This window comes from Chenopodium album, chromosome 22, assembly GCF_948465745.1.
Source record: "Chenopodium album chromosome 22, dcCheAlbu1.1, whole genome shotgun sequence".
Lineage (NCBI taxonomy): Eukaryota > Viridiplantae > Streptophyta > Magnoliopsida > Caryophyllales > Amaranthaceae > Chenopodium > Chenopodium album.
This window is the reverse complement of record NC_137855.1, coordinates 8512140-8584228: the sequence shown is the minus strand read 5'-3', so window position 1 is coordinate 8584228 and position 72089 is coordinate 8512140. Positions and strand designations below refer to the sequence as shown.

Below are 72089 nucleotides of genomic sequence, written 5' to 3'. Positions count from 1 at the left end.
CTGCCACGGGTACCCATTAAATGACCGGTAGGTTTAATTTTTTTTTTCTTGAAAATATTCAAGGGTTTACTCATTCTATCATAGAATCATTAGCCGCATACATAGCTTTTCTCCTCTCTCTCTCCTTCTCCTCTCTAGATTTGAGAATCCTCAGTCCATTGCAAACAACCACTCTACCTCAGACCACCCGAGAGCCCATCCCTCTGTCGTTGTTGCTCATACGTCCACACACCGACACCGTACCGCAACTTCGTCGTCATTGTTGTTGTCCCTTAGCTTCACCGCACTATTTTCCTCTCCTTCTAATCAGTTGCATTTATTCTCACTTCACTCCTCTATTTCATGGCCTAGAGGATCGATCTCCACCAACGTACAAGCTTGCTTGGGTATTTTAAATTTTTTGATAATTAGGTCCTGTTCTCTTCACCTTAAAAAAATAATAATAAGTAAAAATAATTTTAGTTCAGTAAAAATAAGTTAAGTTCAGTAAAATTAATTTCAGTTCAGTAAAAATAATTTCAGTTTAGTAAAATAAGTTCAGTTCATTTTTCTTAAAGAAGAGATATAATAGAAGATCAGGTAAAAATAATTTCAGTTTAGCAAAAATCATTTCAGTTCAGTAAAATTAATTTATGTACAGTAAAATTAATTTAAGTTCAGCAAAAATAATTTCAGTTCAGTAAAAATAATTTCAGTTCAGCAAAATTAAGGTGAAGAGAATGTGGCCTTACTCTTGTTCAGTTTTTATGTAATTATTCTTGTTCATGAATTAGGATTTGTTCATGTGATTGTTATTCACTTGACTTAAGTACTGTATACTCTTTTTTCCTTCTTTTATTTGAGTATATTCTATACTTGTAATTCAAGTGTTTTTTTTTTTTTTTTTTTTTTTTTTTTTTTTTTTTTTTTTTTTTTTGTACATTATACAAAATAATCTCAATTTTATTTGATATAGCTAGTTATTTTAGTTTATAGTTGGTTTTGTGGTAGGCATTATTTACAACAGATTCATAATTGGGTATTTTAAATTTTTTTTTTTTTTAAAACAATGCAGCAGATGACTGTTAAATATAGGGTACTCGAGCTTATCGGGTCGGGGCATGGGCTGAATTTTCACTGAACCGAAAGAGCGGGTACCCGCTGTTTTGGGTACCCGAATCTGAACACCCTCAGGAGGTGGCAATGGAAGTGGCGGTTTGGGTTCGCCGGCTCGAGGTTGGGATGGGAGTTTGGGTGCCGACGATGGGGAGGGGAGGGATTTTTGAAATAGAAAGGAGGGGCGATTTTAGGTTTGGGGAATCGGTGGTTGAAGGATTCCGGCTGATGGGGTGTCGGATTGGCGGTGGCGCCGACGCGGGGGTTCAGGAAAAATCCGCGATGGCAGGTACAGGGTGGCGGCTGGGGACTGGGCTGGTGCTTAATGGGTTTTATTTTTTTGTTTGTTTTATTTGTTTTTTTATAATTAATTAAATATTTATTTTAAAATTAAAATAACATAAATGGCAGCCAATCAAGAGCTGCCACGTGGCAAAATAAGCCTAAATGACTAACGAAGTTAATGTCCATTAGCCATTTGGGTATTTTGTAACAATTTTGGTAAACTCAGGGGCATATGGTGAATTTTATGGTGAATAAAAAAATAACTTAGGGGCATTTGGTGAAATTTCCGTTTAACCTAACTTAATTGGTGAATGAAAATTATCAAATGCGAAATAATAAGGAAAAAGATAAGCTAAAAGTGTACATAATAGACAATCAATAACAATTAATTACACCGATTTGCTCGTGAATTGTAGATAAAGTTCCCAACTAATTATTAAAAAAAGGAAGTACATTAAATACTTATAAAGTTATAAGGGTTGCATATATCATTACCCAAATAAAACTAACAAAAATGCTAAACACAACTTTAAAGGCTATGAATAAAAAGCCAAAACAGGAAATTATGTATTAGTAATAATTAAAATATATTCATTAATTAATTACACTAATTAGCGCGTAATTTTGCTATGCATTGTTAAACTAATACGGAAAACCAAATAAGGAGAGGCGTTTAATGCTTATTTGTTACGTACAACATAACCTTGAAAATAAATATGCCGTCTTTGCCAAAAAAAAAAAAATGTCGTCAAGGTACCAAATAAAAGAAAGCTTGAATAATATTTTATGTTGATTGATTGGGATAAAATAAGAAATAGATTTTGGATCAAATTATTTTGTATATTTAAATATATAGTTTTTTTTTTTTTTTTTTTTTTTTTTTTTTTTTGGAAAAATTGATTCTAATAATCCTACCTTTGTCCGGTTTGCTATTAATAATCCCACCTTTGGATTATTATTTAATAATCCCATCTTTGGATTATTATTTAATAATCCCACCTTTAAAAGGCATCTTCTTTTATTAGTCACTTATGACCGTTAACCTGGCCTGTACATTGGGTAAACCTTTTTTCTTTTTATTTAAGTAACACATGTCACTAAGTAATTAGTCAAAAAACATAAATAAAAAAATAAGAAAAAAAATAAAAATAAAAAACAGCCCACCCCAACAATCCTTAACCCCCACGATTGGTAATCTATAACAAAGAGTGCAAATTTGTGCATGGCACGAAGCTTGCCTATCGAGAGAAGTGCCCATGCTAATTAGGATTTCAGATTCTTAATTAATTTATTTTTTAAACTTAGTTTCTTTGCTCTTTCTTTAAAATGATATTATAACTGGTTTACAAAAGTTTTTGTAAAATATTGGAAAATTTGCGAAAAAGGACATTTTAAAATGACTTGTTTTTTAGAAAGGATCTTATATAAAAAAGTGGTAGATTGGGACCTTATTTCAAAAAAAAAAAAAAAAGTAAGATGGGACCTTATTTAAAAAAAAACCATCGCAAGATAGGACCTTTTAATGAATTTTGGCATAGCGGAGGTGGTTTTTGGGGGTTGGTGTGGGATTCCAGTGAGGTGAAGGTGGTATTCGGGGTGGTTTGTGTGGAATTTCAGTGAGGTAGAGGTGGTATTCGGGGGGTTTGTGTAGGATTTCAGCGAGGTGGAGGTGACGTGGTCCTCAAGGGTCGGGGTGAGATTTGGCCTAGTGGATATGGTTTTCGGGGGTTTCGGTGTAGGATATGAGTGAGGTGGAAGTTGTTTTCAGGGATTGGTGTGGGATTTAGGCTAGGTGGAGGTGGTTTTCGAGGTTAATGGCCGGATTTTGTCAAAAGGTCCCATCTCACAATTTTTTATTTTTGAAATAACGTCCCAATTTGCCATTTTTTATTTTATTTTAATTTAATTTTTAATATAAGGTCCTTTCTTACAAATAAATCATTATAAAAGGTCTTTTCACGCAAAATTTTCTTAAACATTTGGTCTCTGCAAATTAGGAGGTCATGTGCATTAGCCTGCTATGCACTCCAAAATGATTAGAGATATATCTTTTTAACTAATAAAATTTCAATATTCCTTTCTTGCCACATGGTCTCCATTTATTTTTTTCTTTCTACCTTTATCTATTCTAAAATGGAAGAAGTAACTTATTTAATGTCAAAAAATATCTTATTTATTAATAAAAATAATAATTTAATAGATAAATAATTTTTTTTTGGAGACAGTATATAATTTGTGTTGTTTTCTATTTGATTAACTTCCATTAGTATCCCTCAAAAAAAAAAAAAAAAAACTTCCATCAGTATTCAAAAGATAAAAATAAAATAATACTGTATGCCTGTACGGATTTATAGAATTGATTATTATTATTATTATTATTATTATTATTATTATTATTATATCTCAAACACAAAAGTCATACAACCTACAATAAATTAGTGGGAAGCCGAGATACAATCTGGGCCCCCACTCATCTAGCTATAGCAAAGCCTACCCTAGTGAAGATATGAGCTGCAGCACGAGCCCCAATGTCTTGCGCCGTCAAGACCCTCTGAATCCGCTTTAGCAACGCAACAACTTCCTTCTCTAATTACCCAAGCGAAGAAAAGGATAAGGGAATGAAACCATAGCCAATCGTCCGACAACGAGCTTCATACTTAACCCGCTTCATAATAATTATTATTATTATTATTGTTGTTGTTGTTATTATTGTTGTAATTATTATTATTATTATTATTATTATTATTATTATTATTATTATGATTATTATTATTATTATTATTTATTATTATTATTATTGTTATTATTATTATTATTATTATTATTATTATTATTATTATTATTATTATTATTATTATTATTATTATTATTATTATTACTAGATGAAAGCTCGTGCAATGCACGGTTTTTTATATATAAATCTCAAGAAAATATATTTTCGAATGGATTCTAATTTTTTTTTAATTATTTGATTTATTTTACTATCTAATAATTTCAGACAAAAAACACATAATATTTTAATTAAAGTGTTATTGCCTATTACAAAAGGGTTTTTTTTTTTTATGTAATTTATGATTCGACTTATTTTTATTTTTTTATTTTTGTTTTGCATTTTATTGTGGTTGTTAATTATATGACTACTGAATTTAAAAATATGAATAATTGTAAATATGATATCTTTCAATTTTTTTTTTTTTTTTTTTTGTAAATGTGATAATTTATCTATTACATATTGGGATAAAATCTTTAATATGAAAAAATATTTTTTTAAAATAATAAAAATACTAAATCATTATTCGTTGTTTTTTAAAAGATAAAAATATTAAAAAAATAATAAAATCATGTATACTATTTATCTTCTATTTAGATAAAATCACCACTTTCGTTCACACCCATATCGCTTCCATGTAATCAAAATGGATAAATAAAACATGTTAGCAAAAATAAAATTCATATAAAATTAATCTTTACAGTCTTATAAAATAAATCAATATGTATATCAACCGAGAAATTAAAAATTGTTGTGAAATTGATCTAAAAATTTTAATTGTACAAAATCAAATCTAGATCTATACACTGAATTTTATCATCATCCTCAATCGCCCGAACAATAATATTTTAAAAAATTAAATCATTATTTTGTTGTCACTAACAATGTGTGCGATATTGCTTCTTATTTGTAACGATTGAAAAAAATCTAATGGCCTAAAATGTTTTTTCAATTTATTTTGGACGAAATTGTATAAAGTTGGCTTTAATTGAGGCATGAACGCAATGCAATTAAAAATAAAAATTAAGTTAATTTGAATGCTTGATTATGCTACCAAAATCACAAAAAATTGTTTTAATCATAAAATTAATTAATAAAAACTTAAAAGGTCTATAAAAAATTTAAAAAATGTAAACGATTTATAAAGATAAAATACCTCTTCATACTTTGATTTTCCAATTATTTTTATTGAATTTAATTCTCTTATTTAATTAGATCTACATGTAAAAACAAAATTCAATAAACAAAACATAAACATATAATCATTAAGTTTTAAATAAACACAATGTAAGCAATAATCACAAATATATACATTTAACACATGGAATTTAAAAAATTAAACTAATTAAGAATTACGCAACTATTGATGACCTAAAACGGACACAAAATTCGCTTGATTTGGTTTTTTATTGATATGAGATATTATGTGTGACGTAGAATGCGTCAATTTATAGTGGTAGGGATCACAAATTTTAATTTAATTACAATTAAATAATAATTTTTATTTCTTATCATAAACACTATAAAGATTATCTTAAGATGATTTTTTAAGAGATAAATTTTAGTTTTTTAAATAAATTAAATCGTCATAAATCATTATTCGTTGTTTTTACCTAAGTGGCAAATTTCTTAAATCTCATTCGTCGCTTTTATTTAGGTGGCAAGTGAATTTTTTAATTCTAAAATAAAATAGAATTCTAGTTTTAATTGGTCAAAAATATACCTTTAATTTGCTTATGTGGCGCGCTGAATGCTCTCCAAAAATGCCTACTTTATTTATATATATATATATTAGATTATTATTATTATTATTATTATTATTATTATTATTTTTATTATTATTATTATTTTGTAGGTTAAAAGTATGCCTCCAATAAGCCCTAGTCTATATGAACGAAAGTCTACCTACAATTTTCATGCTACAATTAAATTAAAGGCAGATTACCTGTTTGATTATACAATTAATTATTGGGTTGGTTTAAGTTCGTACCTTAATTACAAGTACAAGCCCAAATTTCTAAGATACTCAATGCTTCACGAAGCTTGAAATTGCTATATATAGAACCCTTTTTAGGATAAGATTTTGGAGAATATAGGATAGAATATACTACGTATATAATTTGGAGAATCAATTTTAGGAAATATTTTGATGGTTAGATTGTTGCCTTAGACTCCAAGTCTTTATTTTGATAGCATTATATATAGGCAATGAGAAATTGAGAATTAACACATAAACACAATTCTATTCTAGCACTCTTCATCAACGTTCTTTGTATACTAAGAATTATGGAAGTTGAACGTGATTCTATCCTCGAGCGTGCTCTCTCGCTTAAATTTTCCAAACTTGATGTGTCAAAGTCTAATCAACGACCCAAAGTTATTTACAAAATCAAACGCCAAAAGCTAATCGCACCACCGTACCCTTGGGCAACAGAACGGCGAGCCACGGTCCATACCTTACGACAACTGTTAGATGAAGGATTTAATAAAATCTCCGGCGAAGTAAGATGTAAAATATGTAAGGCAATCGACATTGTGAGCTATGACCTTAAAGAAAAGTTCCAAGAGATTGTTAAGTTTGTTATACAAGGGCAAGGTGAATGGCGTGACCGTGATCGTGCACCCAAGCAATGGACCGACCCTATTCTTCGGACGTGTAGATTTTGTAAGAGTGAAAACAGTTGTGCGCCTGTATTAGCTAACAAGAAGAGGCGTATGAATTGGTTGTTTATGTTTTTGGGACAAAGTATAGGGTGTGCCACTTTGGATCAACTTACCTATTTTTGCAAGCATACCAAGTCTAATGTTCATCGTTCCGTGTCCAGAGATCGGATGCTTCTTCATACATATTTAGCTTTGTGCAAGCAACTTGACCCGAAAAGTCCGTTTCATTATCAAACAGTTTGTTAAGAGAGATATGTTGCAATTTCTTTTTCAACTCGTTCTTGTTTTAGGTTTAAATTTTAATACCGTACTCAGTTTCATAATGTAATTATATTTGTATTGATCATTTGATCTATTAAGCCTTTCGAATCTTTTTAATGCGTTAGACTTTGATAATTACATTATATTTAATAATGTTAGAGATAATATCGAAAAATATATATGTGATATATTTTCCGTATTGATCTTATTAGGAGAATAATATATTTATGTTTATTATATGTTAAGATATTATTTAAGTATATCTTTTAGGAAAATTATTTCCTATCTTGTGAAGTTAGGTTTTGTATAAATACTCAACCTATTGATGAATAATAAATAAGAAATACAAAACCATTCTATTATTTCTTCTCCCTTATTTGTCATGGTATCAAGAGCAGGTTAGATCTTGGGATACCCAAAAATTCCGCTGTGCAATTTTTTTTCTTTTTTGTGAGTTTATTCGAGCATGATTTTGCTCATTTGGATATGAGTTTGGTTTTGCTCAGAAAGACTAATAAGAAATTTGAGTGTGGTTTACTATGAAAGACTAATAAGAAATTTGAGTGTGGTTTACTTAAAAAACCAATATTTGATTAAATTGTTATATTTGCAGGTTCGAAAAGAATAACGTTCCTGTTTGATTGATGACAGATGAGTTCGAAAAGATAAACGTTCTTATCATTGAAGAAAAGAAAAAAAAATTGAAGGTGCGCATCTCGGCTTCAACAATTTGAAGAATTTCCAATCGCAACGTTCGTGTTACTGCCGTTACGATTGCGGGAGGGTGTTAGAGATAATATCGGAAAATATATGTGTGATATATTTTCCGTATTGATCTTATTAGGAGAATAATATATTTATGTTTATTATATGTTAAGATATTATTTAAGTATATCTTTTAGGAAGATTATTTCCTATCTTATGTTCTTAGGTTTTGTATAAATACTCTACTTATTGATGAATAATAGACAAGCCATGTAAACACATAGATATCTTTCAAAAAAAAAAAAAACACATAGATAAGTCAAATATCTAACAAAATATATATATATATATAAAGAGTAATTAAATTTTACAACTAGTTAGACCCAAATCTTTCAATTAATTCAGCTTCTAAGACCAAAGATATGTCGGTGACCAAGATTAATTTCGTTCGTAAAATATTATCATCACCAATTATTGTTGGCTCGACGGGGATAAAACGGTGTAGCACAATATAAAATTGACATTTTTCGCTACATAATTGGTTTGGGTCACGACCGAATATGATGCAACGCAAGATAGACGGTAGTAGAAAATCTTGATAAACGAAGAGCAAATACTAATCACTTTAGCCCTTTTCTAACTGAACAACGCAACATAAAACAACCACAGGTTCTAGACTATGAAGCACACTGAGTGTAAGATTTGAACATAGTACTACAGGACTATAGTAGCACAGCTGAAAACAACCAAACAAAATCATGACCTTCACAATCAAATATGAAAATTCTACACCTTCATAGAGCTACCAAATAACAAAATGAAACAAGACTCAAAAACTAATCCCCCGTGCTAAATTTTGGGACTAAAATCTATCAATGCCTCCTTCAACTAAATAGAGAGGAAACGAAGCACACCTTTAGCCTTTGGAAGGTCATATGAGTAGGAGTCGCAGGCCTTGATGCTTACAGTTTCACCAGTGACTAGTACTTCGAACTTGTAAAAGACAATTTCAAGAGTAAATACAGCAGGCGTAGGATATATGGGTATCCAACCAGCAAAGCACAAGATATTGTTGCCTAAATGAAGCATTGCATCGAAGTGTATCCTTCCGACATTCATATCAAGATTATTGTTGTCCTTGTCCTTAAAGCACAAATTCCACCAGACTTTCAACCATTATTTCTTGGCTATATGAAAAGCGCAAAGACGAGATTGGAATTTATGGCAGTGAAAGTATATCACGCCATCAGCAACAACGGCAGAGTCAGCCCAAACTTGGAAATCAGGGGCGAGACATTTCCACTTCCCAGTACAACATCATCAGGAATGAAAGCATACAGTGACGACAGTGAGAGGGGACCCCATAAAGGCGCATAAGAATGCGTTTGTTGGAAGGGTCAGGAAGTACAGGAGCAGACACACTACAACCGGCAAGGGTTGGAGGGATCGGGATAGGGCTGATTAGCTTAGTACAGGCAGCAGGGTCAAGAACCTCGGGCGCAAGGTGATCAAATCCAAAGTTGTAAATCTTGCCAAGAACGCTAACATAGTTGAAATTAATGGGATCCTCAATAAAGACAGAGCAGGGCACCACACTGCAGCCTCATCAGACATGTCAAGACTAGAACCAAATACTACGCTACTTAAAACTTTGCCTAAAATTATGTCTCAATTATTATCCCTGCCTTGTTACTATTACTCATTAGGCTCCAAATAAGCTAGCAGTGATTGTAATTAAATATAAAACTATGCATTGTTTTGTTGAAGAGTACAAAATTATACCAAATTACAATTCAGTTGATTATGCAATTTAGTTGGTATTCATAAAAATTGAAGCTTTTGGCTTTCATTACCTAAGCAACACAATTTCGTAATTCAAGTATAAACCTCAGTCTTCTCTTTCTGTAATTCACTTTTAATTAACTAAATTAATTCATTCTGTTCACCTCCCTCATCAACCTCCTAAAAGATTTATACTTTTTTTTAAAAAATTTCATTAGCAAATTGATTACCCTTGAAAAAGAGCAGATTGTGGGAACGATTTCAGTTTTCTTCCCATGATTTTCTTTGCAATTTCATTTTTACCCTAAATTATGGCTCTTAAAATTGATGCAATTTTTTTTGGGATGAAACAAGGAAATATCGAAAATGGGAAAGAGATTCATAGTTTGAGAACAACAAGGAAGAATAACAGCAGAAGTCCATAACAATACATCATACGTATAAGATGATTCAAATAATAAAAAATGAAAAAAAAAAGAAAAAAGATCGAAAACCCACCAAAAACAAAAATCAGAGAGCTTCAATTGAAAAGCAACGAGGAGAATCAAAGAACTCGCTGGGAATTTATTTTTTAGGGTTTATAATTTAGGGAAATTTTGAGGGAAATTTGGGGGGGGGGGGGTTTGATAGGGTTTATATTTTGGGGTGGGGGGGGGGGGGGGGGTTTGATAGGGTTTATATTTTAAGTGGAGAGAATTATAAGGATTATTGAATTAGAATTGTTAATGTAATCATCTCTCTATGTGAGATAGGGGTGAGCAAACTAGATACTTGGTTAAAATTTTAGGATCCGGACTTGGAATTAGTTGGGACCGGGTTCTAAAATTAGAAATTGGAATTGGTTCCAATGGGTATTGGTTCTAGTTCCGGATACCCACTTTTATACATAAGTGTTAAAATATAATACAAATCATAATATTTAATCGGTTTATTTTCACTTTTAGCGTTTAATATTTATATTTTATATGCAGTAAGCTATTTAATTTATGTTAAATATTAATATAATTTTTATAATATTACTAATTAGTTGCATTCAACATATTTTTGTTTATATATATTATATATATAGTTCAATGTATGTTGGGAAATTTTGAGGGGAATTTGGGGAATTTTTTTTTCTCAGGGTTTATATTTTAAGTGGAGAGAGTTATAAGAATTACTAAATTGAAATTGTTAGTGTAGTTGTCTCTCTATGTGAGATAGCTCGATGAAACGGAGTATAAATGAGAAGTCAGAAGTAGAGGTGGCCAATGGGTTGGGATGGACCCAGCCCATCCGACCCAACTTGGCTCGTAGGCTATATGGGTCGGACCCAGATCCAACCCGACACAACTCGTCACAGCTCGCTTAAAAAGGTTGGGCGTGTTGTGGTCCGAAAAATTGAGCTTAGCCCATGTCGGCCTAGCCCATTTTGACCCAACTCGTGCAACCCATTTGGGCTTGTCTGACGCGACCCACCTATACCGACCCAACACACACTACTAAACCAACGTCTCAACCCAACCCTCTATCCCAATCCAGTTCACCAACAAACTTACCGAATCACTTTTTAAATTAATTATCTAAAGTTTAAATGTAAACAGAAAACTAATAAAAAATTTAAAACTATCCAGTCTCAACCCAACTAAGCCATGACCCACCTAACCGGTGAAACTAGCTTGACCCACCCTCAAGTCCTCAACCCACTTCACCCACGAACCCAATTCGACCCACCTGCGACCCAAACCCATGACCAGAACTCTAGTGTATCCAGTTTCTCCGACCCAATCCTTGACCCGGCCCACCCTACTTTTAAATGGTTCATGTTCCCCGACCCACAACCCACCTAACTCTGGCCTAGTCCACCTAGCTAGCCTGCACGATGGCCACCTCTGATCTAGCCAGAAGTATGAATTGTAGGTTAGCGCTAGTGTTTTGACGGATTTACCCTTACCAAAATACTAGATTTACTCTTTTGGCTCTTATTTTTCTTGGTTGGCCTTTTCGTTCCTTTTCCCTATCCAAAATATCAGTTCTCAAATCTCAATCCATTTTCCATACTCAAATTCAGCAAGCACTAATTTGATACAAACTATCTAATGGTTCAAAAGTTAGAGACTACATTATTAATCCTAACATTTATCACATCAAAACTAAGGGCCTGTTCTCATTGACTGAACTCAGCTGAACTGAACTGAACTCAGCTGAACTGAACTGAAATGAATATTTTATAAGAAAAGGAAATTAGGAGTTGAACTGAATTGAACTGAACTGAATTGAGCTGAACTGAACTGAACTGAACTGAACTGAACTCAGCTGAACTGAATTGAATTGAACTGAATTTCAACGTAAGAGAACAGACCCTAATGTTATATTGTCATACCAAATAAATTTTATCAATCCAATACAATATGTACTATATTCACATCTAGTTTTGTATGATATGAACTTATATTATACGAAATATGCTATACTAGTGCAACTATACCAGTATTTACTTGAATAAATACATCATGTAGTAGTTGGGAGGCAAGAAGGTGATAACTTTTGATGTTTTTGAAAGAGAAGGTGGTAATTTCCCAAAAAAAAAAAAAAAAAAAAAAAAAAAAAAGAATGTGGTAATTGCTAAAATGGACATAATAGATTAATAGAAGGTGATAAATATCAAAATTTCCTTAATCATATTACAAAGTTTAAATATGGAGTAATTAGTTATTACTTTATAAGCAAGTCATCAACACAACCATTTTTTTTTGTAATAATAAGGTAAATTGAATAATAGATTTATTTTATTAACAAATTGACTTAGAAATCATAATCAACCTATACAGTATACACCCTCTTCTCGACGACATTAGTTGTGATCACATTGTTTTGATTGACCCGTATCATTCAAGCATATTAGATGGTTGATATCTATTGATATTGAATACATGAGCTACGTGACTAATTGTTCCGAACATAATTTGGTCATGGAGCAAGCAACTAGATGATCAAATATATACTATAACAAATTATCTGTGTTCACCGACTTCAAGTAATTCAACAAATTTCATCAAATAAGCAATTTATTTGGTTATCAAAATGTGGATTTATTTGAGTATAATAAACATACCTCTTGACTCTTGTGTTACTACTAGAACATGTCTATAAAAAGTTTAAAGGCCTAATTTTTGTATTACTACGTACTTTAGATCAATGAAAAATGTAATAATGTATATATTCTTAGGAATTACCTAAACATGTCAACAGTGTATGATTAACAATCACTTACACTGTTAGGGGGCATTTGGTTCGTTATTATATTTTTTTGATTTGGAAATTGATTCGATAAATTAAACCAATACCGTTACCATGTGTTTGGTTAGAAGGCATAGTAACAATTACTATTACCTAAGGGTAATGGTTACCCTCATTTGTTACCTCTCAAAAACTTGGGGTAACAAATACCCTTACCCTCGTCTTAACAAACACCATTATATGGTTAAACCAAACAAATAAAAAGGTGATAGTTAAATGGATTTTTCCCCCCTTTTATTTATTTCCTTTCCACTCCATTTCTATTTTTCGAACTAAACACACCATTAACTTTATAAAAAATCAAGTACGCTTCCTATTGCGATCATACCCTAACATGACGGGCCCTCATGTTTTTTTAGGCCATCTTATGTGTAGAAGGTGTTAAGCAAGATTGAGTGTTTTTCGAGCAATGTATTTCCTGGTAGGGGTGAGCAAAAAACCAGGGTACCCTAAATCAGAACCGGAACTTGTACAAGAGGTTCCGGTTCCGGGTAGCAAATTGGAGTTTCTGTTGTAACAGCCAGGTTCCGGATCAGGTTCTCAAATTTTTGGAAACGGAACCTGTAGGGTACGCTGTACCTGATAAAAATATCACTTAATTTTTAATTATACACTAATTTGTACTCAATTTTTAAATAATATGTATCAAAATTGCAATTACAAAAATATATATATTAAATTTGTAAGACAACTACTATTAGTTTGTCTTATTTGCGAGTTGTAAACATTATAAATTAGTGACTAATCATTTTTATTATTAAAAAATCTACAAAAAGTTAGTGAGTATTTTATAATACAGGGTACCCTGAATCAGAACCGGAACCTGTAGGTTCCGGTTCTGGTTCCCAATTTCTAGGAACCTGTTCAACAAGTTCCGGTTCCGATTCCCATTTTGAGGAACCTGTTGCAACAGGTTTCGGTTCTTGGAATTTTTACAGGGTACCCTGTTATGTTCACCCCTATTTCCTGGTATCCTCCAACCTCTTACTATCTTCCTCCGTTTCTATTTAGTTGACGTATTTGATTTAGGCACATATATTAAAGAGAGGAGAGAGAGTGAGAGAGAATGAAAAAGCAAGTGGGGTAACTTGTAAATACAAGGTTAAAAAGTTACCCCAAAAGGAAACATGTCAACTAAAAAAAAACTTCCTAAAAAGGAATACGTGTCAACTAAAAAGAAACGGAGGTGTATAATATATTATTAAGGACTAAATTAAAGGATAACTTTCCGACTGAAGATGGATAGTTTCTTGATGCCACCTTAAACAAGAAACTAGAGCAACCCAACAAAGTAAACTAACTTTAAGTTTGTGTTAACAGTCTAAAATAACTAAAATCTACTGGCTCATCAAAATCCGACCACTACCTTTACCTCAAGGTAGAATTCCTTTCACTCCTATATTTTCAAAATTCTATAAATCAAAAAAAATCTTTTAAACCTACTTCGTTCCACAACGAAAAATCTATCATTATGTCGTCGAAGTTATAACTAGCATTATTAGTATCACTAGTGTTACCAACTTCGAACGTTGATGGAATACTTGTATGGTCGGGAAATTCATTATTTATGAAGCTATTGCTTGTATTTCCAAGCTCGAAGGTTGATGGCATTGAAAAACTGGTGCAGGGATACTCGATTGTAGTGCAGACATCTACGTTCTCAGCAGGTTTAATCGCACCACTACTGCTTGTACTTCCAAACTCGAAGGCTGATGGGATAGGAAGACTAGTGGAGGGATGCTCGGTTATTGTAGTGATGACTGCATCCTCAGCTGGTTTGTCATTCAGTACAAGTTGTCCTTCCTTTTTATCAGTCGCTACTAGTGGTGAATTTTTTGACTTCTTTCTGCCTTTTCCTTTGTTTTCCTTCTTGTATATTATACATAGCACGTAATCCAACTATATACAAGTTTGTCAAAATAAAACATTTAATATAATAATAGTAATAATAATAATAATAAATAATAATAATAATAATAATAATAATAATAATAATAATAATAATAATAATAATAATATAGAGACTAGAGAATTTAATAAGCAAACAATATAAATAACTAAGTATTGAGTAAAATAATTACATACCCTTGTACTCTCACAATCTTTTTTCAATTGAAGTATTTCGTCAGACTCATGGATCCAATATTCGTACATACTCCAAATCGTTTTAATCGTTTTATTAGAATCATCATCAGTCTTTTTAAACTTTTTCTTTTGTTTCAAAATATTTTCATTAGAATCGTCTATTTCCTCGTAATCTAAAGTTCTTTTATGTCCAATAAGTATTCCATTAAGCTTATCCCTGATATCAAATGTTTTTGATATGACTTTCCATTTACCATTCGATGCGCTTCGTTTTGGACGACCTCCCTTAGGATACTTTTTTTCTCTCGGGGTGAAGAAGTACCACCTCCCATCTTGTGCAGGGTAGGATGCTGAAAATAAGTCAACATTACAATTACAAATTGACTAGGTAAAGGAATATTAAAAGCAGAGTTAATTTTAATGCAAATAATACTAAGAGAATCCTAATTTTTATTAGATGCCTATCTCTAAATAGAGAAGATACTCAAAACCACTACGGTAGAATTAGCAAAAACACAAAGAACAACATATCCGCTGTTTGATTTTATTCTATTTTCACTTTTTAGGTGCAAATTAGAAGAACAAAGGATTAAAGAAACTCCAGAACTTTATAACCTTATGCGGCAGCACAATAAAATCAAATAGATGGGAAAAAATAAATTAAATAAAAAAATATAATACAAAATAATGTACTTTGAAATTGTAACCCGTGAATCTTAACCCTCCGATTAATAAAATTCATCTTATCTATTCATTGGGTTGAAGTTAAATAATCCTTATCAAAAGCAAAAAAAAAATAAAAAACTTAAGTATCCCTACCTTATAAAAAGTACTCAATTATACCCTTCATAATGTGTATATATATATATATATATATATATATATATATATATATATATATATATATATATATATATATATATATATATATATATATATTGTTTAGGGTAAAAATACCCCAGGTACGTGGCCCAATCTCATAGTGACACGTGGCCCAATAAACAGGTGACACGTGGCCCTATGAGAATGTGACACGTGTCCACTGGTCATAGTGACACATGTCAGCCATCTCTAAATGCCCCAATGCTAAAATCAGAAAGAGAAAAGGGCCCTGATGACCTCAGGCCCAAATCCTGAGAAAACCTTGAAAGCCGTAAAACGGCGCCCCTTACGACACATGGCGACTTCTGATTGCGCAGCCAATCATGTCACGAAATTCTAGGGTATAAACCCTAGAGGGGTACATGTTCTCACCCCTATAAATACCCCAATCATTTATGATGGGAGGGGGATTTTGGCGACATAACATAAATACGGAGCATCAAAAAGCTCCAACTTCTCTCTACTTTCTTTCTCTAGCCTTTTCCGTTTCCGTTCACTAACTTGAGCGTCGGAGGCGAATATTCCGTACACCGGAATATTCGTTATTTTGCAGGTGTCCGAGTCTCATTGCCAGCAGAGCGTGACCAGTATCCGAGGGAATCACAAAAAACCCCGAAACATCTGGCGCCGTCTGTGGGGATACTCGTCCGTTATGGCAATAGAGGGTCAGGCACCTAATTCTGGACCTCGTCCAGGCGAAGATGGATATGTAGAGGACATACATACTACCATACACTCAAGCAATCCTTTGACCGCCTCATTTGAAGAGGCCGAACAACCTTCCCCGGCTGCTTTAATGGCCGAGCTGACTAAGCTCCGCAAGGAGTTAGCGGCTGTCCAGCAAAAAGGGGGAGGAAGTATCTCTAAGAAAGCAAACAACAAGACCAATGCAACCGATGCTGGTAATACCCCATTCCGTCGTCCGCACGGAAGATCTCCCCGAGTCCCTCGGACCAATTTCTCTGACCTGCTGGCGAAAACACAGTCGGCTGGGGGGAAGGGCAGACAGCCAAAAAGAGTAGAGGCTGAACCGTCCCAGCGTTTTAAGGATGCAAGGGATTACATTCGGCACAGACAAAGGGAGAGGGCCGCATACTCTGACACGGCCTCTACCCCAACCATGCCGGAGGGAATCTCCAACCAATCTTTCTCCCAATACACCAACACGGCTGCTTCTAGCAAGAGTCATACTATTACTCCCCGACCAGTTCAGCCGTTGCCATATCAGCCCCCTCAGGTACTCAATGGGTGGATGCAACCAACTCCCCAAGTTTTTGGGCAAAATGGGCCGTATGGTCAGATGTTCGGCCAGACTCCCTACCTGGCTGGAACGTCCGCTCAGCCTCAGCCCATTGACTGGCAGATGCGTTTGTTGAATTTGGGAGATAAGCCGCCTCCGTTTTCGCAAGACATATTAGCATCTCCTCAACCAGCAAAAGTCAAGAGTGTACTAGTGGGTGCCTATGATGGTACGGGCAACCCAGAAGAACATGTTACCTCGTACAGGAATCTGATGTACTTGCAAAGTGTAGATGATGCTACATGGTGTAGATGCTTTCCGGCCACTCTCAAAGGGGTAGCTCAGGATTGGTTTAACAGCCTCCCAGCCGGGTGCATCAATTGCTTTACCACCCTCAGTTTGTTGTTTGTGGGAAACTTCTCATACAACATCCCACCAAGAAAGACAAGTCTCAACTTGGCTACAATTGTCCAAGAAAAGAATGAAGGACTACGTTCGTACGTCCAAAGGTTTAACCAAGAAAAAGCCCAAATTCATAATCTTCCGGACGAAATGGCTTACTCAGAATTTCTCCGGGGATTAAGGCATAATGGTTTTAAGTTTGATTTGGTAAGAAAAAAGATTCGGTCATACGCAGGTGTATTGCGGGAAGCCGAAGCCTATATTGAGGCCGCGGATTTTTGTTCGCTCACCAAATCAGAACAGCCGGCCAAGGGGGCTGAGAAGAAACAATCTTCTCGGCAAGACTCGGCCGGTCGAAAGAAAGAAAGAAACAAAAGAAAAGAAATCTGGGTAGCTGATGACCAGCAACCCAAGTCAAAGAAAACCAAGACATACGAGCCTCAGTATGAGTTCAACAAGGATGGGTACTCTATTTTGATGGAGATAAAAGACAAGTTTGAGTTTGAGAAGCCTCAGCCTCTGAGAGGCTCAGCCCAGTACAGGAACAAAAACAAGTATTGTCATTACCACAAGGATGTGGGTCATGACACGAATGAGTGTATCAATTTGAAGAGACTGTTGGATAAGTTGGCTGACAAGGGTCTACTGAAACCCTATGTGACCAAATCCAAATTCACCTTCAAGCGGACAGACAACACGTCCGAGAAAAAGCAACAAAGCGAAAAGAAAAATGACAAGGAAGATGATGGGAATAGCACTGATTCAGGTTTTGTGGCCGTCATATCAGGAGGCTTTGCCTCAGGCGGCCCCACCATGAAAGGAATCAAGCAGGACGCTCGAAACCTGTCAAATGTGATGCAAATGGACGTTGTTAAAGCTGAGCCATTTCCTGAAGTGATCATAAGTGAAGCTGACCGTGGTGAGGTCAGAGCTTTGCACAATGATCCCATGGTCTTTGTAATGAAAATAGCAAATTTGAAGGTGGGACGGGTATTGATTGATACGGGCAGTTCGGCCGATATCATAAGTCTCTCTGCCTTGAGGAATTTAAGCTTCCCAGAAGATGCTCTCCAAGATATAACTCATCCTTTAGTAGGATTTGGGGGGAATATCATTCATCCAGTCGGACGGATTGACCTTCCCATCCGTTTCGGGCAGAAGGGGGAAGGAAGAGACATGGTCGTCCGTTTCCTTGTGGTAAAAGAGTTGACTGGGTACAACGTAATCCTTGGCCGCCCTACTCTCAATGCAGCCAAGGCGGTCATAGTGCCTCACTTGATGTTGCTCAAGTTTGAAAGGTCAGACGGAAAAATCGGAACAATTCAAGGAAGTCAGAAAATGGCCAAGGAATGTAATCAGTTGGCCGTGAAGCCAACAGCACGCGGCCCAAAGTTGTCCGAGGTAAAGGAGGAAGGAGCCTCACTCCCAGCATACCAGGTCGGCCAGAAGCGTAAGGCGACCAGGACAGAGGAAGCCTAGCAACTAATGACTGTCGGCCGGCCAGATGAGTTGAGGCCCCAGCCGGCCGGCAGCCACCAGGATATAGTGCTTGACTCCAACCACCCAGAACGGACAGTTAGTGTCGGCACTATAGCCTTGGAATTGCTTGGGGATGAGTTAGTGCGGCTGTTAAGAGAATTCAAAGATGTGTTTGCATTTGAAGTTGGTGAAATGCCAGGAATAAGCCCTGACCTGGCCGTGCACAAGTTGGCCGTGAATCCTTTGATAAAGCCTATCCGCCAGAAGAAGAGAAATCACGGAGAAGAAAGGAATCAGGCGGCCGCAGCAGAGGTAAAAAAGCTGCTGGACGCCGGTTTCATTCGGCAATGCTTTTACCCAGATTGGGTGGCCAATGTAGTTCTTGTGAAAAAGCCGAATGGGACTTGGAGGATGTGCGTGGATTACACGGACTTGAACAAGGCGTGTCCTAAGGATAGTTTCCCCTTGCCTAAGATCGACCGCTTGGTTGACTCTACAGCCGGACACGCCCTCATGAGCTTCATGGACGCATACTCCGGATTCCATCAAATTCCTTTGTGGGAAGAAGATCGAGAGAAAACAGCGTTTGTGACCGAGCAGGGGTTGTACTGTTACAAGGTTATGCCATTCGGCCTCAAGAATGCCCCTGCTACATTTCAGAGGCTGGTTAATACAGTCTTCAGAGACCAGATCGGCCGTAACATGGAGGCGTACATTGATGACATGATTGTCAAGTCAAAAGAGCCGGCCGACCATCTCAAGGATCTACGAGAAACGTTCGCCGAACTCAGGCGGCATAAGATGATGTTAAATCCAAAGAAGTGTGTATTTGGTGTTGAGTCCGGCAAGTTTCTCGGATTTTTGATTGATCAACGTGGAATCGAGGCCAACCCTGAAAAAATTCAAGCCGTCCTTGACATGAAGTCTCCAAGAACAGTCAAGGAAGTGCAAAGACTGACCGGTTGTTTAGCAGCCCTTGGAAGATTTTTGTCAAGGTCAGGGGATAAGTGCCGTTACTTTTTTCAAACCATAAAGAAGAAAGCCATGTTCGAGTGGACAGAGGAGGCCGAGGAAGCATTTGTACAGTTGAAAAATCACTTGCATACATTGCCTCGCCTCGTCAGTCCGTTCAAGAATGAGAAACTATACATCTACCTTGCCATCTCTGAACACTCTCTAAGTGCCGTCCTTCTCGCTGAAAGAGACGGCCATCAGGTCCCAGTGTATTTTATCAGCCATGTACTTCACAATGCTGAGCTGAAGTACCCTCCAATTGAAAAATTTGGCCTGGCCTTGTACATGGCATCTAAGAAGCTGCGGCCATATTTTTTAACACATTCAATCGTGGTCTATACAGACCAACCCTTGAAGAAGCCGTTCTCAACTTTGGAGGCAAGCGGCCGCATGCTCAAGTGGGCCTTAGAGCTCAGAGGTTTTGACCTTGTATTTGAGCCAAGGAAGGCAATCAAGGGGCAAGCCTTTGCAGATTTTTTGGCTGAAATGACACGGCCTGATCTTCAGCCGGCCGGGGACCGAGTTTGGAAAGTGTTTGTGGATGGTAGTGCAACAGCGACCGGGTGTGGCGCTGGTATTATATGTGAATCTCCTGAGGGAGACAAGTATGAGTACGCGTTGAGGTTTCAGTTCCAAGCGTCAAACAATGAAGCTGAGTACGAAGCATTGTTGGCCGGCCTAAGGATGTGTAAAGCGGCCGGGGCAACCAAAATTGAAGTATGCTCGGACTCCCGGCTAATAGTCCATCAGGTCAATGGTGGCTTTGAGGCCAGGGAGCCGGCCATGATGAAGTACATGCAGCTAGTTAAAAATGAGGCCGAAGGCCTAGAGCTTTTCTCTCTCAAGCAAGTTCCCCGTTCAGAGAATCATCAAGCGGACGCCCTCTCCAAATTGGCTTCCTCGGCGTCATGTGATACTCCTAGATCAGTGTTTTGGGAGGTAAAGGAAAAAAGGAGCATTGATGCCGAGCCCGTTCATATAATAGATAGAAGTTCAACCTGGATGGACGGAATCATTTCCTACTTAAGGGATGGAATACTTCCGGACGATCCGAAAGAAGGTTGGCTATTGAAGAGGAAGGCGGCCTGGTTTGAGATGAAGGACGGAGAGCTATTCAAAAGAGCCTTTGTGAAGCCTTACCTTAAATGTATAACTCCCGAAAGAGGGCATGATGTGTTGGATGACCTTCATCAGGGGCATTGTGGTTCGCATATTGGAGGCCGAGCCTTAGCTGAAAAGGCGACGCAGTTGGGATATTACTGGCCGAGCCTAAAATCGGACGCCATGAAAATGGTGAAAAAATGTGACAAGTGCCAGAAATTTTCAACCCTTATTCATCGTCCAGCAAATAGCCTATCAGCCATCAGTAGTCCACTCCCCTTTGCCAAATGGGGCATGGACATTTTGGGACCGTATACTCCTGCATCCGGCCAGAGACGGTATGTATTGGTGGCAGTAGACTACTTCACCAAATGGGTTGAAGCTGAGGCCGTCCGGGGCATTAAATGGACGGATGTGTCAGCCTTCATTTGGAAAAGCATTATCACTCGGTATGGGGTGCCTCAGTCAATGGTGTTCGACAATGGACCCCAATTTGAGACGCGTCAACTCAAAGAATGGCTGGGCGACCAAGGCATTACCCATTGCTTTGCCTCGGTCGGCCGACCACAAGCCAATGGTCAAGTTGAGGCCTATAACAAGTTGATTGCAAATGGGATCAAGCGCAGGCTTGAAAAAGCAGGCGGCCTATGGGCAGACGAGCTGGTCAATGTACTATGGTCCATACGGACAACAGCAAAGAGTTCTACAGGGGAGACTCCATTCTTTTTGGTCTATGGAGCTGAGGCCGTACTCCCAATTGAAATGTATGAGCCCACTTTGCGGGTAATGCTTTATGATGAATCGGCCAATTGGGAGGCCATGAAGACCGCCCTAGATTTCCTTCCGGAAGCTAGGGGCAATGCGGCGCTTAGGCATGAAATTTATCGCCTAAGGATGACAAGGGCATATAACCGCCGAGTGTCTAAGCGGCCGCTCAAGATGGGGGATCTAGTGTTGAGAAAAATGGAAGCTGTTGGTCGTGCCAACGAGGACGGCAAGTTGACTCCAAACTGGGAGGGACCGTACAGAATCAGGGAAGAAGTCCGAGACGGCACATATCGCCTTGAGGCAATTGATGGCCGTCAGATCCCACGGACATGGAACACTGATAACTTGAAAAAGTATCATGTTTGAGCTTGGTTTCTTTAAGTACTTAGCCAAAAAGCTGTTTATACAGCTAGGTCTACTGACCGAGCCTTGTAATTAAAGCCGTACGGCCACAACAATGTACTTTTGACAAAAATTAATGAAAGTCAGGCATTGTTGAATTGTTTGTTGTTTTTATGTTTAAAGGCCGAGTTAATAAGGAAGCAAGGTTGCTTCCAATAAAGTAACGCGGCCTACCATTCTTTTTGAATGGCCGAGTTAACAAGGAAGCAAAGTTGCTTCCAATGTAGTAACACGGCCTATCATTCTTTTTGAATGGCCGAATCAAAAAGGAAGCAAGGTTGCTCCCAATATAGCAACTCGGCCACACACAAAAAAAAAAAAAAAAAAAAAAAAAGAAGCTGATTTAATTCAGAGATCGATGCGTCCGCCCAAATCTAGGCGGACGATTGAGGCAAGGTATCCCGAACTTGTGTAGAGAACAAGTGTCCTTTATAAATAGGGCAAGGGCATACCTAGGCATTTAGCCCGGCCAATCAAGGAATCTCTGAGTTGAGATAATACTCAGGATTTCTAGAGTACGTCCGAGCGATAGATTCAACGGACCACTCGTACAATGATAGCCGAACGGCCGATTAAATTAATTCGGTGCTTCACCTAGCCCAAGGGCAATCATTACTATGATTTGATTAACCTGCTAGCCGTCATGCCCTTTTAAGGCATAAAAACTACCAAGTTAATCAAACCACTTAGAAAATGGACTAGGCGAACACCGAATAAAGGGGCATACCCCTAGAAGCGTACGAAAAGGCATAATACTGAGACGTACGGAAAACTTGCAAAAAGCATAAAATTTGCAAAAAATTGCCAAGTATGAAACAGAAGTAAGAGCCGCCATAAGGCGGACAAAGCTTTCATTAATAAGACCGCACAAAGGCGGCCGAAATGCTTACATAACCGCTTGTACAGGCGGCCTCAAAAAAAAAAAAAAAAAAAAAAAAAGAAAAAGTACAAAATAAACTAAGTACACAGTAAGCTGAAAAAGAAAAGGAAAGCTGAGCAGACGGCTGCTGGAGGACCTGAGCTCTACTTAGCCGTGTTATCTGTGGCAGGCTCCTCCGCTATCTTGGCGTCCTTGGCCGGGGCAGCCTTCTTGTCCGCCTCCTCCTCCTCCTCATCCCCGTCCTCTCCGGACTCGGGGGAAGTAACTACTAGTTCTGGAGGAGGCATGCCGGCCTTCCTTGCCTCTTCTTTAAGGCAGACGTACTGAAGCCGCTTTTTGAAGCGTTCCTCGTAGTAGGCGGCTTCACCTTCGTCCACCATCAAGTTGAAGGCATCATAGAAGTATGCCTTAAGCCTGTCTTCTGCATTTTGCTCGATGCGGATGACTTCTTCAACGCTGATCGGCCGAGGAGTTTTAAGTTGCTCCTCATAGTCCGCAAGGGACTTCTTTAGGGTTTCCACCTCGGCCTTCAACGCGTCCGCTTCATCTAGCGCAGACTTAAGGTTGGCTTGTGCCATCTTCAGTTCGCTCTTCAGGGCCTCGGACGCCTCGAAGCCCAACCGCCATTTTTCCTTTTCCAGGACGGCCTCGTCCCTCTCAACCCTCATGGCCTCCCTGGCCAAGGACTCCTGTTCGAGTGCCTGGCCCAGTTTGACCAGGTCCTCTGTTTGCCGCGCCGCTTTGTCGGACAGCGCGGTTATTTGGGTCTCAAAGTGTACCCTTTGGACGGCGGCCGTCCCAGTTACAGCGTCCTCAGCTTTCCTGATTTCAATCCAAGCGTTCTTCAACCGTTCATTCTCCTTGTCCTTCCAATCTAGGAAGGCGTTCAAACGGAGGAAGAGCTGCGGACAGAAGGAAGAAACTCAGTCAAAAATATAAAAAGTTGGCTAAGTGTTGGAGAGCAAAAACATAAGGAGATAGAAGTCTACCTCGGCACTGCAGTTCAGCATGGGGCCGAGGAAGCCTTCGTTGATCCCCCGCAGCTTATCACGCTGCGCTTGTGGGACCGCGCGAACCATGGCCTCGCGCATGGCCTTCCTGTCCGCGCCAGTCAGTGACTGGCCGGGTACCCTCAACTGCATCTCCTCTGATATATCTGCGGACGACCGTGTAAGAGAAGTTAGCTGAATTTTACAACAGACTTATAAAAAGTGAGGAAAAAGATGGCTAACCAGTGGAGAAGGTTGGAGGAGAACGGTTGGTGGGAGGAGGCGGTAAAGGAGCTTCCTCCTCTTCCGGACGGCTCCCTTCAGCGTCGCTGGACGGTGGGTTGACCAGCACCGTCCCGATCCAGCGACCGGTCATTTGTTCTGGGGTTAACCTATCCCCACCGTCCGAAGGGACGGACTCCTCACGGACCTGACCAGCAACAGGTTCCGTGGGCTTGGAGGCCCCGCTTTGTGTCAGCCGGGGTTGTTCTCCTTTAGACTGCGTTGTAGCAGTCTGCGACTTTGCCATGGCCGCTGCTTGAGAAGACGTCTTGGAAGCAACCGTCTTTCTCCTCTTGGATGCGTTTGCATCAGGAGTGGACGTGGCCGGCTGCTTCCGCCTGGCCTTCGGGGTGGAAGAGGAGGTCTGCAAAAACACCAAGTCAGAACAATTTGATGGCGTCCGTGCGATTTGGGAAAGGAGCTCCCTGTCAGCATGCATGAACGGACATAGAGCGTCCGTGCAAACTCAGGAAGTAGGCTCCTTCCAATATAGCAGAGCGGACGCATTAAGAAATGAGAAATTCAAAAAATAAGCTAAGTGTTTACCTCTTTGAGTTGCTCGTACATCTTGAAGCGAGCCTTGTATCTGGCCAAGTCCACCTCGGACATCTCAACCTCCGCTTTTTGGGCCGAGTCAAGCATAGCGTACGCCTCCGCTGCAAAAACAGAAGGCAAAAGTGTTAAAATATTTTTCTGAAGAATTCTATGTGCGTACAGAAAAGTTTATATATCTAGGTGCCCACCTTGGGGCATGTTCTGGTACAGGCCGTACGCAGACATGAAGATAGGGTCCCTAAGCCAATTGGCAAGTGGAACCCAATGGCTAGGGACCCGTTCAGTTTTGTTGCCCCGCCTGACTCGATTAACTTTGAAGTACTCGAGCTGGTGTTCGTGGCTTGGGTGGATGGGCGGCTTGTCAGGCTTGAGGTCTCCGCGTCCGAGTTGAATAGGCTCTGGACGGCACCTGTTCATGCGGAGGTTGAACTCCGCGTCCTGAGTTTTGATACGGTAGAAACGGTGCTTCCAGTCCCTCCACTTACTGACACGGTCGACCACGACCATGTAATCCCTGGTTGCACTCAAGATAAGCCAACCATCCACCTCCTTTTCCAGCCGAGTGAGTGAGTGCATCTCACAAAAGACCGCAAAGTCTGGTGTAAATTTCTTAGCGATGCACGTCACTAAGTACCCAAAGATGTTCAACCAACTGTTTGGCGTCAGTTGGAAGAGGCCGATGTCATACTCGTCCAGGACAGTCCGGACGAATGGGTGAAGAGGGAAGCGGAGCCCTACATCAAAGGCGGCCCGGTAAACGCAAAACGCTCGTTTGCGCGGCTTCTCCTCATCCCAGATAGCCACAGCAATGGCCTTCCTGGGGACTTGAATCTCGAATCCCTCCCCCAAATGGAGGGACTCCTTATACTTCTCAAAATCTTTCTTTAAAAACTTTAGGGCTGTCTCCCCAATTGTACAGGCGTACGGGTCCCTAAAGTTATCAATGTTGGCGACGGTCTCTTCGGCCGCCTCCTCGCCCTCGGCTGTCTCACCCACGGCCTCTTTCTCAACTTCCTCCTCTTCCACTTGGTGAGAAGGGGCACTCCCAAACTCTGAAGACAGCACTCTGTCCAAATCTGCTGCCTCGGCCGAGCTTCGGCCCCTTGAGCTTGGGACGCCCATCGAAGAAGGAACGTCCTCCTCGACCATTGGACGCTTGCCTTTATCCTTGGCAGCGTCCGCCCCATTTCCCGAAGGAGGGGCGTTGCGAATAGGCAGAGCGGACGGTTCGTGGATTGAGATTCCTGTTAAGGGTCTGTCCGCCCCACCCAGTTGAGGCCGAGGTTGAGAAGAAGGGACGGACGAACCAGAAGCGTCCGCCCCCGGGTTGGAAGGGTTGTCCATACAGGCTACCAGTTCAGCCCCATCCATGACTGAATTGGCAAATTGAGGGAACCTAAGTTCCGGAGCGGGTGCGGACGAGGCGCCTTCAGCTCTAAGGCGTTCCTCGAAGGAAGAAGTGACCTCCACGGCCAAGTGATGAGAGCCAGTGGAGGCGGTCGTTGTTTGGGCGGTGGAGTCAGTCTCCACCATTGTACTTGGATCACTAGGGTCATAAGGGACCCTAGGATGAACCAGACTTCCGTCTGGGTTCCTGGCCGCGTTAAGCTCACGCGTACGCATGGTTCTCGCCATTGCCTGGGGGGACAGAGAAGAATAAGTGGGGGTGAGTATGTACGCATCAGACATAGACTCACTCCAGGGAGGAGACAACTCTTCTCCGTCCACTCTAGATTCCTCAGTCCCAGGCGAACGGCCGGCCTCATGAGAAGAGTCGGACGAAGCCGAGTATGGATCCAGAATTGAAGTAAAAGAAAAAGAAAACGAGTAAAAGAGAAGATGTAGACGGCCTACCTCTGTACGTTCTGAAAGTTCTGAAGGTGGTGGTGAAGTTCTTGAAGATTGACCGGAAAGCTCAAAAATGCCCGGAAAACTCAAACTCACGGCGGCGCTCTTGAAGATTAAGGGAAAAATAACTTTCTCTCACTAGAACGCTCTGACTTCTCTCTAGAATTCACAATTGGGTAAAGTGTGAAAATGAGAATTCACCTCCCATATTTATAGAGTGAATTCAGGAGGGCAAAATGGTAAAACCATCTTTCCCGCCTAAACACTCAAACGGTAATTTCTTGAGAAATCACTCGAAGAAAAGGCCAGGACGACGTTAGGGTTCTGTTAACTTGTGAAAGAGACCAGATGAACAATTAACACCTTCAGCACTTAGTCTCCAAAAATTGAGAAAATCTAAGAGGAAAAGCGTCCGCCCAGTTCTCAGACGTACAAAGCATGATTAGAAAGCCAGGAAGTACATCTGAAATCATGGAAGCCCAGATTACCCCAAAGAAGATATATGGCCGTTCTGGGTGGTTAGGAGATAAGCTCCTCCCAGAGTACCAGGACGTCCAGTCCCATTAAAGTGGCCGTTCTGGTCAGTTAGGAGATCAACTCCTCCCAGAGTACCAGGACGTCCAGTCCCATTAAAGTGGCCGTTCTGGTCAGTTAGGAGATCAACTCCTCCCAGAGTACCAGGACGTCCAGTCCCATTAAAGTGGCTGTTCTGGTCAGTTAGGAGATCAACTCCTCCCAGAGTACCAGGACGTCCAGTCCCATTAAAGTGGCCGTTCTGGTCAGTTAGGAGATCAACTCCTCCCAGAGTACCAGGACGTCCAGTCCCATTAAAGTGGCCGTTCTGGTCAGTTAGGAGATCAACTCCTCCCAGAGTACCAGGACGTCCAGTCCCATTAAAGTGGCCGTTCTGGTCAGTTAGGAGATCAACTCCTCCCAGAGTACCAGGACGTCCAGTCCCATTAAAGTGGCTGTTCTGGTCAGTTAGGAGATCAACTCCTCCCAGAGTACCAGGACGTCCAGTCCCATTAAAGTGGCCGTTCTGGTCAGTTAGGAGATCAACTCCTCCCAGAGTACCAGGACGTCCAGTCCCATTAAAGTGGCCGTTCTGGTCAGTTAGGAGATCAACTCCTCCCAGAGTACCAGAACGTCCGGTCCCACTAAAGTGGCCGTTCTGGTCAGTTAGGAGATCAACTCCTTCCAGAGTACCAGGACGTCCAGAGTGCAAGATCAGAGGAGGCGGCCAGTAAGTGTACGAGCCACCCCCTCTGAGGGGCAAATGTTTAGGGTAAAAATACCCCAGGTACGTGGCCCAATCTCATAGTGACACGTGGCCCAATAAACAGGTGACACGTGGCCCTATGAGAATGTGACACGTGTCCACTGGTCATAGTGACACATGTCAGCCATCTCTAAATGCCCCAATGCTAAAATCAGAAAGAGAAAAGGGCCCTGATGACCTCAGGCCCAAATCCCGAGAAAACCTTGAAAGCCGTAAAACGGCGCCCCTTACGACACATGGCGACTTCTGATTGCGCAGCCAATCATGTCACGAAATTCTAGGGTATAAACCCTAGAGGGGTACATGTTCTCACCCCTATAAATACCCCAATCATTTATGATGGGAGGGGGATTTTGGCGACATAACATAAATACGGAGCATCAAAAAGCTCCAACTTCTCTCTACTTTCTTTCTCTAGCCTTTTCCGTTTCCGTTCACTAACTTGAGCGTCGGAGGCGAATATTCCGTACACCGGAATATTCGTTATTTTGCAGGTGTCCGAGTCTCATTGCCAGCAGAGCGTGACCAGTATCCGAGGGAATCACAAAAAACCCCGAAACATATATATATATATATATATATATATATATATATATATATATATATATATATATATATCTTCATGAACGTGTACAACTTTTTGTAATGAATATTGTTTGCACAAGTATACCATCTTAAATATTTATTTAGATATTTAATATATACTTCCTCCGTTCTATTAATATTGCAACAAGGAGAAAATTACTGCTATATATCTATAATTGTGTAAGAGTAAAAATTATAAACATTTTATATTGTGAAAGTATTTTATGAGAAGAATCCAACAAGATCCCACATGACTATATTTTGTTTAACGTATAAGTCATATAATATGGTCAAACAAGAGTGATGAATAGTGCAAAAAGTACATCCATTGTTGCAATATTAATAGAACGGAGGAAGTAACTTTTAATAATAGTGCATGGATATTTATACCTCTCTATATATTTATTATTTAATTTGTGATATAATTAAGGCCAAATTGAAAGAGATTTTGGATATGGCTAGCTATAACGCGTGCAAAACGCACATTAGCTACCCTGGTAAATTTAAAATTATGAAAAATTTTCTCAACTATTTTCAAAAAAAGTATGGCATGCCAATTAATTGGTTAAACATTTAGCATGATTCACTCTCTAAATTTTATAAACTTTATATCTCAAAATTGTTATGAAAGCTAAATTAAAAAGGAAATTAAAAATTCTTAATTGAAAATTTTAATCCTACGTACCTGTGATAACGCTAGGATGATTTGCATAAATATCGACTTCGTGCATGCGATTTGGGGGCAAAACTTGGCCATTGATCATGGGATTGAGATAGTAGTGGATGAGTTCTTCGTCGTACGGATTAAATCTGTAACCGGGAGGAAAGTTATTGAAGCAGAAATCTAATTGTCTTTCACCGGCGGGATCATTGCTACTTTGATCATTGCGTTGTTCTTCTTCCATGGTTCAAATATTTTTTTGTAAGAAAAAACTTATGTTGAATAGCTTTGAATGATTCTACTTGATTTTTTTGTTTAGTATATATAAGAGTCTTGGGTTTACACCAAAAGTAGTACGTTTAATTGATTATCCTATCTATCAAATTTTTATCTTTCAGTATTTGCATCAAAAAAAATTTTAATCTTTTAATATTACTCGTATAAAATACTATCTTATGATAAAAGTGTGAGAATAATTCCTAATTAAATCAGGCCCTGTTCTTTTGAGCTTCTGGGCAGGGCAGAGCAGAGCAGAGCAGATTTCAGCAAAGCAGAGCAGAGCAAAGTAGAGCCGAGTAGAGTAGAGCAGATTTCATTATTATTATTATTATTATTATTATTATTATTATTATTATTATTATTATTATTATTATTATTATTATTATTATTTCTAATATTATTAATATTACTACTACTATTATTATTATTATTACAAATATTACTACTAAATTTTATTATTAAATATTAATTATTATTATTATTATTATGATTATTATTAATATTATTATTATTAAATATTATTAAAATTATTATTATTAAATGTTAATTATTATTATTATTTAATATTAATTTTTAATAATAATATTATTATTATTAAATATTAATTATTATTATTATTAAATATAAATATATATTATTATTATTAAATATTAATTATATATTATTTTTATTAAATATTAATTATTATTAAATATAAATTAGTATTATTAAATATTAATTATTATTATTATCATTAAGTATTAATTATTTATTTATTATTATTAAATATAAATTATTATTATAATAATTCAATATTAAATATTAATTTTAAGCAGAGCAGAGTAGGGCAGGGCAGAGCAGAGCAGATTGAAGCAGAGCAAAGCAGAGCAGATTTCAGCAGAGCAGAGCAGCTCTAAAGAACGGGGCCTTAGATTAGTTTGTTTGTATATTTTTTTTTGGACAAGGACTAGCTTGTTTTCGGTTGAAGTAGTTTAATCTGTATTTTTTTTTGAAACCAAATCTGTATGTATTATAGGATCCAGATTGTTTAAGTCTAAATAATTTTTTCTTAAGAATTGTTTGTAAGTGTCATTTGCAATAATATTTTATTATGAAATCTTTTTCTTCCTGTAAATAATGATCCACAATAATCCTGAAATTTGTCATTATAGACATCACAAATTCACAATAAAGCATATTTCAAAAAAAAAAAAAAAAAAGTCACCTAGTGATCTATCATTATGGAAAACTTTTGTATACACCCGGTTTTCAGTAATTTACTGTACATCGGGTACACTTTTGTCAGATTTAGTGTCACTTTTGTCAAATTTAGTGTCACTTTTGTCAAATTTATCAATGAAGTATAAATAACTCTTATATATGTCAGGATAACTTTCGTGCGTTTTAGTGTAACTTTTGCACATTTTATTGTCACTTTATAGCGGATGTTCAGTAATTTATTGAAAATCCGTTTTATTTAATCCGTTTTATAATGGAATGAAATTGGATATATTTCTATGTTATTCAATCCCATCACTAAAGCTTAAATAAGCTTAGCATCTATCCCTTAAATCCTTGCTAGAAATGGGCTACCCTTGATTTTTACAGTAGGAAAAGCAATTGTAATAAAGATTGAAGACGATGACTTTGTTGTAATTGTGATCTATTTCACAATTTCGTGAAGTATTATCATAGCCAATTATTATTGTTGGCTCAAACTTTGGCCAAAATTCGCATAATCGTCATGTTAATAACGTGTTGTCTTGGAAGATATTAGCGTTAATATGGGAGCGTTATGAAATCCTCACAAGTCGTGATGTTAGCACAATTGGAAACTTTAGCTCTTCTTCACCTGTTTATGCCAATAAGCCTTAAACATTATTAGTAGCACGATATAAATTGACATTTTTTGCTACTGGTTCGGGTCACGACCGAATATGATGCAACACCCTATTACACTCATGATTTTAAGGTCCATAAACAAAATGTCACGAAAAGATTTTCCGTGGTTTCATTAGAGTAAAGAGTAGAGTATTTATACAAGAGAATAGGGCTCAAGAAATAGGCCCGTTAACTATACAATATGAACACTAATTATAGGCCCTAACACCCCCCCTCAAGTTGGAGCATGCAAGTCACAAATGCCCAACTTGCCAAGTAAATACGAGAATTGACTTTTACTCAAAGCCTTGGTGAATATATCCGCTAATTGATCCGTTGTCTTCACATAAGACGGACTAATGAGACCAACCTGAATCGCATCACGAAGATAATAACAATCCACCTCAATGTGCTTTGTACGCTCATGGAAAACAGGATTCTGCGCAATATACAAAGCAGATTGATTATCGCAAAACAAACTCATAGCACGGGGATGCGAGACACCCAAACTCAGAAGAAGGGCCTTTAACCATTTCAACTCATCAGTAGTTTTAGACATTGAGCGGAATTCGGCCTCTGAAGAAGACTTGGCCACCGTGTCCTGTTTCTTAGTCTTCCAAGATACAGGAGAAGCACCAATAAACACCAACCAACCAGAGATAGAACGGCGCGACAAGGGACAACCTGCCCAATCAGAATCACACCAACCTATAATATGTAAATCACAATCTGAACTCAAAAGAATACCCTGACCCGGACATCCCTTCAAGTACCGCACCGTACGAAGAGCAGCCTCCCAATGGTCCTGGCGCGGTTGTTGCATAAATTGAGATAAAATATGCACCGCGTATGCCAAATCCGGTCTAGTAAAAGACAAATAAATCAGACGACCCACAAGTCGTCGATACTGCTCGGGATGAGAAAAGAAAGAGGACTCTGATTTCGCCAGAGCATGATTCTGCTCAATAGGAGTACCTGCCGGACGAGCACCTAGCAAACCAGACTCTGCAATAATGTCAAGTGTATATTTCCGTTGACATAGAAATATGCCTTCCGGACTACGAGCAACCTCAACCCCAAGAAAATACTTCAAAACACCCAAATCTTTCATATGAAAACAATCACTCAAGTATGACTTGAATGTTGAAATAGCAAAAGAATCATTACCAGAAATTATCAAATCATCAACATACACCAGAACACTTAGTTGAATAGACCCAGATTGCAGAGTAAAGAGAGAATAATCAGAGTAGGATTGCTGAAATCCGTACCTTTGCAGAGACGAGGCCAATTTAGAGAACCAACAACGAGGTGCCTGCCGAAGACCATACAACGACTTCAGAAGTCGACACACCATACCAGGTTGAGCACCATGAAAACCAGGGGGAGGTTTCATATAAACCTCCTCATCAAGATCACCGTGAAGGAATGCATTGTGGACATCCATCTGATGCAATTCCCAATTCTTTGCAGCAGCAACAACAAGAAAAGCACGAACAGTTACCATTTTAGCAACTGGAGCAAAAGTCTCGTTATAATCGATACCTTCAACTTGATGATTACCAAAAATAACGAGACGAGCCTTCAATCTTTCTAAGGTGCCATCAGAATTAAGCTTGACTTTATAGACCCACCGACACCCGAGAGCTTTCTTGCCCGGAGGTAATTTTTCAAGTACCCATGTACCATTATTTTCCAATGCATCAATTTCTTTTTGCATTGCCTCTTTCCATCCCTCATCTTGCATTGCCTCCTTGAAATTACGTGGCTCAACCATCTTATCAATAGCTCCAATAAATACACGGTGTCGCACAGAAAATTTATCACAATTCACAAAATGTGCTAAAGGGTAAGGAGTACCTGAGGAGCTTGGAACAGACGGTGAACTTGGAGAGATGGATGGACCCGGAAGAGTTAAAGTATGTGCGACACAATCCCGATGCCAACCCGGAGGGTGCCTATCCCTTTGAGAACGATCCAAGGTATCTGAAGGTGTAGAAGAGTGACTTGGATCAGCCATAGTGCTGCTATCCGAGCCACTGTCCAGAGAATCAGAGAGGGCCGCGGAGGTGCTGCGGTCAGAGCTGGGCGCCGCGGCTGGGCTGCGGTCCAGTCTGCCAGTGGCAGCCACCTCCGAGGCAGAAACTGTCGAGTGAGGGGCAGCATTATGGGGCGTGGCAGCAGCGTTTAGAGCAGAAAAATCAGCAGCAGGGGATGCAGTATGGGTAGCATTTGGTGTAGCAGTAGCAGCATTAGGAGTAGCAATAGTAGTAGCATCAAAAGCAGTGGTATTAAGAGGTGAATTAGGGGTATCATCGTGTGTAAGAGAAGCTTCACCCAACTCCAAAACATTCTCTAAATCATCCAAAAAACCAACATCAACCCCAACATTATCATCAACCTCTACATTAGCGTCGCCAACTCCATCACCACACACAAAAGGAAATTCATCTTCAAAAAATTTGACATCACGGGAGACAAAAATATCACCCGTTGCCAAGTCATACACCTTCCACCCCTTTTTACCATGAGGATATCCCACAAACACACATTTCCTACTCCTAGGTGCAAATTTGTCGCCTTTAGTTTGTTGATTATGGGCAAAACATAAACACCCGAACACCCTCAAAATATCAAAATTAGGTTCCTTATCAAAAAGAATTTCATATGGGGTTTTGTTGGCTAGCAAAGTAGAAGGAGTACGATTAATCAAATAAACCGCCCCCAAAACACATTCTCCCCAAAAACCTATTGGTAAATTCCCTTGAAACATTAAGGCTCGACTCACATTTAATATATGTTGATGTTTTCGTTCTACCCGACCATTTTGCTGAGGTGTACCAACACAAGAAGTTTGGAATAAAATGCCATTGTCATTGAAATACGGAATTAAGTGTTTGAATTCCGTACCATTATCACTTCGTACACACTTGACAGTAACATCAAATTGACATTTAACCATAGCAAAAAAAGAGAGAAAAGAAGAATAAACTTCGGTTTTATCATTCAACAAATAAACCCAAACACCTCTTGAAAAATCATCAACAATAGTCAAAAAATAGTGAGCACCACAAGTAGACGGCGTCTTATATGGCCCCCACAAATCACAATGAATTAATTCAAAAATACGGCTAGCCCTATTATCACTATTGGGAAAACTATCCCGAGTTTGTTTCGCTCTGGACAAATATCACAAGCTTTACTTAAAGATTTGCTACTAGAGCTAACACTAACAGCAGGAACTAACTTGACAATTTTATCCGACGGATGACCCATACGACGATGCCATAGCTCGAATGTAGAAACCTTCGGATTCGTCACCGCACATACTTTGGGAAGACGTCGGAAATAGTAGAGTCCATCCAATCGTTCACCGCCTCCAATCAGGCTCCCCGAGAGTTGGTCCTGTATAGCACATAAAGAATTAGTGAATTTGACAAAACAGTGAGAATCATCAATCAATTTAGAGACCGAAATTAAGTTGCAATTTAATTTCGGAACAAATAGAACATGCTCAAGAATAATGCCATCGGCAAGAGCCACTCGACCCTCCTTTGTTGCTAATGCTTGTGCACCGTCCGGAAGACCAACGGGGCAAGGTAAGATCGATTGCTCATCTAGTAAACAAGACTCATCACCGGTGACGTGATGAGAAGCGCCGGTATCAATAATCCAAGACAAGGAATTAAACTCACCACTCAACCGTTCTTGATGACTAGTAGCCATATTTAATAAAATACGAACATGTTCCGGTTGCAAGGCCAAAAGATCATCTGAAGCAGAAGAATCACCACCACTGCTGCCCACGGCATTGGCGCGCACAGGGGGTTTGAACGAGGCAGACGCATGAGCAGCAGGTGGCTGGGCAGCCTGCTTACTGCCAGGAGCAGCCACGGCAGAGGAACCCGAGGCAGCCCCCCCTTTTTTCCCGTATCGTTCGAGCCACCAATCCGGATATCCATAAAGCATAAAACAACCTGAATTGTCGTGACCCGAGCGTTTACAATGAGAACAAAATAACTTAGACTTGTCCACACGAGCAGGGGACTGAAATTGCTTTCGGTCAGCAGAGGGCAGAGCAAAAACGTGGGCATCATCCCTAGTCACAGGGGTTTTGGTGAGAGCTATGCTTCTAGAGCGTTCTTCTTGGAGAAGAGCTTGATAAGCTCGTTCAAGCGTGGCTGGGGGTTGTTGTGAGAGCAAATTGGTACGAACAACACCGTATTTAGCATCATCAATGCCGACCAAAAACTGGTGTAAAATCTCCTCCTCCCTGTCTTTTCATACTTGGCAGCCACACCACAAGAACACGAACCACACTCGCAGCCATGAGGTGGCTTAAGGCGCAAGAGATCGTCAAAGTATCCCACCAATTGACTGTAATAGTCCTCGACAGACATAGCAGGGGTTTGCTTGCAATTCGTAATGGCAGCCCTTAATTGTTGCAAACGAGGTCCACTCGCCTCACAATATCGCTTTGCAAGATATTCCCAAAGTCGTTTGGCATCATCAAAATAGGGTATAGAGGCTGCAATTTTCGGATCGACAGCCCTCAAAATCCAAGAAACCAACATAGAGTTAACCGTTTCCCAGTCAAGCAATTTCTTCTTTTCAGGAGGTTTAGAGATAGTGCCATCGATGAAACCGTATTTCCGCCGCGATTTCAATGAAAGAGTAATAGCCCGAGACCAAGCAAGATAATTATCACCCTTCAACACGATATGGGTAATCAAATTCCCTGGTTGGTCGCCAGAACCAAGATAAAAGGGAGAAGAAGGATCAAGCTTTCCATCCTCCATGATCAATCGAATAGAGCAGTAGAGTAGAGTAGAGAAAAAAAAAAAAAAAAAAAAAAAAAATCAGAAATTTAGGGTTTTAGTGATTAGAGTATAGAGGCTCCGATACCATGTCACGAAAAGATTTTCCGTGGTTTCATTAGAGTAAAGAGTAGAGTATTTATACAAGAGAATAGGGCTCAAGAAATAGGCCCGTTAACTATACAATATGAACACTAATTATAGGCCCTAACACAAAAGGTTTTTAAAAACAACAAGGCTTTAAACTAAGTTAAAGATCATGAAATCCTAATGTATTTCTTATATAAAGACAAGAAGGTTTTGTCCAATGTTAAAGATTTAGATGCAATAACACTGCTCCGAGTGATGCTAAATCAAAGCTCCCTAATTGTCAGCATAATGCTATTTGTATTATTATTGTTGGCTCAAACTTCGGCCAAAATTCGCATAATCGTCATGTTCTTGACGTGTTGTCTTGGAAGATATTAGCGTTAATATGGGAGCGTTATGAAATCCTCACAAGTTGTGATGTTAGAGCAACTCCAATGGCAAGCTAATTGTCAAATTAGCTTGCCATGCCACCTAAGATTGTAAAGCTATTATTCTTTCTAGCTAATTCATACCACAATGGTTAGGCTAATTAACATTTAGATTTTTCAGCTTTATTTTTTAAATAATTAATATTTTATTAGAAACAATTAATTTCTAAGCTAATTAGCTTTTTTTTTTTTTTTTTTTTTTTTTTTTTTTTTTTTTTTTTGAAAGAAGCTAATTAGCTTAGCTAAGCTAATTTGCTTGGCATTAGCTTGACCAAGCTAATTATTAAATATACTCCAATGGTTGGGCCATTAGCTTAAAAATTATTAAAATTGCAAGCTAATCCCTAAAAGCAACCATTGGAGTTGCTCTTAGCACAATTGGAAACTTTAGCCTTTCTTCACCTGTTTATGCCAATAAGCCTTAAACATTATTAGTAGCACCATATAAATTGACATTTTTTGCTACTGGTTCGGGTCACGACCAAATATGATGCAACACCCTATTACACTCATGATTATTTTAAGGTCCATAAACAAAAGGTTTTTAAAAACAACAAGTCTTTAAACTAAGTTCAAGATCATGAAATCCTAATGTATTTCTTATATAAAGACAAGAAGGTTTTGTCCAATGTTAAAGATTTAGATGCAATAACACTGCTCCGAGTGATGCTAAATCAAAGCTCCCTAATTGTCAGCATAATGCTATTTGTATTATCGATGATGATGGGAAATTAGGAAGGATGTGTAGTTTGTGTTAAATACTATACTTATGGGAATAACAAGAATAAGATCCTCATGCTAATTTAAATCTATTGTATAAATTATAACATGCGGTCAAAGTTATTTTATTTTGACCATGCACATGAATGGTAAGTGAGTCGAATAAAAATTATAATTGTATGCCTAAGGCCCGGTTTAAAAAATTATTTTTAGAACAAAAATCATTTCTGCTCAATTGAAACTAATTTTACTGATGTGAAATTATTTTTGCTAAAATGAAATTATTTTTATTGATTCACTATTATATCTTATCTTTAAAATAGTGATTTTTACTGAATTGAAATAATGTTTATTGAAATTTGCCGTTCAGCTCACCTTATTTTTGCCGGGCTGAAATTATTTTTAGTGAATTTAAATTATTTTTGCTGAATTTAAATTATTTTTATTGAATTAAAATTAATTTTACTGAATTGAAATGAATTTTTTTTAAGGATTTTCTATATATTTCTTCTTTTAGTTTACTGATTTTTATTGAACTGAAATTAATTTATTAAATGCTAGTTTAATTTTGTGCCACGTGCGATGTTTGTTAATTAATTTTGAGATAAGTTTTTAATTTATGCGTCAAATTTCAAAAAAATATATCCCTAATACAAAATTTGTCAGAAATTGATGTGCTTTTGTGACGATTTAAACTATATATTAGACCTGTAAATCACTAATAATAATGTTGGTATTTTTTTAGAGTTATAATCTAATATTTTTTTTTAAAATAAAATTATTATTCAATTTGTACATATGAAATATTATTGGTATTTTATCGAAATAAAACTCTCAACTTACAATTTTATCCTAAAATTCTATCCAAATTTGATTGAAAATAGAATTCTAAACAAGTACAAATTCTCAAATGAACCTGGTTCACACTAATTTATTATGAACCACTAACATTAGAGACAATATGATTGTTTTATTAATAAAAAAAATGTCACTATATTAAAATAAAAGTTATTATGATGAAATAAAAGTTAGTGTGACATTTTAAAAGCTATAAGAGGTTAATTTTTTTGATGAATATTTAATATAATGGTCAATATGAATAATAAAGATCACTATGTTAAAATTAGGTCATTATTTAACATGGTATTGTATTTTAAGTTTATAATAATATTAAGGGTCACACAAGTTTTAAAAAAGGTTATTACGTTACCTTAGAAATAAGGTTACTATAAAAAAAAATTAGGGGTCACTATGTTGAATATAATGTCAGTTACGTGTGTATAAACCTTAGGTCCACAATAATATTATTGTAGATCAGGTCCACGCAAGATTTTCTGTCTAAACTATTCTTTTTTATCCTATAAAGTCCATATAAATATATCTAATGAATTGGTTTTTTTTTTTTTTTTTTTTTTTTTTTGCTGCAAGAATCTTCATATGGGACTTTTGCAATTGTTAAAAAAAATAATATCTTTTGCTTACATGGCCTATCCAAGTTACATGGAAGTTTTATTTCTATTAATTTTATCTTCTATCAATATATATATAAAAGCTAAAAACTACGGATTTATAGAATTGATTTTTTTTTTTTTTTTTTTTTTTTTTTTTTTTTTGTAGATTAAAAGCACGCCACCTAAGAGCCCTAGCACATATGAACAACTATACTTTGATTATACGATTATGAGGCTGGTTTAAATTTATACCCAAATTCTGTTCTTTGATTTTGATCAATTCTCATACGGTATTTTTTTTTCTTTTTTTGTCGAATAAATTTGTTGGTTGCATTTTAGATGGCCGATAATTGGTCTATGTTGCCAAATGATCTTCTCGATGCAATTGCTCTAAAATTAGATTCAATTGAGGACTTAGTATATTTCTCCGCGGTATGTCGTTCATGGAATAATGTTTTCATCATGGTTAAGCAAAAGTGGATGTCAACCACACCTTGGTTACTACTAGCCGAGCACGAGCACAAACACGAGCACGATGTTTGTTCAGGTCGTAGGCTAATCTTTGACATCGGCATGAATAAGTGTTTAGAATTGAATATACCACAAGCCTCTAGGAGGCGGTGTTGGGGTTCGAGTTATGGATGGATTGTGATGATAGGTGGCCACAACGACGAGCAAGTCTCGTTATTTAATCCCATCACTAAAGCTCAACTAAGCCTACCATCCCTTGAATCCTTGCCAGTGTTGCCATTCAATACTATACTTTCGAAGTGGTCTCAACCCCGTTCTCGCATTAATCCTTCATGGACCGTCATCAGTAGTCCGATAGAACCCGAGGACTTCAAAGTCATACGAGTACACAAGGCATTTGTACTAAATATTGGAGATGATGACGACGACGACTTTGTTGTAATGGTGATCTATTATCACAGAATACTTAATACATGGACAGAGGTTATATCAACTAGCCGCGAAGAATTGCCTTATGTAACTGATGTTATGTCTTGGAAGGGATTGGTGTTGATCTTGCATCGAAATGGATACCTAACATATTGTGATCTTGGCACAATTGGTAATAAATATAACCCTTGTTTAATTGTGTATGACAAGCCTTATAATTCCATTCATTCTCCTAGATTTAATGGGGTAACTTTGAGTTATGTTGAAGAATGCTATATGGTTGAGTTAGATGGTGATTTATTAGTAGTAATACGATATAAAGTTGATGATTTCATGGACAGATTTTACTCGGATCATGAGATTCATGACGAATATGAAACAACATACTATTACACTCGCGATTTTAAGGTTTATAAGCTTGATCATAGTGGAAACGAGAATTGTTGTTGGACGAATGTTGAAGATTTGGGTGATTATATGGTATTTGTTGGTAATAATTCTGCCACGAGTGTTCATAAATCAAAGATCCCGAATAGTCAGCATAATGCTATTTACTTTAGCGATGATTGTAAGGAGTGTTGGCTTGACATGATAATGGATGGTTATTATGACCTAGATACAATACCCCGTGGAAAGGATATGGGTGTGTTTGACATGACATCAAGAAAAGTCAAGCGGTTTTACCATGGCAACAATGCAATGTCTAAGATTTTTACTCCTATATGGTTTACGCCCAAGTTTTAGGCTAGGTTCGTTGTATCAAGGTGGAGACACGAGGCAAGGTCTAAACGAAAATGGGGATCGGACGTAGGTAATTCGACACAAATCGAAAATAATATACTACCTTCATTCATATTATATGCAACAAAGTAGGTAATATGTTATGTACTTATGTTACCCAAATAATACTTTTTATATGATACTTTGTATTTATTACTACGTAAGTCGTATCATGCACGAAGGTTGCCTATCGAGAGAAGTGCTCATGCTAACTAGGATTCAGAGTTTTTTATTTTACTTGGTTTCTTTGCTCTTTTTTATAATGTTATTGTAACCGGTATACAAAAGTTTTTGTTAAATATTTGGTCCTGCATTAGCCTACTATGCTCCCAATTAATAGAGATTAAGATAATACTTTTTCGGTTTTTCCATTTGTTTTATAAGTTGCATCGCTTTCTTGTTAACTAGTACTTCCTCCGTTCTAGTAATTAGACTTTTATACTATTATTACTCTTGTTTGACCATATAATATGGTTCATATATTAAGTAAAATATAATCATGTAGCATTATGTTAAATTCGTCTCATAAACCACTTTCACGTACAATATCAACTTTTAATAATTTTTTCTCTTTTATAATTATATAATATCAACTATAAAACACTTTTATAATTTTATTTTTTTTTTTTTTTTGAGTGAAGGAAGTAGCTCAATTCATTTATATTACATTCATTTCAATTGAAAAAAGGAAAATTTGTCAGGGACCTTTTATAAAACAAATTTTGTCTGGGACAACCTTATAAAATTATTTTGGCAAAGTCAGACCACTTAAAAAAAAAATTTTGTAAAGGGAGACCAACCTCCACTTTCAGGTCATTGACCACCGGATTCCGGCGTTGACTCCCACGTGACTAGCACGTGATCCTCTTTTCTTCTAATTAAACCCACCACCACTAGCAGCCCCAGCCATTTCCCGCCCCAACTTTTGCTTCACCACCCTCCACGGTGACCGATCCACGCGGCACCTAGCTTCACCACTCTCCAAGGCGACCCACCCCTTCCTTTCCCCCTTCCTCAACCTTCTCCTTCAATTTCTCTGCAAAATAAACAATAACAAAGAAAAACCCATCAATCAAAAACACAAAAAAGGGGCAAATTAAATAGAAACAAATTCTGGGAACATATCAAAACCTCGAATTGGGATGAAAGGCATAATAAGATGGGCGTAATTGGTGGCAATAAGATGAGAGAGAGTAGTAGAGAAGACATTTGGTCTATACCCAACTGTACAATTACACTTGTGAATGAATTCCAGCACCTAATGTCATCAATTTCAAGTAATTTGTGAAAATTTTATTGAAAAAATTGAAGGGAATTGAAAAAAAAATGAATGATGTATACTTACAAACTTGTATGGGGATAAAATTGCAAATGATTTGGCGTGGATGATCGTTTCCCCCTTACCCCTTCCTTTCCCCCTTACCCTAAGCCCACGGCCATTGCCGGTGTCCGAGCTCAAGGGATTGGGTCGTGGTGGTGAAAGAAGGGGATGGGGTTGAAAGGGTTAGGGTTTTGCTGGGATGTTTGGTGGTTCCGCGGCGGGTAAAGAGGAAGGTCGGGGTAAAGGGAAAATGGAGGGGAAAGGTCATCAAGGCGTCGCCGGCGTTGCTGATCGCTGGCAGGGACGGCGGCAAGGAAGGTGGTATGGCTGGTGGGGGGAGGGGTTTTTATGTGACAAAATTGGAGGAAAAAGGGGTGTAATTAGAGAAAAGAGGAGCACGTGCTAGTCACGTGGGAGTCAACGCCGGAATCCGGTGGTCAATGGCCTGAAAGTGAGGGTTGGTCTCCCTTTACAAATTTTTTTTTTTTAAGTGGTCTGACTTTGCCAAAATAATTTTATAAGGTTGTCCCAGACAAAATTTGTTTTATAAAAGGTCGTCCCTGACAAATTTTCCTTGAAAAAAAAATACTATAGTCTATAGTACTATGCATTATCCTTTTATTATTTTCTTTACTACTATAGTCTATAGTACTATGCATTATCAAAAGGGTTTATTTGACTATATTTGACATTCAAACCAAGAAATTTATCCAAAAATTTTATCAACAATTTAGGTGGCGTTAGAAACAAAACTAGTTTAAAAGATGAACTCATAAACTTAAGAAAGATTCATGTATATCATGCAGTTATATAGCCCAAATTTCAAACATACTCAATGCTTTATGAAGTTTGAAATTGCTATATCAATCCCTTTATTAGTAGGATAGGATTTGGGAAAAATATATAACTTGGAGGATCTATATTTTAGGAAATATTTTGATGGTTAGATTGTTGCCTTAGACTCCAAGTCTTTGTTTTGATAGCTTTATATATAGGCAATGAGAAATTGAGAATTAACACATAAACACAATTCTATTCTAGCACTCTTCATCAACGTTCTTTGTATACTAAGAATTATGGAAGTTGAACGTGATTCTATCCTCGAGCGTGCTCTCTCGCTTAAATTTTCCAAACTTGATGTGTCAAAGTCTAATCAACGACCCAAAGTTATTTACAAAATCAAACGCCAAAAGCTAATCGCACCCCCGTACCCTTGGGCAACAGAACGGCGAGCCACGGTCCATACCTTACGACAACTGTTAGATGAAGGATTTAATAAAATCTCCGGCGAAGTAAGATGTAAAATATGTAAGGCAATCGACATTGTGAGCTATGACCTTAAAGAAAAGTTCCAAGAGATTGTTAAGTTTGTTATACAAGGGCAAGGCGAATGGCGTGACCGTGATCGTGCACCCAAGCAATGGACCGACCCTATTCTTCCGGCGTGTAGATTTTGTAAGAGTGAAAACAGTTGCGCGCCTGTATTAGCTGACAAGAAGAGGCGTATGAATTGGTTGTTTATGTTTTTGGGACAAAGTATAGGGTGTGCCACTTTGGATCAACTTACCTATTTTTGCAAGCATACCAAGTCTAATGTTCATCGTTCCGTGTCTAGAGATCGGATGCTTCTTCATACATATTTAGCTTTGTGCAAGCAACTTGACCCCAAAGGTCCGTTTCATTATCAAACAGTTTGTTAAAAGACATATATGTTGCAAATTCTTTTTCAACTTGTTCTTGTTTTAGGTTTAAATTTTAATACCGTACTCAATTTCATAATGTAATATATTTGTATTGATAATTTGATCTATTAAGCCTTTCGAATCTTTTTAATGCGTTAGACTTTGATAATCTAATTAAATTGTACAACTAATTAGACCCAAATCTTTCAATTAATTAAGCTTCTAAGACCAACGATATGTCGGTGACTAAGATGTCAACTACTAACTGTGATGATGATTCAAATTGAGTTCAAACATCTAGTCCAGAAGCATTATTTTCATAAAAGATAAATTACATTATATTTAATAAAGAATTAAAAACTCAAGTACAAGTAAACATATAGATAAGTCAAAGATCTTGTTAGATATTCGTGAAAACTCCTCATACCCGACGCTTAATTTTCGAACCCGTGACCTTTGTGTCACGCTGGCTCCGATACCATGTTAGTGGACCATCTCAACCAAAAGCTTAAGCTGATTATCACAAGGATTCGAACCCATAACATCTAACATATAAAGGTCATACACTCACCATCTCAACCAACTTTTATTAGTATTTTAAATTTCACATAATTAACAATATATATTCCTTTCATTTATTAGGTACTTTAGAGGTTATATGATTTATTTATTTTTCACAAGATTGAAAAATATTTACATATGAAATAAAAAAAATATCATATACATATGAAATTAAAAAAAAAAAAAAAAAAAATCATATCATATGAAGCAACGCCCACATCATACACTATCTATACAAACAATCAAACATAATTATCAAATTAAAAAAGTACAAGCTAGCAATCCGGAGCATTACCCAGATCACACACTAATTTTAATTATACATCAATTTAATGGCTTGCAAGATAGACGGTAGTAGAAAATCTTGATAAACGAAAGCAAATACTAACCATGTTACATGTAACAAAAGTCTAGAACACGCATATATACTCCATCAAAATAATATGCCTATAAAATTTACTGTATAATGGTAAAAGGAAAAGTTGTAGGCTAAACACACTTGATTCTAACTACTTTATGTGTATGCCCTTGTTTATTTCAATTTAAGCTCTAATCTTCCTCCCTCATTTATTTCTGTTTCTTCTTATAATTGTCTTTACTGTTTTCTTGTATTCAAGTACAAGTAAACCTATGGATATGAAGTACTTAAGAGCACATGACAATGTCATCTTGTATAGATGCATAATGGAGCATGGTGATACAAGTAAAGAATCAATCATGTGATAAGGGTTGTGCTCAATAAGATTCTAGTCGATTTCAGACAGATATGAGATGGACTAGTGACTACACATCAATACTTCTATGATTCTATCATACTACCTCCGTTTCTTTTTAGTTGACACGTATTCCTTTTTAGGAAGTTTCTTTTTAGTTGACACGTTTCCTTTTTGGGTAATTTACCTTACATTTAAAAGCTAGCACTTGCTTTTTCATTCTCTATCACTCTCTCTCCTCTCCTTAATATATGTGCCTAAATCAAACGCGTCAACTAAATAGAAACGGAGGAAGTATGTAATAATGTCTTAAATTAGAGTGAAAATGTAGGTAATAAATTTTCTCTGTAATTTCAAGTGACAATAAAAGGCGCAAAAGTTACACTAAAACGCACAAAAGTTACTATGACATATATAAGAGTTATTTATGCTTCATTGATAAATTTGACAAAAGTGATATTAAATTTGACAAAAGTGACGCTAAATTTGACAAAAGTGAACTCGATGTACAGTAAATTACTGAAAACCGGGTGTATACAAAAGTAATTGCGTACACATATAAGGCCATAATTTAGTAATCCTATGGTCATTTGGTTTAAATTTAGGTGGGAAATTTCTCTAAACTTCTAGTAGTCAATTTTATTTTTACCAATTTCCATTTACACCGTTATTGTATATTCATGTAAAATTAGCCTATTAAGGTGAAACTTTTAAATTGGAATTTTCCCTTAGTTTTACACTATTACAGATTAAACCAAACAAAGAAAGATCACTTTGCAAATAATTAAATATTTAATTTCAGTCTAATGTCCTAACCAAAGAAATATCATATCAGTTTAACCTTTTATTCCTCTATTTCTTTCACACTGTACTTCACAAATAGTAAAATCTAAAATTACAGTTGATAATTTTTGTGAAGTATTAAATTACAAGTTTATAATAAATAATCATATTAATTTAATTTTAAGTTTAGCTCATATTAATTACTACCATGTCTTTTGGCTTCATGTTCAGCTTCTTGGTGATCATCTTGTGCTAATCGTTGAACATCTTGGTAAAAGACGATTTCTTACGGGGCTGCATCTTTTCTTACAGCTTTCATTCTTGTCTCTGCCTCATTAAGCATATTTTTCATCCTTTCCTTTTTTTCTTCATCTTCAGCAATATTATATCCTGCTTTAAAGGCATTAATCGCCTTTTGCAAAGATCCAGACTCCATCAACTTAGTCCTATAACAAAAATAAATAAAAAACACATTAGATCGTTTCAAAGAAAACTTTAACTAAATAAACAAAGGTAAAGTCTATATATATATAATCAAAATTGTAGAAAGCATAGGGAAAGTAAATTTTACCCAAAGATATAAGTTGTTTCAGTATAAGCAAACAACTCATTCGTTTCCCACACTTGAGCAACCTCCCAAAATCCTATAAAATAAAAATAAATTTCAACTACAACAAGAACAAGAGCAACAACAACAATAAAAAATTAATAACAGTAATTAGCTCACCCTCCATGTCCCCTGCAACATGATAGGCCCGCATCCGCAGCTCTAAGAAGGGAACCTTAAAAGCGGCGGGATACGGTGCACTAGTCAACTGTAAAACTTCGTCCACCATTTCAGTAGAAAGTAACTTGTCTACCATGTACTCTAATCTACTCGGTAATTGTTCAGGCAAACCCAACCGAGAAAATTCTGAAGCGAAGGTATTGATAATCGAAGAAAATTGAGTTATCTTTGCAGCATCCGTAGAATTCTCTTGAAAACATGTTATTATATGTCTCGTAGTTAACTTGATAGCATCGGTAATCCTATTTTTCTTTTTGTACATTTGAAGACCCTTTTGCAAACTCATTTTCAAGACAGTGACGTATCCTAAAATAAAGGTTCAAATAGTATAAATAAAGAATGAAGATATATTAATTCAACACATTATTGATACACACCAAAACCGAGTTGGTCATACAAACTGAAAACTTACATTGTTATGAAAGTATATAAGTTTTTAAAAATAAATAAAAATATACCTAAACAAATAACATTAAAATATGGAAATTTTGACTTTTACCACCAAAAAATATCAAAAAATTGTTTTTTACCACCAAAACTTCTAAAACTTTTATTTTACTACCAAAAAATTTTCTAAAAATTGTTTTTTACCACCAAACGGCAAGAAAACCGTTAAATCTAACGGCTTAAAAAAATTTCCTTCGAATTTCATGCGCAAAATATGTTTTTCATGGGTTAGGGGGGCACTTTGGCCCTACGGATCCAATTCGAGGTCAAAATTGACAAAAAATGATCGAAAATGCCTCGTTTTGCGTGTTCACGCAAATCGAGGTTTTTTAAACACGCAAAACGAGGCATTTCCGATCATTTTTTGTCAATTCTGACCTCAAATTGGACCCACAGGACCAAAGTGCCCTCCAAAACCCCTAAAGAGCATGTGTTTGACACGAAAATCAAAGAATTCAAAAAATTCCGTTAGGTTTTTGACGACAGGTGGTAAAAAACAACATTTAATTTTTTGTTTGGTGGTAAAATAAAATTTTTAGAAGTTTTGGTGGTAAAAAACATTTTTTTTGATTTTTTTTGGTGGTAAAAGTCAAAAAATCCTTAAAATATTTACGTTTATTAACAAATTACGTAAAACTGTATGGGTACATTTATATAAAAGTGTATAAGTTTTTGAAAATAAAATTAGTTAGGATATATTCTCATCGCTTTATATTATTTGCAACGATTCATCGTTTCATATTATTTGCAACTATTCAAATCGTTTCATATTATTTATTTTTTTAATTAAAAGATTTAATTGTGTGTAAATAATGTAATTTTTAAAAAGTAGAGAGGTAATTTAGGGGAGACAAAATTTATCGACGAAAAAATTATTTCTCTTTATATAGTATTATAGATATAAAACAGAGTCAATTATAAGCAAATGAACATGGCATAAATGGGAAATTACATAATACAAACGATTTAGTCAATTCAACAATAATTCAAACTTACATCATCAAATTTCCAATTAATTAAGTTTACACACCAATAAATTAACAATTTCAAATACTAAATTAACAATATAACAACTTCAAAAAGACAAAAACAACGGTTAAAAAAATTATAAAGAAAGACATGAATTTTCTTAAAATGGAAAGTAGATGAGATGAGGAGGGCGAGTTGCGAGTGGGGCAACTCGTAGACGGAGTAATAAAATAAATAATAACCGTGTGGAATTAACAATAAATTCATTCCACTTAAACCATTCAATTCCAATCCTTTAATGATTAAAACATGGTTAATAAACCAATCCAATAAAAATATGTCTATATCCACATTCCATACAAAAATTAATCCAATATAATTCAACATGCTTGCATCCATAATTCTATACAAACATAATCAATTCACCAAAACATGTCTCATAAACATAATCACATGAATTAATTAAATGTATAACCAAACAATTTCCATCAAAGAGTTCCCTAAATATGAAACTAAGTTCATTCTTTTGGTACCTAAACATGATTCTACTTATAACGAAGTAGACATGTACGTACCTCGTATAAACAATCCTTTATGCCACTTTTAATTGCTTAAAAGTCTCCTAAGAAATAATCACTTCCTATAAAACAACCAACAAAAATAAATTAATACTTAACCTAATTTCCAGCAATATAAATTAGATTAAAAGTTCTTAAAACTTCCTTAAAACATGTTTTTAGGCTTACTTAATCAATAGAAATACAATAGGAACAAAAGCCCTAAATTAATTTATCATAAGAACCCTAAAATCCCAATTTCGATAAATTTAAACCCTAGGTTTTATAACTCATAAAATCTGAAAATTTATAAATAATTAAAATCTGAAATTATAAGTTTAAGCTATCAAAAACATAGTTTTGATACTAAAAATATTATCTTTATACTACAAAATCAAAACCCAGAACAATTTAATAACATTAAGCAAAATAAGATAAAAGAGGAAGGAGAAAAGGGGTGGCTGCCGGCAGGGTGGCAGCGGCGCCAAGACCAGGTGGTCGGCGCTCCGGCGACCGGCAGCAGCAGCTGGCTGCTGACGGTGAACAGTAGCAGCAGGAGCAGTGACGTGAGAAGTCTCACGTATGGAGGAATAAGGTAAAAAAAAAAGAAAGGAAAAAAAAAGAGAAAATAAAAGAAAGGAATAAAAAAAAAATTAAAGGAAAAGGAAAATACAAACCTTTTTGTGTGGGAAAATTTTGGGATGTATGAAATATATATATATATAAGAGAGAGAATGATGTAGGGTAACTAGTAAGATTGGACCTCATAAAATTAATGGGTCAATTAAGAGTGAGTTTGACTTTCTTTGTTTGGACCTGAATTATAGAATGAAGTTACATATAATAATTGTATCTAAATAATTTTCGACCTAAATTAAAAATTTGAAACTTTTGAAATTAAATTACCATCACTAAAGATCAACTAACCCTACCATCCTTGAATCACGTTATTTAGAATTGAATGTGCGCAAGGCAATTGTAATAAAAATTGACGAAGATGACTTTGTTGTAATGGTGGCCTATAATCACCAATTATCGTTGGCTCGACCTGGAGATAAAACATGGACAAAGGTTATAACAAGCAGGGGCGAAAAAGCCATAACTCGTAGTAGTCATGTTCTTGATGTGTTGTACTCGAAGGGATTAGTGTTGATCATGGACATTCATGGATTCTCCACTTGTTGTGATGTTAGCACTATTCGTAACTATAGTCCTTCTCAACCTGTTTATGCCAATAAGCCTTGTAATTCCATTCCTTTCCCTTTTTTAACCGACGTTAATTTGGGTATTCGTCAAGACTGCTGCTATATGGTTGAGTTAGCCGGTGATTGTTTAATAGTAGTACGAGTACGATATAGATTTGGAAATTGGCAACCCAATTTTGGTCCAGCTCATGACGAACTTGAAGCAACACCCTATTACACTCGTGATTTTAAGGTCTATAAGTTGAGTGGTTTGGGAGACATCGTGCCTAGGACTAGATTTGTAGATGCTCTACTTTTTTATCATTATAGAGACGTGAAGATTTGGTCCGATGTTAAAGGTTTAGGTGATTATATGGTATTAGTTGGTAATAACACTGCCATGAGTGTTCATAAATCAAAGCTCCCTAATTGTCAGCATAATGCTATTTACTTAACCGATGATGGTGGAAAGGACATGAGTATGTTTGACATGGCGTCCAGAGAGATCAAACGGTTTCACTGAGGCAACGATACCTTGTCTAGGGTTTTTGCTCCTACATGGTTTATGCCCAAATTTTAAGCTATATGCCTTTGCTGTAATTCTTTTTGGTTTTGAAGACATATATGTTGTAAATCCTGTAATTCGTTTCTATAGAATATATACATATTCAATTTAGTAATATAGTAGTATTGTAAACTCATTGTTTTCGTTGATCCTGTCTTAAATTTATCACTTAAGTTCGGATCAAATTTACTAATTTACAAATAATTTTTTTTACCAATGCATTATCACACACACACTTATTAGACTAAACGTTTAAAGTTGAATTATTTTGTTATATTGGTGCTTAAAGACAGATCAGAGTACATGAACAGGAATTTAACCTTATTTTCAAGTTACAATTTCCTGGCGAGTTTTTTTATATTTACTCTACATAGCTGCACCTTATTCAGCTCATTCTTCAAGCTTTCAACCTGTTGTTTCATAATCTTCATCTGTTTTTGAACCTTGAAGCATTCGCTTTGCTTGCTTATAATCATCTGTGCACTTGTTCTTCTATACATTGACCCTTCGTTTACCATTGACTTCACCATGTTCACTTGCTGAAGAAGCATAAATTGCGCGTTCATATTCAATGGCAGCCTATCATTCTTCATCGCATGCTCACGTGCTTCTTGTAATAGCTTTTGGTACTCCATGGCTCTGCATACCCCTTCCCTCTCCTTCTCGGACAAGTTTGGGTGTGCCTGCATTTTAAACATAATCGACTCAAACCAACTTACACATTGCAAATAGGATGCAGTACACCATACTTAACCATAAAGCGAAATACTAGTAAAAATAATTGACCTTTAAATCAAACTTAGTAAAAAGATCTTATTGAGAGCATACCTTGAGGTATCTATCTATAGCTCTGTAGAGATTGTCGTCAGAGTATCGAACATTCTTTGGCAACAATTCTGCAAGCATTCGAAAATCATCAACAGGAAGAGTGTTGTCCCTTGCTATAAGTGCCAGAAAGCCATCCACTAGCCTCGCAACTACAAAGATCTTCGACGCAGAATTTCTAGAAGCAAGAGAAACATAAGCATCCACTATCCTTGCTACAATGTTAACATCATACAAAGTCTCACTTTCTCCATAATTTTTAACCAAGAGGTCTACTGGTTGACAGTTCTCCAAGGTTGAGGCGATCCTTTTCTCCAGATTAGACAATAAACTGGCATCGATTTTGATCATCAAACCAAGCTTCAAAAGATGAAGCAAGAAATTGCTAGGTAATGAGTTTTCCTCAACAGGTATTATCCGAATTAAACTCTCAACAATCACCCTTCTTACTTGATGGTTTATGCTTTTGTGGCTTGGTATCCGAACCCCAAATGAGATTCGCGATAGCCATTTACCAGTCCAGTAGGCTATGCAGGACCCCAAAACCTCGGGTTTAACTCCTTTCTTCCTAATGAAAGTCATTACTTCAATGAAATGATCAATTCTAAGCAATGAAACATCTTCAAACCACCAATTCTCTGCTATTTTTTTCTCATATGAAAAATCAGTGTGATTTTCCACCCAAAAATTGAAGCATTGTGATTCATCATTGCCAAGAGAGATTGCGGTTGGATTTGTACAAACTTTCCAAGCAATCGCCTCAGAGCACCTTCTCTGGATCTGCAAATCTCTGGCATATGAAGAAATTGTTTCACAGGTTTTCAGAACTTGGAATGTGTCTTTCCAGGAAGAAAATATTATGAAGCTTAAGAAAGTTTCAGTCCTGGAAATGAGGTTACCAATCTCTAGATCATCAACCATTTCCAAGAAATTTGCAGCACAGTATAATGGTGCAGCATTATTAGCTGTTAGCTCTACCTTCCAACCATAACAGAACTTCACTATCAGCTCGAATACCTCTGCTCCACCCGGAAGGTTATTCAGTTCGAGATGTAAGTTGTTAATCCTCATGCCAGCATTTTTCTTCTCAAACACAATTCTATTCAGATAGGCACTTCTTGAGATCATAGGAAGCTATATATGAACAAGAACAAAGAAGTAACATGTTAGCCAAGGACGGCAAAGAGCAAGAAGCATGGGATGTAGGCATACTTCTCAAGAATTTAGCAGGATGAGACAATAGCTTAGATAACTAGATAAAACTGTAAAAGGATTGAGCTATAAAACTCCATACGAAAACACATCCGTATCACAACCCATAAGACCTAAACAATTCTCTAGGCTTCCCCAAATTCATCCTCCAAAAGTTCCCAAATAACTTAATAACACCCTCAAGAATCATGATATGCAAAATAGATATCCCCTGATTAAACATAAGATGTCTGGTTCTGTTTCTGTTCACTCATATCTAAGTTTATTAGATGGACCTTAGCATTTTCACAAAATCCTGAATCTTCAAAGACTACACACAACATTGTAACCTTATTATAAAAACATTCTGCAGAACATTTTTATAACTACATCCATGAAATTAACAATGAACCCAAAATCCTTAGAAAACTTCTAATTGTTTCACATTAAAAATCTGTACTTGATAAACACGATGTATAGCATGTATATATATATATATATATATATATATGACAGCTATGTTATATACAGTCAGTAAGGAATAGAATAAATGAAATATGACTTCATGAGAATAAATTGTGAAAGAATTTTAATTTAAAGGCAGGATTTAGAAAATAGAGAAGAGAGGGAAACTTGTATACAATATGCAGGTGGAACTTCCTCTTCTTTCCAATTTGTACAACCAGATCGCTAGGTACTTTTGTCCGAACAAGCCTGCAGCCAGAAGGTGCTCAGCACAACGAGATAACCAAAAAATTAACAATAGGCAGATATGGAGAACTGAAAGGGGAGAGTTAGGAGGCAAAATTATACCAGTTAGAGTCTTTTCTTTCTATAGCTTCTGCAACCATATTAACTGTAGATGGAACAATCATACAGCGGTTATGCTTATCTGCAGATATAGAACTTCGCCTCCCTAGCATAGCGGCTTTCTCTTGCACAACTGGAAGAGATTTCTTCTTCATTGCAAATTTGTAACTTGCAAGCTATGGTCCAAACTCCAAAATCTTTCTGTGCAGTGACTTGAGGAGAAATAACTTGTAGTCTTGAACACTGTATATATATGTGAATTAATGGCCAAGAATTCTGCACAGAGCAGAACAGACTGAGATATGTGTAATAAATTATTTACTTACTGCAGTTGGGGACCAAGAGAATGTCATTTGGGCTAGCATTATTGTGTTTTCGCATTAAACATCTCCCAAAATGTGATATTAACATCTGCATGACTTTTTAGTAGAATTGATCCAAATGCAAGATATGTGGCTAGATTTATATGAGTATTATCTTTAATCTTATACCATATGCTTGTGGTTGTGGTTCGGTGTAATGAATACACTGAAAGAAATGGAAAACGATTTAGACAATATAATTGACAAAGCATAAATGAATGGACGGTGTATTGAGAATATAGATGATACTGTGTACAGTTTTGGGATCAAATCATCTATGGCAAGGTTGATGATAAGAACAGATAACCAGCAGCTATAATGGCACAACTACTACTAAATTGACATAAGCGAAGAACGACTAGTCAACTTTTAATGCTTTGCACCCAAGATCCCCCTATAAGAAATAGGGGATTTGCTATGAAAAGTGTGTCAGCTTCATGGTAATTTTAAGTTCAAGAAACAACTGAAATTTAAATAGTAGAAAATTTGAGAAATAGCATAGTGATTGAGTACGAACCACAAGTACTTTGAATATATGCATCTCTTGTTAACATAATAAGCAATTAGTCCCAAGACTCCCAACTGCAATATTGCATTGCTGTAGGAGTTAGCCCAGTGAGGCATATGAGATTAGTATAGACTAGGACGAAAATGAGATCAAGCTAGCATGTAATTTGACACTTTGACATGCCTGCAGGCCTTGCAGTTGAAAACATTCAAGTTGAATTGCGTTCATTACTTATGAATCCTTAGAGTTATCCTAGCTCTAAGTAAGAGTGCTTACTACTATAAACGATGTAGCTTCCTTTGACTCTTTGAGGGACTCAATAATCGTAATTGAATAATGTCGAACATTTAAGCCTATTTTTATTTTTATTAGACAAAAGCATAATAACAAACCATTAAAAAACATCGTGACAATATGTCCATAGAAAATGTGAGAAATTAGAGTTCGAACAAAACAAAACAATATTTGTCTATTTCGTTCAAAAAAAAAAAAAAAAAAAAAAAAAAAAAAAAAAAAAAAACAACATTTGTCTATGATTCTAGAACACGGAAATAGTGGCCTTTTTTTTTCATTCGTTGTACCCTAAATAAAAAAAAAAAAAAAAAAAAAAAGTTATAACTTTTTTTTTTACATTTGTTATATATATATACACTTCCGCTCCAAGAAAAAAAAAAAAAAAAGTTATATTTCACATTATTTGTAATAGTTAACAATTTTCGTACCCTAAATAAGAAGACGATTTTGGACTAGAGTTATTTTTATGTGACTAGATAAACTTTTTAAAAGAAATGTTATAAAATTTAATTTTTTCAATTTGATCAAATTTCCCAATCTAAATATTATGGGCGTGTTCGGCAAAATATAGCTGTGAAGGTAGTTGTAGCTGTGGAGGTAGCTGTTAGCTGTATAGGTAGGTGTTAGCTGTCAACAAGCTGTTAGCTGTGAAGATAAATAATTTAGATATGAGTGTTCGGTAATGTAGCGGTTGACTAGCTGTTACAAATAAAAATCAATATTTTATTTTTAAAATTATAGATTAAACTTTCAACAGCTACCTCAAAAGCTACCTCTAATTTCAAAAGCTAATTTTTCTAACTTTTCACAAAAGCTACCTCCACCACTAAAAGCTAGCGCCGAACACGCCTTGTATAGTCCCCCCAAATAACATAAATTCATGTTAAGTGTCTGTTTTGAATTCAGACGGAGCCTTTTATCCTCAGTTCCTTCTTTCTCATTTGAAACGGTTACTTTTCCCTTTTAATCTCTTTCAAAATTCTCTCAATTTTCTCCACACAGAAATCAAAACATTGATGTCCCCTGTAAAAACCAAACACAGAGATGCAACAAATCGCTCAACCCATCTCCTTAATCTTCATTAAACCCTCAATTTCTCCATTAATTTCACAAACCCACAAATTCAAATCCAAAACCCACTTCCAAAACCCCATAATTTCTGCAAAATGGGGCAAAAAACGATCTGGGTCTCAAAGATCTCACAAACTCATCATCAATTCAATCGCTTACATTGCTTCCACCTTCAAGATTCTACCTGAACCATTGGATTCCATACTCAGAGAATTCTCTGTTTTGGGTGGTGGAAATGGCGGGAAAATCGGGTTCAAGACCGGCTTCGGCGGAAGCGGTGGAGGAGGAGGAGGAAGAAATCGAAAGAGGGATAAATTAGGGTTTTGGTTGCTATTATTAATTTCATCAAGTTTGGCATTATGGGTTGTTTTGGAGAGAGGAAATGATAGTGAATTGGTTTTCTGGGTTTTCATGGTTTTCGTTTCTGCATTTGCTGTTTATTGCTTGGTGAAAGGATGGAGGAAAGAGATTAAAAATTGGGTGTTGGGATTTTCTTGTGGAGCTGCATTAATGGGTTTCGGATTAAGAAATAATGAAAATTTTGTGAGATTGGTTGATGAATTTAAGGTTAATTCTTTGAATTTTTCTATCATAAAAAAGAAGAGAAGAAAAGGTAGAAAGATGGGTATGAAGTATGAAGAACAAAAGAGAATATGTACTGTAATTTTCTGTTTTTTACAGTTTACCCTGTTTTTTTTTTTACTACTTATTGTTGTTTAGGCTAGGGTTGCGATTTTTGCTTTAACGCATACCCGAATAGTTGTAATTGAAACCTGTTAATGAGAAGAAATGATTTTATAGCAAAGTTTTTGATTGCCTGCCATATTGTTCCTTCTTGTAAAGTTAAGTAGTTCAATGTTACCAACATTCACAACTATCACAAGTATATAGCACTAGCAAAAGAATGTGCTGGCTGGTAAACAAAGATTTATAGTGAGTGCGAAAATTGTAGACTTTTGATGTAAAACTGAAAAGAGGATACCTTGAGTGCTAAAAGAAGCTGTTCTGAGAGGAATAATTCTTTTTCTGCCAGCAGAAATTGATAATCACCATAAAAATCTACCACCTGCAATATAGAGTTTTGGATTCGAAGAAGATAGAGTGACATTGTCTATAATTGGAAAAACTCTGAAAATTATAAAACCAAGCCCAATTTTTTGATAATTCTAAGTTTTCACTTGAACTGTTACAACATTCTAGTACAAAAGCTACAACAAAATGAAGGTCTGCTTGAGAACTGCAAGTAAACTTGCAACGCATAATGGACTGTGTCTCCTGCTTGCCAGTAGTACCAGTAGCAAAAACCCAAAACAATGTTGCTTGTACATTGCAAATTTCGATAGAATGGATCAATCAAACCTCCTTTTGTTAAGCTGTCAATCGGGATGGGCCCATCTGTTGCTCTAAGAAGACTCCAATGCAAACTTCTGGTATAATAATTTAAATAAATCAATAGGCAGTCATGCCTATCTGTTTGTTCTATGATATGGTTTGACAACTAAAGAATGTACATAGAATTCTACAAACACATCAAGCTGATGGTTTCTTCTTTTTCACTATGCCCTCAAAAACACCATCAATTCCATAATGGCCAGAGAGATATGGCGAAACAACAGGTCCTGGCAGATTAAATGAGATGGTAAAGTGACCCGGTGGGCACAGGTTCTGAGATTGCATCTCAAATTTCAAGGAACTCTTGTAGACAGTCTTCTCTCCAGTTGTAGTAACACCCTTGATAGTTATATGCCCAGTAGGATCCACATCACATGAGAAATCTTCTGTAATCAAGACAAGTAGACAACTAATCAGAATCCGGCATTTTCTAAAAATAGCAAGGGTGATAAATAAGCAGGTCAAGGGCATCAAGGTCACCATGAATAGGATTTCTGTGTTTAGCACACTGACCAAGTCCAATATAACTCAGAATTGAGGTAAAGTGAACTGTGGAGGACAAATTTCTTCATCTTAGTCTCTCAAATGCATTTACAAGAAGGTCACTGATGTACTGAAAATCAAGACTCATAAATGAGAAATTTTGGCAATTAAATGTGGGTGATTTTTCTTTTCAAACAAAATAATATTGTTTAAATAACCATTTCATGAGTCCAAGCAGTGTGATGAACATGTTCTAGGCCTTCTAGCCAAGCTGGTTTATCACTTTATATAGTAAGTCCAAGTCAAAGAATCAATATGTTAAAGATATGTACACAAAAGCAAAAGCATTCTACTCCCAGCCAAAATAATACATCAAATGGGTGTATAGATTATTCTTCACAAGACAAAACATGGAAATTAATAAGCTGAAGTTAAGAATCAATATCATGAAATTTCGTAAAAATACATATAAATCTATTTCCTAGGCACTTCAATATGTATATAATATATAGAATAAGTTACCATTTGGTTGGAAGCAAATAATTACATTTCAAGAAAATTTCAATTTTCAAATTCAATTTTCAATTTCGTGAGAACTGCTTAAAATTGTTTGGTTAATTAAAAGGAAATCAATCGACTATTAAGGGAGGTAGGTCAGCCACTTATCTTGTGGGAACTGAGAAATTCGCATATTCCATAAGTGCTTCTTACATAATTACATATAACATACCATGTACAACTTCTGGCTTTTCCCACATCAACCAAATAACTGCTACAACGACAACTACTGCTCAAAAGATCCTGATGGATTTGTTACCCATTCATCTTGAGAATAGGAACTGAAGGCTAATATCAAGTTAATCAATTTTCAAGAGAGGTGATATAGTGGAATGCACTAATGCAAAGCAAAAATAATTCTCATATGGGATATGTAAGATGATGCACTTTGACCAAAATGGCATATTTGCAAGAGCTCAGATCTTGATTTTCATTTTTTTAATCTGCCAAAGTCCCAATCCAGAAACTATTCTGTTTGTTACCAGTTCTGTGTTTTTTTTTTTTTTTGTGTGTGTGTGTGTGTGTGTGTGGGTTGGGGGGGGGGGGGGTTTATTGTGTAAATCTACCTGCCTTAATGCTGTCAATGTCTGAAAATTGACAGGGTTAACTTTGAACATATAGATGAATGAACCTAGATATAAAAAAAGAAAATTTCCAAAGTACTTCATTATACTAACAGGGGAGATAAATATCTAAGATTAACATCAAAATAGCCACATTTTATCAATGCATACCCAACATCAAAACTAAAACATTATTCCAGTATGTGCAAGGAGCCAGAAAATAAGATAATGATGAATGTAAAACTCATGTCTAAATTTGCAAAATTGTGTTTAGAAAGTTCAGAAGACAAAAAATAAAATAAAATTAAAAAATAAATAAAAAAAACCAAACAAATTCTGTTCAGAATCTCAAAAGATGATCAAAATAAACACATTGTTCCAGTACATGCAAGGAGCCAGAATATAAGATATTCATAATAATGAATCTTTGAACTTTGTCTAAATTTGAGAGAATCTCCAAAAAGACAAATAAGATTAACAAATAGAAAGTGAAGTAAATTTTGCAAACTTGAGAAAGGCAGCATAATTTTACCTTTTGCAACACCTGGAAGGGACACTCGAAAGAGGTAAGAATCTTCACTTTCACTAATATCCAACTTCCCAAGAACCGGCCCAATTGTTCCAAGTGCTGCACTGCCACCCAAACCAATTCCGCCCTTCGTAGCAGATAAGATAGGACCCCATTCCTCCTTAGTAAGTTCAGAAGGCAAATATACCAAAGCTGGTTTGGCCTTATCAACAGGATCTAATGAGATATCACTACCTTGTGGTGGAATGGGATCAATGTAGGGCATGCTGTTAAGAGGAGTTACGTTCAGAGCTGGCTGCAGAGGAGCCCTATAACGAACAAAAAATAAGCTAATTATACAGTATATTAACATAGAATAAAAACTAAAGGGACATGGGTGAGTTTAAACAGATAAATAACCCCCACAGCAATGAAAATACATGATGCCTGATTCAGAGAGTATTGTATGCAATTAGTCATATACAAGTGACCACCATTATATGTTATGGCCTTTCCACATCAATCATGAAATTCAACATAAGAAATTTTACAGGAAATTTAGTAAATAACCACATCCCTCAAAACACACTATTTAGAACTAACCACCTCTTTTATACGAAAATATGAAATAACACCCCTTAAATTAAAAAGAGTTGGCGATCACTACCCCTTCTCATATTCCAGCCAATTTTCCGACTTGGCCTGTTTTCACGATATTTTTTGTACCACTGAACATCATTATCATATCATTGCTCATCACCACTGTCCCACCATATTTCTTCCTTATTTTTTTCCTTCTCTTGTTGTGTTCAGATACATCTTAGAAACCCACCATCAAACCTCCACCTTATTCGAAGCTCCATCACTCATCCACCACCACCAACCGCAGCAACCCTTGCAATACCTACCTTCCCTCACGCCAGCGAATCCAACCTGCAACACCGTCACCCAACTCTCCCAATTCCACCAAACCGCACACAACAACAAACCAGAACACTGCACCACATCTTCACCGCCGCTACACCCTCAAACCTAAGCTCCACCACCAATATATCGGTACCCAGTCAAGGTGGCTTGCTCATTTTGGGCTTTAATCGGGCTTTGTGGGTCAAGTTCAAGAAATCCCCAAATTAATTTTCAAGAACCCTAATTACCAACAGGTCAAATTGAATGTTTCATACAACAATTAAAGCAAAAAATTAGCAATTCAACACATAATTAGCAATAATTAACCTATTAATCGAATTGCCTTTCATTGTATAGCATCAAACGAAGTTGTTTTTCAATTACCTTAATTTTTCGCTTCAACCTGTTCTGAATTACACTTTTAAATGAATTATTGACAGGATTTAAAGAATTTGGAGAATTCTGGGTGAATTTAGAGTTATGTTGAGGAGCATAGCAGCTCAAATTTCAATATGAAGAGGAAAAAATTGAGTACAAGGGTTTAAAAAACAAAAACTTAGCCGTTACGTGGGGCCCATGTCGGAAAATTGGCCTGAATCTAAGAAGGGGTGGTGATCGTTAACTCTTTTAAACTAAAACTAGTTATTGGCCCGGGCGATGCCCCGGATCATATAAAATTTATTACTTTAATCAAAATATATATTTTTTGGCTTGTTTGTCACTAAGAGTTTAAGTGGTTTATAATTATTTGTTTTGAAAAAAGGTGATAGTTTAAATAATTTTTTTGTTTGAATGAGCTGATTTGACTATAAAAACAATTTTTTTGCATTAATAAATATAGGGTAAATGATAAATCAATTGTTAAAAAAATTGATAAATCAAATCTATAAATTTGATGTCAATATATACACCATGCATAAAAAAATATTACTCAATAATCACAATTGTAATTTTTTTTTTTTAAAAAATAATCACAATTGTAATATGTATATATAAATCAACTCGTTTATTCTATAATTACAATTTTATTAACTAATGCACAAAAAATGGAATAATTTTTAATTTCTTACAATTTTTATTATTGTGCAATTATTTAGGAGTTACATTCAAAGGGAAATTTAAATAAGGTGTTATGCACATGAAGAGTTTTCAATTAAAGTAAACATTAATACTATCAATGCATGGAGTTTTACAATTATTTATGGGCTAATATGATGTGGCGCCAAATGGCAAAATCGGTGACATATGGCGAAATAGCATGTTTTGCCATGGGTTTTAATATATATATTGACATTTATGGGCTGATATGATGTGGCGCCAAATGGCAAAATCGGTGAAACATGGCAAAATAGCATGTTTTGCCATGGGTTTTAATATATATATTGATTGATTTTATAATTTCATAGGAAAGGGTGGTTAGTTTCTAAATAGTGTGTTTTAAGGTTAGTTATTTACAAAGTTTCCTATTTTAAATCTTCATTACTTCTTACAACTTTAGCATCATATATAGAGAGAGAGATTGTGTCGCATTGAAAATTAATATCACATGCAAAAAAAAAAATATTTTTGTACAACCTATTAGAATTAAGTACTTATGTCTTCCTCTCTGTATTAGATGTTGTAAGGCAACACAGCTTTGTGCCATCATTCTAAAAGACCACTTTTTTTTTTTTTTTTTTTTTTTTTTTGAAGACATTCTAAAAGACCACTAAGTTCTTATAACTTAATAACATTTAAAATTCATAATATGTTCCTATAATGCAATTTAAAATCTGTACTATTCATATAATTAAAGGCCAAGACATGCCTTTCAATTGATCCTATGTCTGTTAGTATTAGCTCGCCTTTCAATTGCCATTTTCTTTTCACTTGTTTCATCAGCCCCATGTATCCTAAACTTCCATCAAACATACGAATAATTAGAGTATGCTTCCAGGGTTTACGCGTAGCACGTTTCTCTTCCTTAGTTAGGAGAATAACAGGGGCACCTCTCACTATCTTCTATACCTTCAGGCATTTCATCATCATCAGAGACTTCATCATCATCGATATCAATATGATTCTCCATATTCGCAGCAGCCTCTAATTGGGTATCACGCATTAGATCCCCGAAGAATTTGAAATTTGTACCAATTTTAGGGGGAGGTACAGGGTTTTGTTGGTTTCCAGAGCGTGGTTCGATTCTGGGCCTAAATGGCTTTTCGAACCACCACCATTTTCAATCTCCATAGCAGAATTACCTTGAATTGCTTCAGAATTCTCTTCTCTATTAAAGAAGAGATAAGTAATTTTCCTTTTGGGTTTTTTGTTCGATCGATGCAATTGATCGACCACTTCAGGGGGTTTGGATGGGAATGGTTATCGCTCATTTTTCAGAGAATTTCAGAGAGTTTATTTATTGTTTTTTCAATCAATTTTTAATTAGGTGAATTATTTACAATCACTTCATACAATGATATTACTACAACACAACAATTATTAATATTTGTTATACTTGTATTATAATTTTACATTAATAACAAATCAAATGGCCAGTTATCAATTCACGTTATCAATAATTGTCATATTTATACTCATTCATAATTCCTATACAAAAATAATCAATTTATACTCGTATATGAATTATGAATGAGTAAAAAACACGTGTGAATGGTGATTGGTTTTTTGGCTGGGGAGCTTCATGCTCGGGCAACTTCTTCTGTGTTTGCTTCATGTGCGGTAAGCCTTGGACAATGTATGATTTTCTGTGTTTATATTTAATAACGGTATTGTTGTCTCTATAAACATTCCTTCCAAGTGTTCGAAGGACCTTCGTAGCTACGCCCGTCCTGATGTCCTCCAACTTCATCAGCGAAACAAAAAGGTAATAGGTATTAAAATATGTAACCTAAAAATGCATAGCAATTTTAAAGGTGCTATTTCTTTTATTAACCGTAAAATATAAGTTTTTTTTTATCAAGGATATTTATTTGACAATTGAAAAATAATATATATATATATATACTTTTGACAAATAAATTAAACTTAAGCAAATAATTTAAACTTATGCGAAATTTAAGTTATTGCATATTGAATAAAGAATTTCGGTGTGTTTAGTGTACAGCCAACCACACCGTGTAACCACTTAAAAAATCAAAATAACCCCTATAACACTAACCAAGTAACCCCTATAACACTAACTAACTAACCCAACCCTAACATTGATCGATTAACCCTATAACACTGATGAAGTAACCTCGATAGCATGGTATGACCAATCTCATACTTTATGAAAGAGTTTTGGTAATGTTCAATAATATTTGCAAAAATAACTAATGCATTTATTATAATAAAACAATGACCCGGGTTAAAAACAGTTCATTACCCATAAGTCATAACAACTAAGTTTTTCATTGTTATATAATTTACATAAACTGATAAACCAAGCACGACTAATAGAGATAACAGTCATCCTTCATCACAAAAGACTAAAAGGCAAAACATCCAGACTTTGAAATTGGATGATATACAAGCAATAGATAGGAGCAACTAATCTTCCTCAGGACCAGCAACATACTCTTCCTCGAGGCCAGCACCAGCACCACGCTAGCCTACCCGACCTGTGACAAGTAAAAAATCACTAAGTGAGAGACTTGGATCATAAATTGCCTTAATTTCATGTCTATGCAAACAGACCAAAAAAGAATACAGGAAGTAAAAAATTGCCTTAATTTCATGTCTATGCAAACAGACCAAAAAAGAATACAGGAAGTATATGATATTATTTGACAATAGGCCTCGTAGCTGCCATTGGCTTCGGTAAATGGTAATAGGTAAAAAAGCTGCCCAGTTATCTCAAGAAGCCTTATTTACAATTCAACCATATATCCTAATCCCTAAACAAGTTTCTTCTTGGAGTAGCAGAAGCATCCAACATATAGCACAAGTACATAGCTTTGAAAAGTGATGGAAAAAACACAATTATCCTATCTGTCAAGCATCAGAAGATACATGGCAACGACTCCGAATAATTACTACTTGGCACCCAGAAAACAGAATGAATAGAGGACACCTACGATAGTGGTAGGAAAGTGTTCGTGGGTTTGTTGCATATGTGATTTAGAGGATGTAACTGGCAGAAATTATGAAGTTAAATCGCTTTTGCCTTAAATAATGACCTTAAACCTTAAGATAGAAAGAAGGGAGCACTACTTTTACGACTATCCCTTAGCTTGGACATAAAGTATTATATTCAGTGCCCAAATTACAAAAGTTACTTGACAGCTATAAACTAATTTTAGCAATTTAAATCTAAGTATATTCAAACAGGTAGGTAATGTTGACAGAAGAAAACATGGCACTTGCTTTCCTTGTTTAGAAAAGGAAAAGTTGTAGGCTAAACACACTTGATTCTGACTACTTTATGTGTATGCCCTTGTTTATTTCAACTTAAGCTCTAATCTTCCTCCCTCGTTTATTTCTGTTTCTTCTTATAATTGTCATTACCGTTTTCTGTGTCCTAGTTGCTGTGGGAAGAACCGCATTAACACATGCGAACAAACACTACAAATAAGTCCTAAATAATTGTTAATTCGCATTTAGCCCTTTTCTAATTGAACAACGCAACATAAAACAACCACAGGTTCTAGACTATGAAGCACACTGAGTGTAAGATTTGAACATAGTACTACAGGACTATAGTAGCACAGCTGAAAACAACCAAACAACATCATGACCTTCACAATCAAATATGAAAATTCTACACCTTCATAGGTCTACCAAATAACAAAATGAAACAAGACTCGAAAACTAATCACCCGTGCAAAATTTTGGGACTAAAAAACTATCAATGCCTCCTTCAACTAAATTAATGAATAACTGTAGCTTCTTAAATAGAATCCAAATCAGAATAGGCAATACATTACTTTGATGGTAAGTAACAGAATAATCTCTATTATATAAGTTTAGGGGTGAGGTATGGTGTCCACTTGAAAATAACACACTACCTTACTCATTCTTCATCATTGTTAGTCAAGTGGGGGCAATTTTATCAAATGTGTAATAAAAATCTTTCATAATGACACTTGATTTATGAAATTAATTGTATCCTAACTAAAAATACTACCTCCGTTTAATATTAGTTGCAACGATTTGACATATAGTGTGAGTGCTAAATGTCAAGTCGTTGCAACTAATATTAAACGGAGGTAGTAAATAATCACAATTTATAAAATGGCAAAAACAATTAATATTTATTTAAAAGAATTTTAAAATTATGTGCGAACTTATTAAATTTTCTGTAAAGCTAATGTAGTTGACGTATCATTAACATTCTATAAACATCAAGCCTGATTTTAATATTTAAAAATTCTCTATAGTATCGCACAAAAAGCTAGCAACATGTCACCAGATGGAGATGGGAGTACCTGCTAAATAGAGAGGAAACGCAGCACACCTTCAGCCTTTGGAAGGTCATATGAGTAGGAGTCGCAGGCCTTGATGATTACAGTTTCACCAGTGACTAGCACTTCGAACTTGAAAAAGACAATGTCAAGAGTAGATACAGCAGGCGTAGGATATATGGGTGTCCAACCAGCAAAGCACAAGATATTGTTGCCTAAATGAAGCATTGCATCGAAGTGTATCCTTTCAACATTCATATCAAGATTATTGTCCTTGTCCTTAAAGCACGAATCCCACCGGACTTTCAACCATTTTTTCTTGGCTATATGAAAAGCACAAAGAAGAGATGGGAATTTATGGCAGTGAAAATATATCACGCCATTAACAACAACGGCAGAGTCAGCCCAAACTTGGAAATCAGGGGCGAGACATTTCCACTTCCCAGTACCAATACCATCAACATCATCAGGAGTGAAAGCATACAGGGACGGCAGTGAGAGGGGACCACCATAAAGGCGCATAAGAATGCGTTTGTTTGAAGGGTCAGGAAGTACAGGAACAGACACACTACAACCGGCAAGGGTTGGAGGGATAGGGATAGGGCTGATTAGCTTATTACAGGCAGCAGGGTCAAGAACCTCGGGCGCAAGGTGATCAGATCCAAAGTTGTAAATCTTGCCGAGAAAGCTAACATAGTTGGAACTAATGGGATCCTCAATAAAGACAGGAGCCGGGCACCACACTGCAGCCTCATCAGACATGTCAAGACTAGAACCACCAAAGTAGTGTGTACGATTGGATAAGGGAGATGCAAGTTGTAGTTGTTGGAAGTCAGGTGATCGTGCTATAGGAGGAGTCACACCTCCTACCATGTAGAGGAGTTTATCGTTCAACGACATCATGGCATGTGTAAACTCAACCATGATCAGTGAAGGAAAGCAACAATGAGTTAACTTATTCTGCTTCAGATCCACAGAGTGAAAATCTACAAGTCCAAAGTAAAGCCTATTAGTTCCATCTTCTAGTCTATCATCCGCCTTTTCAGAGTTCAGTGCCAGCATTAATATCCTTTTCTCCTCTCCTTGGCCTCTTCGGGAACCGCTGCTCTGCTCTTTTTCTATCCCCATATCCCTATACGCCAAGCAGCCGGTAGGATAATCAAACAAATTGGAAACTTACCCTACAGAGAAAAAAATTGATAAACTTAATAAATTAGCCAAAAGTTTACATAAAATTTACTCATAATACTTTTATTTGTAATATCAAATACTACGCTACTTAAACTTTGTATATCACAAATTCAGTATATGGGCATATGGTAGCAGTGCAGCACCACTTTGCCAATTTGTTTCATTTTATAAGCCTAAAATTATGTATCAATTGTTACCTACACTCATGTATGAACACACCAGAATCCTTGCCTTGTTACTATTAAGTACTCATGAGGCTCCAAATTAGCTAGCAGTGATTGTAATTAAATATAAAACTATGCATTGTTTTGTTGGAGAGTACAAAATTATACGAAATTACAATTCAGTTGGTCAGGCAATTTAGTTTGTATTCATAAAAACTGAAGATTTTGGCTTTCATTACCTAAGCAACACAGTTTTTGTAATTCAAGTATAAACCTCAGTCTTCTCTTTCTGTAATTCACTTTTGATTAACTAAATTAATTCATTCTGCTCACCTACCTCCCCCCCCCCCCCCCCCCCCCCATCAACCTCCTACATGATTTATACTTTTATTAATTTTTTCATTAGCAAGTTAACCTGCAGATTTCTTACAAAGCGGGTACGATTTCAGTTTTCTCCCCATGATTTTCTTTGCAATTTCAGTTTTACTTTAAATTATGGCTCTTAAAATTGATGCAATTATTTGGGGATGAAACAAAGGAAATATCGAAAATGGGAAAGAGAGATTCATACAACACGGAAAAATAACAGCAGAAGTCCATAACAATACATCATACGCATAAGATGATTCAAATACTTAAAAAAAAATAGATCGAAAACTCACCAGAAACAAAAAAACAGAGAGCTTCAATGGAGAAGCAGCGAGGAGAAGCAAAGAACTCGCTGGAGAATTTATTTTTTAGGGTTTACAATTTAGGGGAATTGTGAGGGAAATTTGGGGGATTTTTTTTTCTTAGGGTTTATATATTAAGTGGACCCTTCAAAAAAAAAATAAAAAAAAAAAGTGGAGAAAATTATAAGAAGAGGAGGCCCCGGTTTATAAGTCTGAGAAACAAACGATGTTAATGAGTTCCTTTGTGGCCTTGTGGGGCCTCCTTTGCAATATAATACCCCCTTTTTATATTTTTAAAAAAAGAAAATAAATAAATAAAACTTTTACGGGGCGTTTAGAATGTAACAATGGGAGTTAAAGGATTAAAATGTGGGAATAGGATTGAAAATTGATTGTTGGAAATATATAAAAATATGATAATATTTTGTTTAGATAGTGGGATGGGAATAGATAGGAAATAGATAACAAAAATACAAAACTACCTTTACTAATCTTTCTCCTCCATTCTTTTCATTAATGGCAAAATTATCATTTTCCACTTATTTCCATTCCCACTCATTTATTACCTACCCTCCTTAGGTAATAAATTGGTGGGAAATCACCCCATTTATTCACAATCACATTCCCTTCTTTATTTTCAATCCCATTTAACAAACAAGAGATTTTTTTAAATTTGGAATTAAAAATCCCATTCTCACCCTCAATTCCCATTTACCAACCACCCCTCTTATATCTAGCAACACGAGCATCTCTGTCTTTCCCTGTCAATCTGTCATCTTGCCGATCATCACGAAGCCATCCCATGTTCCTCTTGGCGTGATCGCGCCCTTCTTCTTCCTCCTTTCTTACCCTTATTGTTCCTCCTTCCTCAAAAACCACCCCAACGAAAAGACACCCTAGTAGCAAATGGGTGTAAATTAGGGTCATATCAACCCCTTAGGAAAAGCATTTTCTTCGCGTCGGCATTTGAGACCGCCACATGTAGTGATGGTCGTGGTGTGCAGCTTACTTACATGGAGGAAGAAAAGGTGGGTTGGCTGGTCATGGTGGAATGAAGAAGGGAAGAAGAAAGGGATAAAAATACAAAAATGGCCCTAATTAAATAAGTGAAATGACATAAGTAACCCCTGATATACAAAAGTGTATTTCAAACTTATAAACTTGGAATTTCCCTTATAAAAAAAGAATTAGATTGTTAGTGTAGTCGTCTCTCTATGTGAGATAGGGTTAAGCAAACCAGGTTTCCACTCAAATTTTATGTAATCCCCCGTATTTTTAAATATTTTATAAATGAAAATTTATTTTATTTATAATATTTATTTATTTTTCATAATTTAATTTCAAAAGTTTCAAATTATTAATCTGGGTCGAAAATTATTTGAACAAATTATTTTATGCACCTTTATTCTACAATTTATGTCCAATCACACAAGCCTAACCCATTTGTTTACATAATAGACCCATTATTTTTATGAGGCCCAATCTTTCTTTTTACCCTACAATAATTCTCTCCTATAAATACCCCATGAATCTCCAAAAATTTCCCACACAAAAAGGTTAGTCTTATTTTCATCCTCTTTTGTTTCATTATTTTGCTTAATGTTAATTGTTTTGGGTTTTGATTTTAGTATAAAGATTATATTTTTAGTATCAAATTATATTTTAATGGTATAAAGATTATAAGTTTCAGATTATATTTATGTTATAAATTTCATATTTTATGAATTATAAACCTAGGGTTTCAATTTATTGAAAATCATGATTTTAGGGTTTTTATGAACAATTGATTTAGGGCTTTTATAGTAATGATGTTTTGAAATTTTGGTGATTATAACTACTGATTAGTTTAACTTAATTCCAGATTATTTTGAACACATAGATTCGTGTTTTAATTTTTAGATTTCCGTTCGTTAAAATTAATCCTGTTTTACTCCCGATCAGGTTCTAAACTCATCCGATTTTGACAAAAAAGTAGTGTTTTCCATGTGGAAACAACGTTTTAAGAAATACTCATACCTTTAGTAATGAGCACCACCCTCTCGTGGCCAAATTCAGCCTCTAAATATGATTTTCGGGCAGCTTTTAGTTTTTAACGAAGTTTTTTTTAAATTTTATCCTTGAGTTTAAAGGGTAAAAGATAATTTAATTTTTCTATGGATAACTTAAGTATAAAGATGTATTTTGATGAAGTTTTGAAGTGGTTTTCGATTAGTTTAAAATGCTGGAATTTTATTTAAAGTAGTATAATTGTGATTTTAATAAAAGGGTGTGATTACCTTTTAAAAGGGAGATTTTTAGGGGTTTTTATATAATTTTTAGATTTTTATTAGACTTTGAACTTGCTGTAATTTCATGTATAAGAGTGTATTTTAAGGTTTTTATGAAGAAAAATTTAAAGAACTATATATAAGCCTTTAATTTTAACAAAAAAGAAGGTTTTAAAGTGTTGTTTGATTTGGATTTTGAAGGTTTTAAAGTAAGTTAGTATTGCTGTAAATTTGATTGATTGGGTATTGATTGAGATGTTATTATTTGGCTTAGGAGAGGAGTTTATTGAAGGTGATTTCTAGTTAGTAAAGTGGCATACCAATTCGTTTGCTCAAGGTACGTACAAGTTACGAAACCTTTCTTTTAGGTGCATGTTTAAGGACGACGGATCGAGAACTTAGTATCATGTATAGGGATGACTGAGTTAAATTGTTTGGTTATACATTGCGAATTTCGTATGACGTGCACTATTTTATATTGCAAGTATTATTTGTACTCTAATTATGCAAGGTTCGCTTAGAGACAAAGGTATATGATTGGTGTAATGATTAATTTATTACTCATTCATGATTATGCAAGCAGGATGAGTAAAGGAAGAATTTAAGTCTTCTAAGACGAGGTTGAGGTTTTGGGGTGCCTTATGCACTTAAGGTGTTTATACACCGAGGTAGTAAAGGAATAAATAATAAATGTTGCTTGCCACTAATAAATCAAGAATTGAAATTGAAAAGTCGTTTTACTTGATTGAATTGATATTGGATTGATTGAATTGTTATGCATATGAGTCATCACCAAGTCTAAACCTGTAAATCACGTAAAGTGCAAGATGAATGAGCAATAAAACTCTGGATTGGTGCACTTCTGGAGTAATGACAATCAGGGGTTGGGGTACATGGGGTATTAGCCGTGTACTTTTCTCGAGGCCGTCTGATCTACGAGTCTCTTATTTCAAATATTTTTCAAAACTAGGAGTTAGGTGAGATCTCATACTAACTACGGTCACGGAGTCGCGCCCGTGGTCGTTGGATGTTTATTGATGTTTCCGAAAGGAGGCATGGGGTTTTTCTTTTATTGATGTTCCAAATGGAGCATGGGTTGGACAACCTTGTCTATTGCGTAATCCAATGAATAAAAATAATGATTTATCTAATATTAATTAATGGAGTCTTAGTAATATAAATAGTTGAGTCGTGTGTTGAGTCTATAATTTAATGATGCATGATGATTGATTATTAGTAGCATGTTATGGATTTCTTAATTTATTTTGGAGCTTGTATGTACTCAGTTTTGCTGATTGCGTGCTTTGTGTGTCTTTCTTTGGTCATGGCCTTCGCCTTTCAATGACCCTGTGACGATCCAATTTTTACACTTGTAATATTGGGGAGCAGAATTACCACAGGTTCTTACACATGCAACATTCATCAGGGTTGTGGGATCTTGAGTAGAGAGTTGGTTGTTTGCATTTTATTTCTTTTGCAAGTTTGAATTTATTTTAATTCAATTTTATTCGACACTATTTCTTTTGGGTTTGAATTTATTTGAACACAGAATTTAATCACTTACTACTTTTATTGGGTTTTGAATAAGGGCCTTAATGGTTCCAAGTTGTATGACTTAATTTGGTTTCATTCGTTGGTTTTGAAACTTATTTATAACTGATTTAGTTTTTCCGCTGATATTTTCTGATAAAGCCTTAACGTTTGAACACGTGGCGGTAGCACGCCAGTGAAGGAGTTATGTCTTCGTCGTGTGCAATTACTAGATATATAATTGGATCAAATTATGGAGATAATTAAGTCCGGACATTTGGGTCGTCGTTTTGCCATAGCTAGAGGTACTTACGATCTTTGGACTAGTAAAATAGGCCAAAGCCCAATTGGACGGATCCTATAAGGTCACACAAAGGGGCTAGATCGAGCATTAGAGGACGAGGCCCATCATGGGCCTCATCACTCTAGGTGGCCGGCCATATGGGGCTTTGAGAGGCTATTGGGCTTCGTGCCCTAGTCTAATTATAATGAGATTATAAATAGACTAGGTGCCTAGGTTTGCATGAAGGAATTAACTGATCATTTTAGATCAAACCCTAATTAGCAAACACGAAACCAACCCCCTCTCATACTCCTTCTCTCACGTCACTCTCCTCCTCCCGGCGCCGGTGGTGTCTCGTGGTGGTGGTGGTTCGTGCGGTGGTCGGTTGTCCGAAAAGGTGGTGATCGCGGTTTTCCTCAATCACTCGACCAATCTAGTATTGGTGGACGGCTCGTTCGAATCTCGTGGACTAAGTAGAGGAGCAACACTTGGGGCTCTATTCTCTCCCTGATTTGCCTGTCGAATAGCTTCGTGGAATTCACGCTTCAAAGGTATGATTATGTGTCTTGTGTGTTATGCATGCGATTCTTGGGATTAGGTACTTTATTGAATATGATTCATATATGTTATATCCGCTGCGTAGTACCTATAGAACCCTACAGTGGTATCAGTTAGCCTCTTGCATTAACGCGCTAGATCATAATAATACGATTATTTGATGTCCACGTTAATTTTATAATCAATTAAGAGGGAGAAATTAATTTAATTATGGTTCGATTATTATTTTAATGTGATTAAACTTTTGGAATCGGTTAAATATGATTTAATTATGCTCAAATAGCCATAAAGAGACCAAATTATGCCCTAGTATTTCGAAAATTTCGAAAACCTTAACCCTAAATTTCGAAAATTTCAAGCCCTAAAATATGATTTTGTGCTTGATT

The 72089-nt window shown here is 36.2% G+C and overlaps 6 protein-coding genes and 1 long non-coding RNA gene across 7 annotated transcripts; 3 read left to right on the top strand and 4 right to left on the bottom strand.

The window, feature by feature from the left end:
- Positions 1–6436: 6436 nt before the first annotated feature.
- Positions 6437–7060, top strand: LOC145603881 (uncharacterized). Its single transcript, XM_081659853.1, has one exon. The coding sequence runs from the start codon at positions 6437–6439 to the stop codon at positions 7058–7060; it is 624 nt and encodes a 207-aa protein (XP_081515979.1).
- A 32217-nt stretch (positions 7061–39277) lies between these two features.
- On the top strand, positions 39278–40582 carry LOC145603879 (putative F-box protein At1g65740). Its single transcript, XM_081659852.1, has one exon. The coding sequence runs from the start codon at positions 39278–39280 to the stop codon at positions 40580–40582; it is 1305 nt and encodes a 434-aa protein (XP_081515978.1).
- Positions 40583–41275: 693 nt separating this feature from the next.
- LOC145606306 (uncharacterized) lies at positions 41276–42263 on the bottom strand. The gene is made up of 3 exons (XR_014105237.1): positions 41964–42263; positions 41750–41876; positions 41276–41654 (listed from the first exon to the last, which is right to left on the bottom strand). It is a non-coding gene; the product is annotated as an uncharacterized LOC145606306 (long non-coding RNA).
- A 752-nt stretch (positions 42264–43015) lies between these two features.
- LOC145603878 (uncharacterized) lies at positions 43016–43639 on the top strand. Its single transcript, XM_081659851.1, has one exon. It carries the CDS (start codon positions 43016–43018, stop codon positions 43637–43639), a length of 624 nt encoding a protein of 207 aa, XP_081515977.1.
- A 6784-nt stretch (positions 43640–50423) lies between these two features.
- LOC145605155 (root phototropism protein 3-like) lies at positions 50424–53412 on the bottom strand. The gene is made up of 5 exons (XM_081661182.1): positions 53340–53412; positions 53017–53256; positions 52845–52917; positions 51016–52146; positions 50424–50870 (listed from the first exon to the last, which is right to left on the bottom strand). Exons 2-5 carry the CDS (start codon positions 53166–53168, stop codon positions 50520–50522), a joined length of 1707 nt encoding a protein of 568 aa, XP_081517308.1. The 5' UTR covers positions 53169–53256; positions 53340–53412; the 3' UTR covers positions 50424–50519.
- Positions 53413–56377: 2965 nt separating this feature from the next.
- LOC145605604 (alpha-crystallin domain-containing protein 22.3-like) lies at positions 56378–60179 on the bottom strand. The gene is made up of 3 exons (XM_081661676.1): positions 60043–60179; positions 58777–59081; positions 56378–57026 (listed from the first exon to the last, which is right to left on the bottom strand). The coding sequence occupies exons 2-3, from the start codon at positions 59036–59038 to the stop codon at positions 56779–56781; spliced, it is 510 nt and encodes a 169-aa protein (XP_081517802.1). The 5' UTR covers positions 59039–59081; positions 60043–60179; the 3' UTR covers positions 56378–56778.
- Positions 60180–62956: 2777 nt separating this feature from the next.
- LOC145606052 (uncharacterized) lies at positions 62957–67209 on the bottom strand. The gene is made up of 3 exons (XM_081662113.1): positions 67057–67209; positions 65064–66220; positions 62957–63257 (listed from the first exon to the last, which is right to left on the bottom strand). Exon 2 carries the CDS (start codon positions 66165–66167, stop codon positions 65067–65069), a length of 1101 nt encoding a protein of 366 aa, XP_081518239.1. The 5' UTR covers positions 66168–66220; positions 67057–67209; the 3' UTR covers positions 62957–63257; positions 65064–65066.
- Positions 67210–72089: the final 4880 nt, after the last annotated feature.

Bases quoted from the DNA above. Each gene is read 5' to 3' on its own strand.
- LOC145603881 (XM_081659853.1), top strand. From the start codon at position 6,437: ATGGAAGTTGAACGTGATTCTATCCTCGAGCGTGCTCTCTCGCTTAAA.
- LOC145603879 (XM_081659852.1), top strand. From the start codon at position 39,278: ATGGCCGATAATTGGTCTATGTTGCCAAATGATCTTCTCGATGCAATT.
- LOC145603878 (XM_081659851.1), top strand. From the start codon at position 43,016: ATGGAAGTTGAACGTGATTCTATCCTCGAGCGTGCTCTCTCGCTTAAA.
- LOC145605155 (XM_081661182.1), bottom strand. From the start codon at position 53,168: ATGAAGAAGAAATCTCTTCCAGTTGTGCAAGAGAAAGCCGCTATGCTA. The intron at 52,918-53,016 runs GTATAATTTTGC...TTCTGGCTGCAG, and splicing joins GAAAGAAAAGACTCTAACTG to GCTTGTTCGGACAAAAGTAC. The intron at 50,871-51,015 runs GTATGCTCTCAA...TTTAAAATGCAG, and splicing joins CTATAGATAGATACCTCAAG to GCACACCCAAACTTGTCCGA.
- LOC145605604 (XM_081661676.1), bottom strand. From the start codon at position 59,038: ATGCCCTACATTGATCCCATTCCACCACAAGGTAGTGATATCTCATTA. The intron at 57,027-58,776 runs GTAAAATTATGC...TCTTGATTACAG, and splicing joins CCTTCCAGGTGTTGCAAAAG to AAGATTTCTCATGTGATGTG.
- LOC145606052 (XM_081662113.1), bottom strand. From the start codon at position 66,167: ATGGGGATAGAAAAAGAGCAGAGCAGCGGTTCCCGAAGAGGCCAAGGA.